At 32.6% G+C, this 72,089-nt stretch overlaps 1 protein-coding gene across 1 annotated transcript; it reads right to left on the bottom strand.

The window, feature by feature from the left end:
* Positions 1-61,392: 61,392 nt before the first annotated feature.
* Positions 61,393-70,278, bottom strand: LOC120205003 (E3 ubiquitin protein ligase DRIP2-like). Its single transcript, XM_039204967.1, has 8 exons — positions 69,789-70,278; positions 68,608-68,707; positions 67,642-67,975; positions 67,076-67,482; positions 66,924-66,974; positions 66,292-66,364; positions 65,904-66,113; positions 61,393-61,426 (listed from the first exon to the last, which is right to left on the bottom strand). Exons 1-7 carry the CDS (start codon positions 69,901-69,903, stop codon positions 65,940-65,942), a joined length of 1,254 nt encoding a protein of 417 aa, XP_039060898.1. The 5' UTR covers positions 69,904-70,278; the 3' UTR covers positions 61,393-61,426; positions 65,904-65,939.
* Between the last annotated feature and the right edge of the window lie 1,811 nt (positions 70,279-72,089).

Genomic DNA, 72,089 nt, shown 5'->3' with positions numbered 1-72,089 from the left:
TATTTGATGATAGCAGTCTGTTAGCAGAGTTACAGGTTAAACCTACTTTGACCGAGGAGATTAAGGCAAAACAGCTCCTTGATAGCTCATTTCTTCCCATTATTGAACAAGTTAAGCAGGGATTGAGTTCAGAGTATACTGTGGATCAGGATAGTATTTTGTGTTTTCACGGTCGTTACTGCGTCCCTAAAGATGATAAGTTGAGACGGGTTATTCTTTAGGAGGCTCATGGTAGTCCTTATGCTATGCATCCTGGCGGGGACAAAATGTATAATAATCTCAAAGAACGCTACTTTTGGATTGGTATAAAGAAAAATATTTCAGATTTTGTGGCGAGGTGTTTGACTTATCAGCAGGTTAAGGCAGAGCACCAGCTTCCATCTGGATTGTTACAGTCAATTAAGATTCCTGAGTGGAAATGGGAGTGCATTACGATGGACTTCATTACTGGTCTTCCTCTAACTCCTTCCAAAAAGGATTCTATCTGGGTGATTGTTGATCGACTCACCAAGTCAGCGCACTTTATCCCTATTCGGGTTAATTATTCTCTGGACAAACTAGCTAAGTTGTACATTTCTGAGATCGTTAGACTTCATGGTGTTCCGTTGTCTATCATATCTGATCGAGATCCGAGATTCACTTCCAGGTTCTGGAAAGCTTTGCACGAGGCTCTAAGTACTCGTTTGAATTTCAATACATCTTTTCATCCTCAGAGTGATGGACAGTCTGAGCGAGTAATTCAGGTGTTGGAGGATATGTTACAGGGGTAATCGTAGCCCCTCAGAAGCTACTTGGGAGACTTTGGAGTCAATGGAGGCTCAATTTCCTCATCTATTTTCATAAGGTAAATTTCGAGGATGAAATTTCTTGTAGAGAGGGAGAATTGTAACAACCCGGAAATTTTAAAATAATATTTAATTGAAATTTGAGATTTTAATTGTGAAAATTGATAAATTTTGGGGACTAAATTGAAAGATTTTAAAACTTGTAGCTTGTTTTAGAGTTAAAGAAAATTCAGGGACCAAGCCCTGAATTTACCCAAGAAATGTTGGTGAGGTTTGGTATTATATACGACAATTGGTTTCTGAAAAATCAGAAACCAATTGCTCCTAAATTGCCTTCCCCAACGTCAACTTCCGACAACGATACCGACGCCGTCCGAATTTCGATCGTCGTTTTGAAACCACCATCGTGTTCGTTATCAAGTCAGGAACAATTCCCTTAAATTAATTGAGGTGAACGCTGCCAAACGCCGTGAATTTCAAGTCAAAGCCTCGACATTTTTTTAGCACAACCGCCTAGAAAATCCTAAATTCATCGCCGATCGTTGCTCCGTTTTCGACACCTCCCGTACCATCGTGTTCCTTGTGCCGTTCCGAGTCCACTGGTGCCCTCCTTTTCTCCGACAGCGGCGACGCGTGTAGAGGTGAAGCGGTCAAAGTTTCCGATTTGTTGAAAACGAGCTCTCCGCCGTTCAAAAATTTGAACCGAGCTTTGTAAGTATCTCGAAATCGCTCAAAATAATTTTAGGAAATTTTTCGTGAATTTTACGCCGCCAGAAACGATCCCACGCGCCCCCACGTACCGCCAATGCGCGTGGGGAATCTCAAAACGACCGGTTTGACCGTTCTTTTTCAATGTTAGACTGGTTTAACCGGTTTTGACCCGACCCGTTGACCCGACCCGACCCGTTGACCGTTGATCGGGTGACATTTTGGTAATTATTTGGGAAATGGTGCTATTCTGGTAATTATTTTGAAAATGTGCTATTTTTGTAATTTTTTTTAAAAGTGACAATTTTGTAAAATTTTTAAAAAGAGTGATATTTTAGTAATTATTTTAAAAATGATGCTATTTTGGTAATTAATATCAAAATGGTGCTATTTTCGTAATGTTAAAAAAATGTTAATTTCTTAAAATGGTTGACCACCTTTGACCAAAATTTTGACCGGCCATTAAACGGCCGTTAATCTTTTCCGAGAATACCTATCCTGACATTTTCGACGTCCTGAATTCGCTTTTGGGTCCGTTTCACCAAATTCGAAATCGAAAGTCTCCAAATCATCAGTCAAACCCGTTGACTTTGATTTTGACCAAGAATTCAGAATTTCGGAAGGTTATACTTTATGTTTTTCGACGTTCTGAATCTAATTCCGAAGTCCATTTTGCCAAATTCTGACCCGAAATCCCCGAATCGAGCATGTGAACCCAAAAGGCTTAGTATTTTAATATTTTGATTTTTTATTTGAGTTTTGGTTAAGGAATTGATTCAATAAAATATTTTATGAAGTTACTCGTGTTTCACCTGAGCGTGGATCAGTTAGGTCTGGAGTTGTTCGTTCGTCAGATCAACCTGAATCCCGTACTACAAGAATTACCCGTAGGTTTCCGTATATTATTTAAATAAAGATTATTTATATTAGGATTCCAATATGGATTTTTCCAATTCGTAGGATCTAGCGCTGCCGCAGAGCGTGATCGACAAACCCAGTAATATGCTTCCCTATCTGATTTCTCAGTCTGTTACAGGTGTGTTTACTGACGGTGTTATCTTACTGTTTTAAACTATCCCATAAATAGTTTATTTGATTTTTGACGTGGATTTTGATATGGTACTTGATCTGGATTTTTATATGATACTTGACATGGAATCTGATCTGCTACTTGACTTGAATTATGTTTTAATGTTTGATATAAATATTCGTTATGAACGGGAAATGTTTTATTGGGGGGTAATGTTGGAGGAAGTATACCTGAAGGCTCCTCGGCTGTGTGCTTAAGGCCTTACTTATCGGCTCCTCGGCTGTGTGCTCAGGGCCTTACTTATCGGGTCCTCGGCTGTGTGCTCAGGGCCTTACTGGACGTGACGGGGTGTATGGTTCTGGGGAACCTACACATTTGGTACGTGATGGATGGGGGTAGTGTTTATATTTTAAAATAAAACGAACATTTTTGATAAACTGATTTTACTGGAATATTTTATTCGTATGTTTTTAATACACTGTTTGGAGCACACTGGGCTTTTTAGCTCATTATATAGCTTTTACCCTTTTTCAGATAACAGCATACCATAAGCTAGCGGATTTGGCATCAGGGGAGATCAACTACTTATTTTGTACGAACATATATCTCTACATGTTTTTCCGTTGTATCTGGTGACATGTATTTGCTATCGTTTTGGATATATATGTATTATTAATATTTTGTTATGTATTATATCTAATGTATTATAAGTTGTTTAAAAAAAACTCTGAATGGGATATGTGACCACTTAGGTTTGGGTCTAACTTATAGACCGGGTCGGAGGGTTACAGTGCTAATCATTCCCCACGCGTAACCGACTCCCGAACTCGACTTTTTGGTAACACATACCACAAATTTGTTGTTTTAATTAAAATGAATATTTTTTAAAATGAAAAACACTTTTTGGGTGCCCAATCACACCCTAGTCAAAGGTTGGTGGTGACTCATCAAATCATGTTTTACTATTAACTGGTGATCAAATGAATCAAATCGAGTCCTTTTAAAAAAATCATTTCGACACCTGGCACTAATCTTCAATGAATCCAAAAATTGGTATGAGATTACTATCTTAAATGTCTCTAACCAGAAAGTCACAAGTGACTTCTTTGTGAAGGAATTTAAGAAGTATTTGAATCCAAGGTCTTTATGACATCTATGTCACTTAAGGGTCGAGTCTCTAGTTAAACTTATCTAGAAATGTTTGTTTATCTTATGGGTTAGCAAAACTCGACTCCATTGAAAAAATGGTTTTTTTTTCAATTTCGAGTTATTCGAGTTGAGTTATTTGATTCAACTCAAATTATCATTTTAGTTTTTGAGTTTAATTAGAGTTGGAATTTGGAAATTTCGAGTTACTCAAAAAATAAAAAAAATTGACTAAGTATTTTTGACAATTTTATTATTTAGTATCTGATTTCATTTTTCCTTCAATTCCTCCTTCATTTTAGGTCTCTTTTTTTTTACAAAATTTGAATCACATACTCCTAAACCATTGAACAATACATATGTACTTTCAATTTATCTTTTTGATAACAATTTTCCATTTTTCAATTTAATCCCTTAATTTTTCACAATTTCCTTATTTCTTCAATTCATCATTTATTTTAGGTCTGTTTTTACCAAATTTGAACCACATGCTTATAAACCACTATAGAATACCTATGTAACTTCAATCATTATTGTTTTTACTAAAAATGTATTCTATCTTTTCATTTAGTCCTTTAACTTTGCATTTTACTCAATTTGGTCTTTTGACTGTTGTTGTTTGCAATTTTTTTCTTCTCATCAATTCCTTAACTCCTTTATACTCTAATCAATATTTTACCCTCAAAATACTTTCTTTAAAATATAATATTATAAATTTATTTTATAATTTTAGATTTATTTGATAATATTAAATAACATTATAATGTGAAAAGAATATGAAATATATGTATATATCTTGTATGGTTAGAGAAAGTAAAAAATTTGGAACCAATTCTTATCATAATACTATAAATAATTATAATCAAAATAGTATAGAAACTTGAATAACTCGACTCAAATTTCTTAAACTCGACTCGACTAGAAAAATTTTCAAGTTAAGTTTGAGTTGTAAAATACAACTTGTCAACTCAAATAACTCAAATTTTTTTACTCGACTCGAATCAACCGAATGCTCACCCCTAACTAATCTATAGCCAATCAACAAACAATGATTCATCAAAAGTATAGTATTCCTACTCATATGTAACATGTTCATACCCAAAAAGATCAAGATGTCTCAAACATGATTGTAGTTATATTTTAGTTATGTGATAAATGTGTATTTACGTTAATAGATCATGGATCCACATTCATTCACTTGTTCATTCATTACTTAAACTTATAACCAACCAAAATCGAGATTATTGCCATAAATCCTTTAAGGGATAATGTGGTAGTGTTAATCCAATAAAAAGGGTATATTTCATGCCTTTTTACTCGTGTTATTGATTGATCTCGAGTTCATTTAGTTGCATTTCGTTGCATAATTCATGCATTTGGTGGAGTTAGCTTATTGATCTTTAATTTTCTATAAAATGGTGTTTTGATGAGAGATGGATAGTGTTAGGTGGTGATTTGTATAAGTTTATAAGGAATGAGGAGAAATGATAAAATGCTATAGCATTATGGATAACATATTTTGGGGTAGATAAAGAAAAAATTGAAGATATTTGTGGAGATGTGCATATGGTTCCCTAGCCAGTTGTGGCCTACACGTGAAGGGAATCTTTTTCTTAAGGCACACAAAGAATTAATGGCCCAAAATCCTAGGAGCCCCATTATATAAAGAAAAAAGTACTCCCATAATTAAGGCGTATTGGAATTTATGAGATAAAAGAGAGAGAGAAAGGCGATCACTCTTCTTTTTTACTTCTCTTCTTCTTTGTGGGTGACCTCCATTATTGAAGGCTCCAAGAGGATATCAAGATGGACTTTGAGAGGAGCTAGAAAGGATTGAGTTGGTTCACGACAACTCAGGAGTTTTCATCTTTGATTTAATCTTGTGTTGTTTATCATTTCTTCTTAGGTTGTTATTTGAATGATTATTATGAATGTTTATTACTCAACCATGAACTAAATTAGCTTGGCTTGGGTTTATTTTGGATGATTATGTTTTTTTGAATGAATATTGAAGCATTTTCAAGTTTAATACTTGTTTTGTTCATTGTTTAGTTTGCTTAAATTAGTAAGAGCTTTCAAGAGTTAGTCATTATTGCGTTTGTGAGTACTATAAAATTATACGCAAATAATGTGCAAGCATACATAATTGTTCAAGTAATAAAGTGATGAGTGAGTATCATATCCACAGGGATTGGTGGAAATTACAAAGTTTAACCAAAGCAAATCACTACTCTATCTAAGTACAATTAGTGTTGATATGTACTAATAGAAAATGTCACGACAATAGAAAGTGTATGTTGGTGGATATGGATTGATAGTCTGATGGGGTGTCAAATGGAAATATAGTGGCACAAGCATATTATAATATTGAAAATGATGTAAATGTCAAGGCAATGAAAAATAGTAAAAACAAAAAAATAAATGATAGTTTGATAATCCTCACACAACAAGCTAACACGGAAATGAATAGTAGGGATTGATTTAAGGATGCTAACACTTATCTCTCAGGCAGATTTAATCTATCTAAACTTCACTTGTTCGACATGGTTTACTGAAAATGCTCTGTTATCTCTAGTCAAAGGAACCTAATAGAATATAATGCCACAACATCTCCTCTCAGTCTCAGCTATGACAACCTAAACTATTGATAAAAACTACCCCTCTTAGTCATTGAAATCCTATCTTAGTCTCTCCCAAGCACTAAGGGATTAGGATATAGTATTACTAGGCCAGTTCAAAGCTTAAGAAAATATTACACCCCATTACTTATGTGGATCTTACTTGTGTTTCTCTCGAATACTACAAGTATTATTAGCTAAGTTTCTCTCTAACACCTAGCTGTCATCTAAGTAATTAACACTCTCATCCTAAAACTTAGACGATGAAACATTCATAAGCAAAACAAGTAAACACAAAAGATAAATATAAATCTACCATTAAAATAATGTTAAACATCCATAAAAAAGCCCCACCAAATATGGTTAGTTCATGGTGGGGTTCGAATCATCCATGAAACAATACATGAAATTTATCTGTTCCAAACAACCCAATGTCAAATAGAAAAATAGTAGCAAAAGGGAAGGGAGAAGAAGCCTTTAACTCGCGCAGCCGAAGCTCTCCTCAACCACTAGGACTCGCCTTAGCTCGCTAGCTCCTCTCGAACGCCTAGCTTGCCACTCCTAGGAGCTTGTCAATGGAGAAACACCACTAGAGAATGAAAAGAAGAATACGGAGAAGAAGGTAAGAAAAATTTGCTGAAGATTATCCTTCATTTTTCTCTCTCAAGTGAGGTGTATTAAATAATAAAAATATCTAAGGCTATTAATGGGATTTTTGCACTCAAAATATCCATCACCCCTAGAGTCACTCCTTGGGCATGAGTCTTATCCTCCCAGGTGGCAGTGGTCCCCAGCAGACCGTTATAACCACCAGACACGTGCCTTGCCAGCTGTCATTTTACAAAAATATCTTTTTGTCCGTTTTTGCGCCAGAAATGCCAAGGCATTTCAATCTGCTTCAACAACGTGTGATGTTACGGCATTCCTTCCCAATGCAACCTTTTGCTTGCTATTTCCTACACACCATAAACAACTGCACCTTTCTCACACACATTTTCTTTAAAAGATAAAATAACAATACCATCACTAATGCAACTATATGCAACTACATGATCCTAAAATGACTAAAATGAGCTTTTAAATAAACAATAAATTAAGTGAAAAGGGCCTTAAAAGTAGTCTTTTTAGGAAGTTATCAACCATAATCTATGTTTGACTCTTAATATTTGAGAGATTTAAGCGTAGATCTATGTGGACAGTGAGGTTGAGATGGTAAGTAAAACCCGAACTCACCTTAAAGATAAGGATAAAGTTTCAAAGGCTAAAAGGAGTAGGACTTTATAGATAGTTGCTTGCTAGGGTTAACGTAGAGATGTATTGTTTTAGCATTTTCACTCTCAATTTCTTACTAGAGATACTATAGAAACAATTTATTAAAACTCTACTGAGCATTGTATTAATGAAATATGTTATAGATTTCTTTAGGAAAATACTTAGGATTCCACAGTAAACCTAGCATTTTATTCTTCTTGAGTGTTAAACACGTGTGAGGTCTCATCCTGTTATCCTATTTTGTAAACCTAATTCTCAATAGTTTTTTGCTACAACACTTATTTTACTTTGTTCATATCACTTCACATTCAATACTTCTATTTACATTTTGAGTGCATTTACTTAGCTTAAATTCCCTCCAACCCTTGTGGAGACGATCTCACTAATCACTTTATTACTTGAGCGTCGTGTATACTTGCACCGTTTGCACATCACATAACACATGTAACAGGTTTTTGGCACCATTGTTGTGGATTAGCAATTGATGATTTTAATTTTAGTCATTACACCATTTCTTTTCCTTTTATTGTATATATGTATATGTTGTTTTTGTTTATCTTTTTCAGGTGTTGTGCTATTGCATGACCCAAATAAGACCTAAAGAAATATTATTACCTTTTTTACCAGAAATTGAAATAATATTTCATCAAAGAAGACATTCTCAAAGAACCATGTAGAGGTTTCAAAATCAAGTTAAGGATCCTGAAGATCCAAATGCTACATCAATTCATAATGATAGAGTTGTAGCTCGATCAAGACCTGTTAGAGATCACTTAGCTCTTATCTTGGAATATCTCAACTCTTGGATTTTAGCTCTAGAGATTTAGGAAACCCACTTCAAGCTCAAACCAGTGATGTTCAACATGTTGAACTCCATTGGAAAATTTAGTGGTACGCCTTATGAGGATGTTAGACAACATATTTGCGTATTTTTGGAGGTGTACAACGCCTTTCGACAATAATGTGTGCATGAAGATGTGCTAAAATTAAAGTTATTTCATTATTCCTTATGAGATCAAGCAAGAGCATGATTGAGTGGAGTACCTTATGGCTCTATAGAATCATGGACAGATCTATGCAAGAGCTTTTTACTGCGGTATAATCCATATAACATGAAAACCCAACTTAGGAATGATATTGCTTCCTTTCGTCAAGTTGATGACGAGTCAAAATATGAGTGTCGAGATATATACAAGGGACTCCTACGCAAGTGTATGAACCATGGATTTCATGATTGGACACAAGTTGTCAAGTTCTACAATGGTGTAAATGCTCCAATGAGGATGATGATGGATGCTTCAACAAATGATACTTTTATGGAAAAGTCAATAGAAGAATCAATTGATATCCCTGATGGGATAAGAAACAACAACTATCAATTTTGTTCTTCGAAACTAGGAATGGGGAGAAAGACTCATAGGACACTTGATCTTGTTGATAATGATTATGTTTCAGCTCAATTATCAAACATTACTAATATGTTGAAGAATCTTTAATGACCTAGTGAAGGAAGTGAAGGTTGCAAGCTCTTCTTGTGTTCTTTACAATGGAAGTCATCGTGTGAGCAAGTGCCCCGAGAATCACGAGTCTAGAAACTACATAGAAAACTTTAATAGGAACAACAACAACCCCTATTACTTACAACCCACGATGGCGTCAACATCTTAATTTTTCTTGGGGGAATCAATGATCCAACAACGTTAGCAGCTTGAATCGATAAAACAACATGACTAAATAACTAAGTTTTCAAAATGTCATAGCAAAACAAAAACAAAGGTTCAAGATCTTCATCAAATTCAAATTCTTTGGAAGCTACTTTCCAAGATTTCATGAAGAACTTGAAGGCTCTATTTCAAGACCATGCTACATCTATTAAGAGCCAAGGAGCACTGCAACAAAGCCATAATTTTTCTTTAAGATCTTTGGAAACATAAGTAGGTCAAATCACCCAAATCCTAAATGCTTTAGGTGGTATCAAAAAATAAAAAAAGGGGAAGATTATTTCTTTTTAAATTTCAAACATACCAACACAATCATTACCTTTTCAGTTTCTCTCTCTAATTTTTCCACTTTTAATTAACTCCCATCACGTCTCCCTAAATAAGACATATGTCGTACCAATTACTTCCCCATAAATATTTCATATTTTTTTATTCAGAAATCCCTCTTGTCTATATTTTTTCTTTATTTCACTTTACTCCAATCTATTTCTTTTTCCCCCACCACCAAGAAAAAACCTTAACCACCTAAAAATCTTTTTATTCTTCTCCCTTAAGAGCCTCGTTGTAGGAACGTGATTGGTGCTACCAATGCTTCTTAAGAACCACATCATATCCAGATTGAAAAGTTCCTCTATGACGTGAAAAAACTCTAGTTTCACCAGATGAATGAACGAAGGGTTTATTTTAAGCAAAGATTTTTTTTCCTTTGAGCAACGAAGAAGGAGTTGATGTTGAAGTTATGGAGGTGGTTAACAAACAAAAGTGGAAAATGTTTGTTGAGCATCCAAGTCTCGTTGAAGTGACTTTGGTTCATTATTTATACGCCCATCTTACAAGACCAACCCATTCAAGTGTGTTCGATCAAAGCGAGAGGATCAAGTTTACTACTACAATGATTAATAAGTTACCTGGCTTGAAGGATGTTATAGATCAACACATTCTATTTTTGGAAAGAAATAATGCTCAAACCTACAATGAAATCCTCCTCAACTTGTGTTTTAGGGGATTTAAATGGGAGGAGTCAACCAATAACAAGTTAACAGTGGAGAGAAGGAGCAAGCCCAACCAACAACTGCTGCCAGCCACCCTCACACACAAGTTGAGAAAGGGAAGTCCCCGATGGATCCCCCACCTAGTCAAACTCATGGCGCAAAAGTCAACTGCACCACCAAAGTAGCACCCATAGTCAAGGTACCTTTCATTCCATCTCATTTTTAGTTTAGTTTTCATGCGTTGAGGATAATGTCTCCTTCAAGTTTAGGGAAGGTATTGATCATAGTTAGTCATTTGCATTTGTAGTAGTTAGCAAAATTTTTCTATGACAATTGTTTGTTTTGAAGACAACTTATGAATAATATAACATCCCATACTTGGTCTAGAAGATAAACTTAGATACCTAAGTGTACATTAGGTTTTGATTACGTCAGAAAAAAAATCCTATCATGCACACTATACAGAAGCATATAAATTTAAATCACACATTTTCCAAACACATAACGGCAAAACATCGAGTCTATTACATAATCATTTGAGGCAACGAATCATTATAACAATATTTTAATCAAATAGGGGTAAAATATACATTTCACGTCATTCCAATAATTAAAAATTAAAATGTCAAATTAAGGTTACTACTAGTTTTAATTAGTTATCAAATAATGACATGCAGAATTTCATATCAATCGGACATCATTTGAGCCCCTAATCGAACATATATCCCTAAGGACAAAAACACAAACATTTCAAAAGTAATATACCAACAACATGCATACAATTGATACTCCCATCATGAAATTAGATATATTTAAGGGTGATAACTTAAGTCTCAACAAAATCCAATTTAAAGGTTATCATTGATAATTAAATCAATTTCTGGACCGTTTTGAACTCACACAAACATGCCGGGGTCAAAGTAAAACTTGGGGACACTTCAGATCTTTAATGAATGTAATTTCCACTTTTCATCAGGCTACACAATGAAGGGATCAATACTTTTTGAGAGGGATCGATCCTTTTACACAGGGGATCGATTCTAAGCAATACAATGAGTTTGAGATCGATCCTTCAGGCCAAGAGATCGATTTGTTTGAAAAGGGGTCGATCTTTTCCCCATTGATCGATCTTTTTTTCTGGAAAAGTGCAGAATTCTCAAGAACATGCATAATTGAGTTACCAAACTTCCATATATTTTCTCATAGGGAATAGATACATGTTTGGACACTATCATACCACTTCATACATATAAAAATACACTTTTAACATGCTTCATAACACGAGTCACAACATCACACAAGAATTTGACACCAAAAGTCACAGATTGCATAAGAGTTCACTTTGAGCACAAGTCACCTAGTCCATTTGTGCATTTTGGGTAATTTCATGCTTCCTATAAGTCTAGTAGGTTCAGAACACTTAATGGCACTTGTTTAAGCACACCAACCACTTATATAAAACATATTTCAACATTTGGTTAAATTTTCACATTCAAGTAAACCATAACATGCATTTCGACAATCCAAGTCCTTAAATCTAACCAAATAACATCCATCATCTCAACTCAATGTTCCAGAACCAACAACATCTTTATTACATCAAAAAATGCCAAGAGTGTCTAAACCCCAAGGATCCCACACTGCCATATTTAGGAAAAACTAACACATACATTTTATTCACTTTTTCATACTCGATCACCTCTAGTTTAGGCTCCTTGCCTTTGACACAACAACTAGTCTTCTGAATTTTTTTTAAACAATTAGTGCGAACAGAAGCCCATTGAATAACCAACACTCTAGATAATACACCACTTAAAGCTAAAGACAAGCCATATATGTATTCACTCCTCACTTGTTTTTACCTCAACATATGTAAGCTCATGATATGGCATTATGAATCATAATTAAACACAATTTCCAGAATACATACATGTCAATATTTTTCATATTTCCACCAGTCATCACATACACACATGCACTATTACCTTTTGGCAAGTCACACACACAATACACTCTTTACGCCATTTTAAGATTAATGGCCTTTATTCAAAATACAACTCACTCATTCGATAAACAGACTCCATACAACTCCCATTTTATTTGCGGACTCACATAGGTCCAAAACCCATGACTTTAAGAGCAAAGCTCAATGAACTAACCTTACCCCGTGATCTTCTCATAACAAAGCTCAATGTACCAACCTTACCCTGTATAATCTCGATATTAGTTACACTTGAACAAAACACTTATATTACTCTTTCCTAGGCATGTATTTCATATTCAAATGTCCCATTAAGAACAAATAGCCAATTAATACAAGTTTATCAAGAACGGTTATCAATGATGCATATTTTTCACTTGTACACTTTTAAATACATTTTGAAACAGTATCACTTTTGGTTGTCATGATCATCCACACTTATATGGACAGAGAGAAGTTAAACTCATCCATGTTCACTTTCTCTTATTGTATACTCACTTTCAAATACACTTTTGAAAACTCTATGCACCATTGCAACACATTCACAATTCATATATCATAACCACAATTCATATCACATTTAATGTTCAACAATTGCATCAATTAAGATTCATCATTACCTGAGTTCTAAATAAATATTCATCCTACACTACACTTACATTTTCCTTCGAATAAGTTAATACACAAAGAATGAAAGTCAATCATCTTTGTTGTTCGCTATGCAAAATGACTTCCACACCCTAAGGAAACAATCAACAACACACTAAGAACCGCTTTTCCTCAACAACCAATTTATCAAAAACTTGAGAAGCAATTCAACACATTAAAAAGACACTCAAAATAGAGTAGAAAACTTTTCCACTAAAAGAGAGCGAAAAACATCGAAACAACCAAATACTTACCGATCTTGCAACCAAAGCTTCCTAAAACCTTAACACCACTTTGCCTAACCTAGCGGTAATCAAGAACAACTAAAATTAAATCCTAATCACCACTTAACCCATCCAAATCAGTAGCAACCAAAATGAATTCCCTGATTTCCAAAAAACACTAAAAGAACACTTGTTTTCAAGAAATCAATATCCAAACCATAATCAAATGAAAAAAAAACTGATTTAGTATGGTTTTAATCTCTCCAGAAACATCTCAAATATGTCAAGAAAACCTTAAAAAAACTTAGGAAAAATAACTCTTTAATTAACTTTGAAAATCATCTTTAAATCCACAAATCCTCTTTAGAAAATATTGATAAATCAAAATCATTAATCACATAGATCATTAATCGTTGAAGTAATAAAAAAGAACCAAGGAAGAACCTTTACCTTATTGGAAAAGAGAAGAAATGAAAGGAATGATCATCAATGGCATTCACGAAAGGGGATTAAGGAAAAAGCAAGAGGAAAAGAAGATGAACAATCTTTTGATTATAAAAGAGAATTAAGAAGAAAAAGATAGAAATCATTGAAAAAGAGTTGAAAGAATATAAAAAAGGCTTCATCCATGAGAGAAAGCTTAAAAGAATTTTGAGATAAAAGAAATACGATAGAAAATTTGAAAAAGGAAATGAACGGTTAATCACAAAAACAAAATGAAAATTAGAAAAGATTAGAAAATCAATCTAGATGGAATTTTGGAAAAAGGAAGAATTAAGATACGTTTAGTTTAGAAGGAAAAGCACTAATCATAAACATTGGTAAAATAGGCTTCATAGATTTTTGATGTTGCAATCTTTACATTTTAGTCACTAAAATCACAACTTTAAAATTATTCAATTTAGTCACTCATTACAATTAAATTACTAATTTCCAAAAATAAAAAAAATAATAACTCTAAACCATTTAAACCAATTAAACCACTTTAAAAAAGTATTGATTATTTCAAAAATGCTAAATTATTATTTTTTTCCAAAAATCTGGAAACTGGCCCGACTATCAACGTGAAACTATCATACCTGATTTTTGAATGTTACAAATAATTTTGATGATGCCCGATGATAAAATTTTTTATGGTTATGAATTGAATGTACATGTCCTTTGAGATTGATACAATTGACTCTAGGACTTGTTTCTTTACGCTTGAACTTTTATACAATTGCATTTTCTCTATGCTTAAGAACTTTAGAAAATTTTTATGAAGAACTCTTGCATGCCTTAGTATCCATCAATGAACATGAGTCAGAGATTTCACATGAAACTTACGAAACGTTCCTTATTGAAAATTGGTAAAAAATTGTTTCTTTAAAACTGTTATTGCTAAACAATAAACCATAATTCATTTAATCGCATAAAACACCATTCTAGTTGTTCGACATTCAAACTAAGTCCATTTTTAGGCATCAACCTAGCAGTTCATACCTACACAGTGTAACCAATATAATAGCCTAAAAACTACATAACTAAAATTCATTTGAGTACCAATATAATCTAGTTTGGCCAGATTGTTAACCTACAATCAATTTTTTAATAACTAAAATACATTAATAAGTCTATTTATCCTACCCTCTAACCAATATCTATTATTACTACCATAAGTTAGCTTATAACTTATTACAATTATGTCTGAGCAAAGTTTATACCAAATATTAATAACATATATATGCTAACTAGAAAATCAAACAAATCAAATGGATGTTATAATTGATACTATAGACTTTCTTCTTGATAGGGTTAGACGTCAAGCGATCCTTAATCAAATATATTCTCTTTACCTACACGCGACATGCTAAATATACACCTAATGAGGCGTAATCAATAATACAAAGTAAAACATATTGATGATATAAAATAAATCATATAATGGAAATATAAAAAATAGCATATGGTATTATATGAGAGTATAAAATGAACTTATATCAAAGTCATTTCCAATTCAATGATACCCGAAATCATCAAGTTAAATATAAAGCATTTTATGCTAAATCACTTGTATGAATGGAAAGTGTAACTTTCCCACTTATCTATCATAACTTACAATTTTCAAAATTTCTTTATGTCATATCCTAATGTATACAAATGAGAATACAAGTTATGTGAGTTATTAAGATGCACTTTTAGAGTCAGTCGATAAAATACAGACTTTCCCACTTATCTATCATAACTTACAATTTTCAAAATTTCTTTTATGTCATACCCTAATGTATACAAATGAGAATACAAGTTATGTGAGTTATTAAGATGCACTTTTAGAGTCAGTCGATAAAATACAGTTCTAGTAATAATAAGAAATACCATAGTACCATCATCATTCTACTATGTATTATATTCATGAAAGTGCAATAGTACCATCGTCACTCTACAATGTACTTGATGCAACTGCTAATACTGACATGCAACTATACCAAAGACTCTCAATGTACATACAATAAACATTTCTATTAAATATCTCCTATTAATCAATTAAAAAGATAACAATATATCAAACATTTCATACAATAGCACAATGGGTAGTTCATACCTTAAAATTTTCATTTACACATAACATGAAAATATCATTAATCATTTACCTTTTTGAAATGTAAATAACATGTCCATCATATGATAAATATCATAATTATCATGCCAATGTAATAGATTTGACTTGTCTGAAGCCTTTACAATGACATATACATAAAGGTAACATAAAATGCAAGATTTATAACTCATGAACACTTCAATTTTATCAAACCCTAAACCCTTATTTAAAAACCCTAATAGCCAAATATATCATGGTGTGTTCACAATTGAATTTTTTTCTTAAAACAATATTCTAAAGCCTTTAGAACATTTAATCCTTCATGATAAACATCAAAACAAGCTTAAATATTTTTCCCCAAATTTTCTTCCTTATATGGTCGAATATAGAATATCAACTTATACATGAAATTTATCTTGATTCAAGCATGAAAAAATTATATAATCATCAAATCCTTCAAAATCAAGCCTTAATTCAATTTAATCCATAAAAAATAATCTTTCTTTCCTAAAATTCCATAGCATATACCAACCAAAACCATGAATTAATGGTACCAAATTGAAGAGAATTCAAAGATGAACAAAATTGGATTTCACATCAAAATCCAATATCTAAACTAAAAATCTTGGAAATACAATTGAAAATATTTCTTCCTTAACTTGGTAGTTCATGGAAATAAAGGGAGAAGATGAAAAAATCTTCTTGAAATCTCAATTTGATTTTATTTCGCCATACATCATCTTATTTAGTAAAATGAATTTTTAATTCAATTTATTATAAAATGACAACTTTACCCTTAAAATTCCTATTCTAAAAATGTACCACATTTCAAAATCTTCATCCAAGGGATAGGATTAATCCATGGAGTTAGTAGTTACCAATTTTGCCCTTGTAAAATTCCATAATTTTAATCTTGCCATTTTCATCCAATGACTTAGATTTAAAATGGAAATTCAACTTAAATCCAATAATCCAGATTAAATCTTATCATTTTAAGGCATGTAAATTACATTTTTTCATTTCTCTATCATTAAATAAAATATCTCAGTTTTTTGGTTCAATTCGATTATCTGATTTTTTTAACTTTAACACTTTATAACATTTAACACAAATTTCGTACCAAAAATCTGAGTAACAAGAAAATGACATTCTTAGGGTAAACTATTCATTCACAGGATAAAATACATATTTTGGGAAAAAATATATTTCGATTGTTGAACTTTTATCAAATTTATACATCAATCACCAAACATTCAATTTATTCATTTTGGTCACTAACCAAAATTTTGGGTATTACATATCTCTTCTTAATGAACGAGTTCAATTGGACACAAACATGATTGATGCCCTTTCTGTTAAAAGAGAAAATACAAAAGTGGTTATCTATCAAAGGATAAAGAGTTTATCCCCTTTGAAAGGAGGTGAAGCTATATAGGACATTGTGGGTACAACAAATGGGATTGGTCAATTCTAATCTCTTTCTCCTTCCCATTTTAACGTGAATAATGGATATTTTAATGTTTTGGAATACCTAGGATGTTGCTAGCCTTTCTTCTGTCGAAATTTTAAACAATTTATATCTTAGTTTAACCATCCTCTTGTGGATCTTTTGGAAATAAGAATTAGTGGATTAAGGGCTGATGAGGTGATTGGTCATTTAGGTTTTTCAAACTATTTTATTGGTTAGGCGCGTGGCTTTACTGGGGAATTTGGCTCTTGTGGGAACAAGGGTATCAAGTTGAAGTGATTCACATCTCCAACCAATTCGTTTATTTTCATCTTCTTAATGATTGCTTACCGAGACTGATATTTTTACGATCATTTATGCTAGCCCTTATATTGAGTTTCATAATCATCGTTGGTCTCACTTAGCAAAGCTTAACCAGAGGTTGGATCGTCCTTGGCTACTAAGGGGTAATTTTAATGCTCTTTTAGACTGAAATGAAAAGGCTGGTGGAGCAGTGGGTCATTTTGGGGTGAGTAGGGGTTTTTCTAATTTTATTTTTGAGAATTGGTTTCTAGACATGGGTTTCCAAGGTCCTTTCTTCACTTGGTCTCGGATTTTTTTGTGGCAACGTCTGGAATGGTGCTTAGTTAATGATTTTTGGATGAATGGTTTTCTGGATACATCGATTCTACACGTTAATCAGTTGGTTTTTAACCATCAGCCTATACTCTTACAAATTCTTCCTAGGACACCTATGCCTTCCTTTCCACCTTTTTATTTTGTTATTGCTTGGTAGAACCATAAGGATTTCAAAGATATTCTTCGTCTATGTTGGTCTACTATTTTGGACATTCTTAGCAATTTAGGGTTGTTATGTACTATCTCTGAATAGTGGAATGACAATGTGTTTGGCAAGTTTGGTCAACGTAAAAGAAGATTATTAGCTTTAGGAAGGATTGAAAAGATATTAACCCACAAACATTTAGAGTTTCTTATGGATTTAGAGTCCAAGCTCAAAATTGAATTGTATTTAATTCTTGAACAATGAGAGAGCTTGTGGTTACAAAAATCGAGATGCAACTATATTCTATATGGTGATCGAAATACAAAATATTACCATGCTTTCGCTAAAGAAAGAAGGAGGGCTAACATTATTCTTTCTCTTTGCCTACTTGATGGTAATTAGTGTTTGGATACTAGTCAGCTCCAAGATTTAACCGTTGATTTCTACAAAAGGTTCTTTACTAGCATGGGGGAGGTGGGTTATGCGTATCACACTTGTGGCCTTTTCCCGCGACTTGATGATAGTTCCATTGCCTTTTTTGCTCACTTGTTACTGAAGATGAGATTAAATAGGTAATTTTTCAAATGCATCCTTCCAAGGCTCCCGTGGTTGACGATTTTAATGCATTTTTCTATCAGTAGAATTGGAATGCTGTGGGACTAAGTGTTTGTCGACTTGTGTAGGAAAGCTTTATGAATGGAAGGATTCCTGATTTTATCGATCATACTCTTTTATTTCTGCTCCCAAAGACTACCAACTCAAAAATAATTGCCCAATTTTGTCCTAACAACCTTTGTACAATTCTTTATAAGAAAGTTTTTAAGGCTATTATCAATCGTTTGAAGTCGTTTCTACCTCAATGGATTTTAGAAGGCTAAACTAATTGTCCCTGGACGATGCATCTCAGATAACATTATTATTGTCCAAGTGGTTATCCATTCTATAAAGAAGAAGAAGAAGAAGAAAGGAAGATCGGATAGATGGCTATCAAAACAGAATTGGAGAAAGCCTATGATAGGTTAGAGTGGTCTTTCATTGATGACACCTTATCCGATGTGGAATGTTCGGATGGACTCCGAACGCTTATTATGAATTGTGTCTCAACGACGAATACTCAAGTTCTTTGGAATGATTCTGTAAAAACTTCTTTCAAGCCTACAAGGGGTATCCGATAGGGTGACTCACTATTATTGTATTTATTTATTATCTGTATGGAGCGTTTGGCTCAATCAATTTAGAAAATGGTGGGGGATGGTTTGTGGTAATCTATCAAACTTTTAAAGGATTGTTCTTTGTTGTCCCATATTTTTGCGTGTGGATGATTTATTCCTATTTACTGAAGCTTCTCTCCATCAACTAGATGTTGTTTAGAAAATTCTTCATGAATTTTGTGATATGTCTGGGAATAAAGTTAGTCTCGATAGGACTAACATTTATTTCTCTTACAATGTGGCTGATCATACTTGCAATGATATTAGCAATTGTTTTCGACTCTCTTGCGTAAATGATCTTGGCAAGTACTTGGGTGTTTCATTGCTACATAATAGAGTGACCAAAGAGACCTATCATTTTATTATGCTAAAGGCCTGAGATAAATTCACTAGATGGAAGGGCAAATGTTTTTCGTTGGCTGGCCGTATAACATTAGCAAAATCAATCTTGTCTTCTCTAACAACTTATTCCATGCAAACTTCCTATCTCCTAAAAGGTGAGTGTGATGATATAGAATGTCTTATAACACCCCCTACACGGTTATGCCCAACAACCCGGATACTTGAGCGTACATTAGAGTCCAAACTTTGTTGGACAGATCAAAACCCTAGCATGCGACTATGCGAAAATTTACAAATTCAAACATATTTCATGAAACACAAGTGGTAAAATTAACAAACAACAAACTAATATCATTCTAACAATTGATGCATTGCAAGACACACATATTTAACTGTGCTGGTGTAATTTGGTAAATTCATGCCATCAAATAATTTCACATGGAAAAATTGAATTAGGTTTACCAATATTCAATAATAATCTTTAATTCGATACATGCAAAATTTCATAACAACCAGATATCAAACAAGGGCTTAATTGAACATGCATTTCTAGGGACTAAAATGTAAACATTTGAAAAGTTACATACCATCAAAAAATATGAAATTGAAACTTCCATTATGTAATTAGGTATATTAAAGAGTGAAAACTCAAGTCTCGTCCAATTTTGAATTTAGCTCTATTATTAATTAATAAATCACTTCTAAGACCATTCTAAACTTATATAAACATTCTGGGTCAAACCAAGACTTAGGGACACTTAGGACCTTTAATGAATGTTATTTTACCATTTTACATCGATCACACAAACAAGGGATCGATACTTTTTCACGGGGATTGATCCATTGCAAAACAGAAAGTTTGGTATCAATTCTTCTAGCTAATGAATCAAACCTTTTTGAAAAGGCATCGATCATTTTTTTGGAAAGCTACAAATTTGTCAAGCACATGTATAAATAGGCCACCAAAATATGCATAAATATTCCTAGGGACTAGATACATACTTGGACACCCTCAACCCACATCATACATGTCAAAATACACTTTTAGCATGCTTTATAACATATGTCACAACATCATACAAGGATCTAGCATCAAAAGTCAACATTGTATAAAATTTTACTTTTCACACAAGTCACCTAGTCCAATTATGCATTTTGGGACATTTCATGCATCCTATGTCTCACACATTTAGTATACTTAGTGTCACTTGTTTAAACACACTAAAACTTATGTTAAGGTATAACTGAACATTTGACTAATTGACATTTCCACCATACATGGATTTGAATTCAACATCTTCAACAACAACATTAAATCCTCAACATACCAAAAAACCAATCAAAATTCAATTAATATGTCACATTTACTTCAAGTTTAACCATCCAAAATTCATCTAAGTTCCTAGTGGTTGCCACATTGTCATTTTATGAAAAGTAAACCACATACACTTTATTTAACAAATATCTTGCTTGATCACACAAATGCTTGTTCCTTGCCTCCGATTGAACCTCTAATCCTTTAAAAAAGTGTTAAAAAAATGAGTGTGAGCTGAACGTCTGGTGAACAACTAACATTCAAAGTGATGTGCATATTAAAGCTAAAGGAAAGCTCTATATGCATTCACTCATCACTGGTTTTTACCTCAACAACCATGCCATCATGTCATGCTTCTATACACATCTAATGCTTCATAATGCACACAAAATTTAGATTATTCACATAGTTCTCATCATCATATATTTGACAGCAAAACACATGCACACATACTATATTACCATTATGGCAATGTCACACACAATCATACACATATTTCCAATTAATATCAATGACCTTTTGCTCAAAACACAACTCGCTCATTGGATAAACGAACTCCATACAAATACCCTTTATTTGTGGACTCACTTAGGTCCAAAACCATGTATTTCAAAGCAAAGATCAAAATACCAACCTTATCCTATGATCTTCTCAGAGCATAGCTCAAAGCATCAACCTTAACGCGTATAACCCTTTGTTCACACATATAGAAAACCATAGAGTAATCTTTCCTAGGCGCGTCTTTTCATATCAAAAGGTCCCATTAAGAACAAATAACTAATTAATGCAAGTTAACCAAGAGTGGTTATCAAATGATGTATAGACTACACACATATACACTTCCAAAATACACTTTGATAGATTTATTAGGTTTGGTTTTCATGATCAACCACATATGGAAATAAAGTTGTTCACTCATCCGTGGATAGTGAAGTCGTTTCTCTCATCCTTAACACATTCATATATATAGTCTTTGTAAAATACACTTTAAAAATTGCTATGCATCGCTTGTAACACATATTCAACACACATGACAACATCCACATTTCATATCACATCACCATAACTATATGTATCAAAATAAGATCAATTATACTTGTCAAAACAGTTTTTTCGAGAGGGGGAAAAGGGGATCTCGTTTCGAAATAATTTTTGACCCGTTAGTGATAAAACGTGGTTCGAGGAGTCGCCACCAATATTTGATTAGGGTGTGATTGGGAACCCAAAAATGTATTTTCCATTTTAATAAACTACTAATTTTAATTAAAACAACAAACTTATGGTTTGCGTTACCAAAATTCGAGTTTGGGATTCGGTTACGTGTGGGGAAGGATTAACACCCCCACAATGCCCTAATTTGGTACCTAGTCTGTAACATCCCAAATCAGAGTTAGTGACTAAAAAGTAATTTTTGGAAACTTTGTGCTCAATTTTGAAACAAGTTAAAAGTTCAAGGACTTAAATGGAAAATTTCAGTGTTATATTAAATAGTAATTGTGGAAATTTTTTAAGGGTATAATAGTAATTTCATAAGAAAGATTTTTATTCCTCCTTTATATAGGAGATGGCACGTGGAAAAGGGAGAAAAGAAAATAGAAAAGTCTGGAGACTTTGGTTCAATCTTCTTCTTCTTCTCTTCCCTTAAGCTCCATAGCAAAGGTAAGTTTAATTTCAACTGATTAATTCTTGAGTTTTAAGCGTAGTTTTGATTCTTGGGGTGATAAGAAAGATTATTTAGAGATTAAAGCAGGTTGAAACTTCAAAATGGATGAGTTATGAAGGATTAAATATGAAGAGTTTTTAAGTGAATTATTGGAATAGAGGGAGTTAGTGTATTTTGAAGTTGAATTTGACTTGTCAATGATTGAATTAAGAGATATGAGGTGTTAGAAATGGATTTAGAACATGTTGAAAAATTTAGTTTAATTTTTGAATCCCAGAGGTGGATAGGATTTTGAGGTTTAAGATGTGATAAATGGGTATTAATTGGTTTAAGTAAGAGTATGTAATTGAATTATGGCGATATTGAGCTAAGTTGAGTGATTTTCGTGCATAAATTGGAATTCTAGACCTGTGTGCATCGGTACACATTCAACATGTACCGATGCATCAAGGGTAAATTTCCAGAAATTGTTCAGTGTGCATCGATGCACAGGAAGTGCATCGATGAACCCCTTAAAAATGGAAACATCGAATGCATAAGGAGTGCATCGATGCACATGTTAAGGGATGCATCGATACACTGTAGAATATACTGATACACTTCAAGGGAAAATAGAATTAGGTCTTTCTTTTGGCCTAAGAAATGATAGATTAGAATACATCAATTAGATATTGATATGTATCAATGTATAAACATGTAGATATCGAGCACGAACAAATTTCGGGATAACCATAAAATTAAGATTCGATCGAAAGAAAGGAAATCATAAAAAGGGGATTGGAACTTAGTGAGGCCAAGGTGAGTGCATACAAGTTAGTTTATGATGTTTAATGGAAATAAGACTTGCGACGAGTCTATTTCCTATATTAGAATGCATGAATTTATGATCATATGTATATATTTGATTTGGGTATATGTGATATATATTACATTATGTATTAAATGATTTGTGTGAATACATGTATTGTGATAAGTTATAGGAATTAATATGAATGATCTATATGATTACATGGGAATGTGAAATAGGTTATGTGATAGGTGACCATACATGTTATATAGTATACGTGATCAATTATAAGAATCAATATAATAGATTTATGTGACTACATGAGAAAGGTGATGAGTTAAATAAGATTAAACTATAGAGTAATATGAGAATAATATATTAGTGAAGGGAATTGAGTATAAATGATGATACCAAACCATAAGATAAGTATTTACTTATAGGTTAATATGAGATTATATGAATATATAGTATAACTTTATGAGGAAGAATTGGGTGTTATATGATTTAGGTATGGTAATGATCTATGTGTAAGTAAATTACGTAATTATGTGACTATGTGTGAAATGGAGTATACTAGGTAATTATAAGGTATGTGAATATAGGTATATAAGATAAGCCACATGACTATGAATTAGATGAAATTAAATGGTGAGAATGATATGACAGAAAGTTATAAGAGAATATGTTATGAGAAGATATAAGAACAAGTATAAGCTATGTGATATGTGAGTATTATGAAGATGTTTTACGTGCAAGTGATCTATGTGTATGTGTGATTTATATGAAAATGAACTACTTGACTACGTGTGATCTTATAAAATTGTAATAATAAGACATGTGACAAGATATGTGTGATTACATGAAGGTATGATATAAGCTATGTGAAAGGGATCTATATGACTATTTGTCTATGTGAATACAAATATATGTGATATGATATATATGATAATGAGATATGAGACTCTACGAGAATATTACACGATCTACGTGACAAGAAGCTATGAGATTATATGCATATTTGATACGAATGTGTGAATATGTGACAAACATAAATATTAATGCCCATGTTATGTGTCTTGAGAGCTAGAGGTATAGTTGGCATGCCAAGAGTCGAGGGTCTACGCGGTCCTTCGGGACATATATGTATTCCTTGGAACATGTGTGATGTCTTTTGAGACACATACTTGATCCTTTGTATATGTATATGATTCTTAAGGAATTTTCTACATGGTCCTTAGGGACATTTTATATGGCACTTCGGTGTAATTCTACGCGACACTTCGGTGCAATTTTACGTGGCACTTCAGTGCATTTATACGAGCTGTGTTGACAGCATTAGTGCACAACCTCTAGAGACTCACATATCAATAGTTCTCACATATGTACATGGGCTAATCAAGAGATAATAACAAATATATGTTGTGATATGATAAATTTTATAGTAAGGACATGATGAGGTATAGGTATAGTATATGATTAAGAAGGTTAAGTATATATGCTATGTGATTAAATGATAGTGACTAATGATGATTCATATGTATTCATGTATTTCTTATTAGATAATCTGATATGATTTATATGATGTTGTCTGTATTGCTTGGTTAATTGAATAATATGTTGAGTAAAAGAATAGATATAAGAGGATATAATTATAAGATATAAATGATAAGAATATTGATAGTGAATTAAGGTTAGAGATTTAAAATAATGTGTGATATGTATATGTTATATATAATGTTATATTTTTTTGATGTGGTATTATAAGATGATATGTTCATGCATGTGTAAATAGTTAGAGTTCTTTTATAATTTAATGCCTCACTAAGTCATAGACTTAGCGTGTGATTGTTTCACACGTAGGTTACAGAAACGAGAAGAGAATTCAAGAGGAGCAAGACAGGTTAGCACATTCCTTACGAATATCAGATTAGAAACATATGGAGTCGATGTATTTTGTGTTATAAAATTTAGTTGGCACGTAGTTACAAGATTTGGATTGAATATGCTCTGATCGGTTGTAAAACGATTTAATTATATTTAATTCTAAAAAGTACTAACTTTTTCAAATGACGAATTTAAGATTTTGGTGGGTTTGTAAAGAAAAGAGTTTTGAAAAGTCAATGTGACACCTCGGACTCGAATTCAGGTCGGATATGAGTTGGGGGTGTTACATAGTCGGTTAATTAATTGTCTTTACAATAAAATTTACAAGTTTGAGTCTATTTTAATTTAAGATCCCCTAAAATAAAGTTCTATGAATATTTAGATGAAACATAATAATAATATTTAATTATTTCCTATAAACAAGAATCAATCTCTCATACATTGAAGCAATCGATTCTTACTCCAATCGAAATAAAGAAATATTAAAATTTCATTCTAAAGTTTACTATTAATTCTAAATAAAACACCAAAAATAATTTTAAGAGTGAAAATGATAATATCTAATTATATCCAATCGATAATAAATGACATTTCGTGTATTAAAGCAGTAAATTATTACCCCAATTGAAATAAAGAGATATTACTATTTCGTCTTAAAATTCAATATCAATTCAAGTGAAAACAATAATATCTAATGATTTCCAATCGAGATTAAATGACCTCTCATACCTTAAATCATATATTTATTGATCCACTCGAAATGAAGATATATCACTATTCCTTCATAAAAACAATATTAATTCGAAAGAAAAATGACAATATCAAACTATTTCTAATCGAGAATAAATAACCTCTCATGCCTTAAAGTAGTCATTTATTACTATGACCGAAATGAAAAGATATTACTATTCTCAATATCTATTCGAATGTTTTTATGTTGAAAACCTATCGGGAAAACACATGCGAAAATAAAGAGAATTAAAATCGTATATTAAGCAAGTAAAATTAATTAATTATTTTACCAATATTTAATGAGAATAAGGATGTTCAATTAATTAAATATCTCGAGATGAGACCTTAGATTCGATCTAACAATCTTTTCTCGATGAATTTAATTAAAAGAACATGGTCTTTTTCGTAATCCCTAAATTTTAAAAATAAAACCAATTTAATTGGTGTCACTAAATGGGATAAACTTTCATTTTAAAATTATCTAAAGTAACTTTCTTATACATTAAGACAATTACTTTACGAAAATATTAAAATGATCGAATATTACCCTTAGTCAATTTATTTTGAATCGAATCTAGTGATGCTTATGAGGTATCATACAAAGTTAATTAGGACTAAAATGAATTAATATGCAAGCAACATGCAAAAATTAAAATAAAAATAGGATTAAAACATAAATAATAAAACTATCATGCCTAAATTAGAAAAAAATAAAGTATATAAATGGCTAAAATGATCAATTTCAATATTAAGTGCTAAAATTATAAGGAATAAAAATAAACAAAACATGGGGCTAAATTAAAATAAATTAAAATTAAAATAACTAAATAAACATATTTGAGGTTTGAAATATACACATGCAAAAACTACAAGGGTTATTTCATAAATATTCCAGTTTTTCTAACCTAAAATATTACATTCGAAATAAAAAGGGTAAATTACTAAATCGGTCCATAAATATTTTCAAAAAATTAAACAGTCACTACATGGGACTAAAATGCAAAAACACATTAAACATGCAGGGACTAAAGCAAAAATAAACTTAAAAATATTAAACATGCATAAAAATTTACAAATCACAAAAACAGTCCCTACAGTTGACTAACATGAAAAAACATGCTAAAAGTATGGGGACTAAAACAAAATTAAACCAAATATTTTTGAGGCATAAACATAAATGGGAAAATTATGGAAACGGTCCCTACCATTAACCTATCTGTAAAAACGCGAGTAAGTTAGGGGACCTAAGCAAAATTTACCCTAACTTACCCTATAAATACAACTTAAAAGCCTTTTTTATTTTAACCGAAACTTTAGAAAAACTTTCTTTTTTTCTCTCAAAAGCTCATGCCGGCCCACTGTCTACCGTCCCAAACCGCACCTGGTCGTTGACCAACCACTGCTTCGGCAGCCGCAAACGGTGGTCGGACCTCCCAAACTCACCCAAAATGATCTCAAAACCTAGATCTACAACCATAAACCTACAACCTAGGCTAAAACTAACCTAAGTAAACCCAAAAAGCCCCCAAAAGAGGCTGACCGTTCGGCTTTTACGCCTCTGGCAGCTGCGAAGATCCCCCCACAAGAATCAGGTAAACACTCGATCTACTCTCAGTTTTTTTCTTACATGCAAGACTTTTTGTTTATTTTTTTGCTATTTTTATTTCCCATTCGAAACTATAAAAATAAAAGTATATACCTTGAAAATTTCCTTCACTTTTATTTCTTTTCAAATTTGAAGGGATCGAACCCCATTTAAATTTTAGTTCGGGGCATATATAAGCCTCGAGTTATAGATTTTTTTTCTTTTTTTTTTGCTCTGAAACGAAATAATTACAAATGATGTTATTTTTGAGTATGGGTTTGTATTTTGGGTTCATGTGTGCTTATATGTGCTTCTAACACTGCAGGCTTCTGATTGGTGGTAGCAATGGTGGCCATGGAGTTGGCATCTATGGTGGCAGCGACAGAAACTCATCTGGGCCGTTGGATCTCTCCCAGATCCAACAGATGGGATTTGGTGGCGGTGGCTGAGATGAAGTTTTAGGGTTAAAACCTTAAACTATAGACGATCTGGGACGTTGGATCTCTCATAGATCCAATAGTTAGGAGCTGGCGGTGGTTGTGGAGATAAGGTAAAACCCTAGCCAGGTTATTGGGTTCCATTTAGGTCGGTTTGCTGGGTCTGGTGTATCTTGGGCTGAGACTTGTTGTATCTTGGTTAGATAATTTTGGGTTTGGGGTTTATACAAGCATACAAAATATAAAAATATAATAATATTAATAATATTAATAATAATATTGATATTAATAATAATAATGATAAAAGTAATAATAATATAATAATAGCGGGACGAAAAAATGAGTGTCGACAACTGCCCCTCTTTGTTCATTATTGTGTAAACAAGAATAGGACAAAGACGAAGAGATAATGAGTTTTCGTCATATCAACTTCATGCTTTAGAATAAGATGAGTGATATGTTCTACTTCTTCTGGATAGAATATTGGATCTGGGGATGTTGATTTATTCCACTATCACTCAGGGAAGATTGAATCGGGGCAGACTTTTTCCACTGTCACTCAGGGAATATCAAATCTTGAAAGAAGGGGATATGTTCCGCTTCATTTGGAGGGAATATCAGATCTAGAGACATTGATCAATTCCACTTTAACTCAGGGAAGATGAATCGAGGAAGACTTATTCCACTGTTACTCAGGGAATATCAAATCTTGGAAGAGAAGGATATGTTCCGCTTCTTCTAGAGGGAATATCAGATCTAGGGACATTTATTCATTCCACTGTCTCTCAGGGAAGATTGAATCGAGGTAGACTTGTTCCACTAACACATAGGGAATATCAAATCTTGAAAAAGAGGGATTTGTTCCACTTATTCTGGAGAGTATATCATATCTAGGGATGTTGGTTCATTCCACTATCACATAGGGAAGATTGAATCGAAGAAGACTTACTCCATTGTCACTCAGGGAATATTAAATCTTCAAAGAGAGTGGTCTGTTCCACTTCTTCTTGAGGGAAAATCATATCTAAGGGAGTTGATTAAATCCACTGTTACTCAGGAAAGATTGAATCTTGGCAGACTTGTTCCAGTGTCACTCAAGGAATATCAAATCTTGAAAGAGAGTGATATGTTCCGCTTCTTCTGGAGGGAATATCAGATATGGAGATGTTAATCCATTCCCTTGTCATTGAGGGAAGATTGAATCGAAGTACACTTGTTCCACTATCACTCATGGAATATCAAATCTTGAAAAAAAGGGATCTGTTTCGATTCTTCTAAAGGTAATATCATATCTGATGGAGTTTGTAATACCCCAAATATCATGTCAGGGCTATATTGAAAAGATTTGAAGTTTGAAGACTTATTTGAATAAATGGTAAAAGATAAGAAAATGATTTGAAATGGTGTTTTTGATTAAATTATAGCAATAGATGAATATAGAGGGTATTTCAATCTTTTAAGGAGAAATGAATTTAAAATTTATACTTATTGGGGATTTTAGGAAGAAAAGGGGAAAGTAGAAACAAAGATAGTTATCTCTTCTCTTCTTCTTCTTCTTCTCGTGCAAGGACCACCCTCCATAGCCAAAGGTAAACTTCAATTAATCAATTTTTCCTTTCGATTATGGGTTGTTTTTACAACCTTAAGTGATATGTAAGCTAAATGGGGGTTAAATAGGATTAAAACAAATATATGGATGAAATATTAGAGATTTAAAAAAATGGGTTTTGAAATGATATGTTAATATATGAGTGTATATGGATATTTATTGCTAGATTTGACTTGTCAAAAAGGTAAATGAGAGATTGGAAGCATTGGATAGAATTAAGAACATATTAGAAAAAGTAGTGTGATTCTTAGAATTGAATGTTCTTGGAAGATTTTAGATGTTTTAAGAAACTAAATGAAGTAAAGTTAGTATGAATAGGTAAACAAGAGTTTAATAGTATTGTATAGTGTAATCATAACGAAATTTGACCCCATTTAGGTGATAATCTGGTTGAAAACTGGAAATTTTGGGCACGGGTATCGATACTGATAGAACAGTACCGATACTATAGGCTTAAAATTAGTATAATTTATTGAGTAATATCGATACCGATTCAAGTGATATCGATATCAAGAGGGGAATATCTATACCATGAGGATGGTATCAATACCATAGTATAGTAGTATCGATACCATGGTGGGGGTATCGATACTATTGAGCCATAAATGTTAAAAATAGGTTGATATTATTATAGAAAGTTAATAATATGTACTCTTGAGTAACGTTTAAGTATAATTGTTAGGAAATATACTTACAATTGATATTGTACGTGTCTTTATTGGATGCTTGAGTATATTGAAATCAATCTCCCGAGTCAAGCAAAACTAAAGGCAAAGGCAAAGTACCGGAGTAATCAATTTTGCATTTTGGATATAATAGTGAGACAATCCAGGTGAGTGCATTTATTATGTACGTATATGTTACGGTAGTCATAGGTGTATTATTGATTGATATATGTATGGTGATTACCAAATGGCACTGAGTGTGCAAAAAGCTAAGAAATTAATACTAAGTGTATGAATTTCCTATGGGCACTAGGTGTACAAAACTAAGAAATTCATACTAAGTGTATGAATTTTTGTATGGGCACTATGTGTGCAGAACTAAGAAATTCATACTAAGTGTATGAATTTCCGTATGGGAACTATGTGTGCAGAACTAAGAAATTCATATTAAGTGTATTAATTTCTGTATGGGAAATAAATGTACAAATATAAAAAGTTCATAATAATTAGGTGAATTTCCGTATTAGTAGTGGGTATGCAACTCACCTAAATTATAGTGAGGGTTAAGAAATGACGATATTAGCACTACCAATGTAAACTATTGAGTTTATAATGAGTTGAGAGAGTTCATTGATATTATGAATAATTATTATAGTATAAATTGTTCTAAAATACGATATTAATGGCCTAACTCTGAATTTGACATAAAGGTGCCAATCATGCCAGTTAGATGAAAGGCTAAGTATCTTTGAGGCCTAAGTGTGCATTTGATAGAAAGATGCCAATCATGCCAGTTAGATGAAAGGCTAAGTGCCTTTGAGGCATAACTGTGCATTTGATAGAAAGATGTCAATCATACCAGTTAGATGAAAGGCTAAGTGTCTTTGAGGCCTAACTGTGCATTTGACATAAATGTGACAATCATGTCAGTTAGATGAAAGGCTAAGTGCCTTTGAGGTCTAACTGTGCAATTGATAGAAAGGTGTCAATCTTGCCAGTTAGATGAAAGGCTAAGTGCCTTTGAGGCCTGACTGTGCATGTGACAGGAAGGTGTCAGTGAAGGTTAAATACCTTTGAGTAAAAGATTAATGGCCTAGTTGTGCACTTGACATAAAGGTATCAATTATGCCAATTGGAGGAACGGCTAAATATCGTTGAGTAAAAGATTTATGGTCTAGCTGTGCACTTGATAGAAAAGTGTCAATTATGTCAGTTAAACGGTTAAATACCATTGAGTAAAAGATTTATGGCCTAGCTGTGCACTTGACAGAAATGTGTCAATCATGCCAGTTAGATGAAAGGTTAAATGCCTTTTAGTAAAAGACTAGATTTATAACAATGCATAAAGTTGTATAATAGGCATGAAAGGATGCCATAATTGAAATGCATATGGGTGCATTATTGGCATGAAAGGATGCCATAATTGAAATGCATATGGGTAAATTATTGGCATGAAATGATGCCATAATTGAAATGCATAGGGTACATTTTAGGCATGAAATGATGATATAATTGAAATGCATATGGATGCCTTATAAATATAAAAAGATGCTATAAATAAAAAGGCATAATGAGGCATTATAAATATGAATGGATGCTATCAATGAAAATAAAGAATAATGAAAAAAGAGATAAATGGAAAAGAAAAATATAAAGGAAGATAGGTATGCTGGGAATACTAAAAAAATAATTAAGATAATTGTGAATTGAATACGGTTTAAATGAGGAGGATTATAGGATCCTTAAAGAATGTACGATTTAGTGCGAACTAAATAAATATTACATACCTATGTATACACAAAGATTACTTTACAATATTATGTCTCACTAAGTAAATACTTAACGTGTGTTGTTTCCACACGTAGGTAAAACCGGATACAAATTAAATAAGAAATGTAGTAATAGCGGTATATATCATCTGTTAAGGTTGACTCTCATCAGTAACGGTAGGACAATCATGTTTATTTTGAACAATTACTGGCATGAAATCAAATTTAGAGAAAAATGCTTTGTAATGTATATAGAGTGGACATTTTGGTAGTATATTTTGATGATTGTTTTATCATTGTGTTAAAATGTTTTAATTTAAATTTTGAAATAAAATTTTAAGGGTTTTCAAAAGACAAAACTATTTTAAAAGTAAGGTGACATCCATATCTCGTATATGGAAAGGTATACAGGAGATGGGTGTTATAGAGTTGACCATTCCACTATCACTCAAGTAAGATTGAATCTAGGCACACTTGTTCCACTATCACTCAGGGAATATCAAATCTTAAAGAAGAGGGATATGTTCCACTTCTTCTGGAGGGAATATAAGATCTAGGGACGTTAATCCATTCCATTGTCACTTAGGGAAGATTGAATCGAGGTAGAGTTGTTCTAATGTCACTCAGGGAATATCAAATTTTAAAAGAGAGGGATTTGTTCTGCCTCGTCTCGATGGAAAATTAGATCTGGGAGAGTAAATCCATTCTACTTTCACTCAGGGAAGATTGAATCGAGATAGACTTGTTTTAATGTCACTCAGGGAATATCAAATCTTGAAAGAGAGGGATATGTTCTGCTTTTTCTGGAGGGAATATCATATTTAGAGATGTTGATTCATTCCACTACACTCAGGGAATATTGAATTGAGGCAGACTTGTTCCACTGTTACTCAGGGAATATCAAATCTTGAAAGAGAGGTATATGTTCCACTTCTTAATAAGGGAAAATTAGATATGGAGGATTTGATTCATTCAACTATCACTCAGGGAAGATTAAATCGAGGTAGACTTGTTCCACTGTTACTTAGGGAATATCAAATCTTGGAAGAGATGGATTTGACCCACCTCTTCTTTAGGGAAAATCAGATCTGGTGATATTGATTAATTCTATTGTCACTCTGGGAAGATTGAATCGAGTTTGATTTGTTTCTCTTGTCTTCGAGAATATCAAATCTAAAAATTAAACATTACCACTTGTTAGTATATGTTTGAAAATTTGAAAGATCGTACTTGAAGATTTGGATTTCAAGATAATATTTGAAAATCGATTTTTTCTTGTGGAAACTTTGTCTCGTTGCCACCGAATATGGGAGTATGCCACCCTAAACATGATTCTATGCATTTGAGGTTTGAATTCTATCTTTTACCTTTTGGAATTTTGATATCATAAATCTTCTCTTTTCATCGGAAGATCTGTAAAAACCATATGTTTATGTGTGAAATACGAATGCAATGAATGTAATACATTTCTTTTATGCAAATGATGTTCTCATGTATGCACAAATGTTGATTCATTTTTCCTCTTATTCCGAAATGGAGAACCAAGTTTTCTTCCTCTTGACTACTTCTCTCTAGGGTTTACTCAGATATCAACGTAGCAACTTATGATTTCAAGCTTGCAACTTTGAATAGCCATCTAAATATCCTATGTCTTTTTGTCTTCTTTGCCTTTTGTCTGCGTTAAAGTCTCAGAAGAAATATTTCATTTCTTTAATTCTTGCTACAGTATGAAATATGACCCTGATGCCCCTTTCTGACTTTGGCTCAAATGTGCTATTAGAGTTGTTGTTAGGGACTCTGCCCTTAGTTAATGCTTGATTGATTTGTTTTATGAGGTCAGCTCTCCTCATATTCAAGGTTTATCCCTGACACTTCAAATTGTGAGATTCATTCTCAATGTCTTGTTGGTTTGAATCATGTTATCTCACCATGATATGGGTTTCTGGTCATGTCCCAAAGTGGGCATTTTCATGGCTCCTCCCTACTTGGGTACCAAAATTCATCCTTGATTGGTCATATTCTTGCATTTTTTTCTATGCATTAGGATATGTGCCCCTTTCAAAGAAGGCGATCATCTGCTTCTCGATGGGTTACCGACAACGTCATGAGGAAGTTTTAAAAGTTCTACCCTTCAGTCATTCTGATCTCTTGGACTATTTTCTCTTAAGAAAGTGGAATGTTTTTTATTATGGCATCACTTATACTTTTTCTACAATATAGGAAGAATGGGCCTCACATGCTTCAATGACAGTGCATTTGAGACTGTCCTGTTTGAAAATATTTTTCTCATTTCTTTTATTTTAAAAATCAAAGAATGAAAAAAATGTTTTAAAGTATTTCCCCTTAATTCAGGCTCACAATCGAATCAAATTGTAAACATGAGTTCACAGAATATCAAAAGAATCAACAACTCTTTAATATTTCAAAGTTATAGCTCTTTGACAAGTATAAAAAATGATGGGTTGGCTTTAGGTTGGCTTTCATATTTTCTAAGGTTTTAGCCATTGAGATATCCTCATTTGTTTATATGCCCATGTAAACCTTGCGGCATGTCCTTCTTTCTCGGCTTGGCATATTAAGTGGATGCAAACAAAATGAAACAACTAGCATATTCAATTGCTAAGCCTTTTAGAACACTTTTATTTTAGTTCTTTGAAATCTTCCATTTGTTCAAGCTTTGCAAACTCATCTAAAAAAAGCAGTGCAGAAATATCGGTCTAAAAATGAAATTCATGAGTGCTCGTGTGAAATTTACTATAACAGGTGTTCCTTAACTCCCTTAGTCCATCTTTACCGAAACTTCTTATTTAGATAAATTTGATTTAATTTTCCATTGTTTAGCTATCTGAATTCAACTTTATTGTATATATATATATATATATATATATATATATATATATATATATATATATATATATATATATATATATATATTATAATCGCCTTTATTGGGCTAGTTGAATTTATCCATAAAGCCGGGACATTTAACCAATTGCTCTAGAGGGATAGATAAAACTTTATTGTATACATATACATAATTACATTCTAGTTATACGGATTCAGTTTCTTAAGTTTGTCAAGAAGAACCTGTTATAGTCCAGGTGTGTTGAAAGTCAGAAAATCTCATCTTTAGAGTTCAATTTCCAAGTAACTAACCTAAGCTAGATTCACATACTCGACTATTCCATATATAAAGATCATGATTATCATTGAACATCATCAACAAAAGTAGAAACCAATCAACTTTGCAATCTTACGTGCAAGATGCCCCATTTTTCTCACATCCTTACATACATGTATGTCAAGCCTTTAATTGTCTCTTCATGTATAGAATACTAGCTTGGTTCTTGTAAGAGAAGGGTATGGTGTTCGAGTGTATCTTCTGGGGTAAAGTCCAGGGTCCTTGTTTTATCAGTTTTCAATCTAGTCACTTTGTTAAAGATTTATAACTCTAATCATTTAAAGAGTTTTTAATTCAGTTGATATTCAAAGAATTTCAAGTTAAAAATTTGATTCAATGCTCACCATCTTTAAAGTAGCATAAATTCATTCAAATATCCTTACAAGAAAATTAAGAAATGATAAAAAAAAACAAGTTTAAATAAGATGCTGCAAATGGAAAATGAAGAATAAAATTATCTCTCCCTAATTAGGATGCCCCCATTACTCATCTAATGCAGTGGCACTTGACTTGGTCAGATGCTACATATTGTGCTTTGATGCCCCACTCGAGTTCATCCTTCACTATTCCACCAATTCTTGTGTCAACATCCCATTTTCAACAAGCATCTTTATCTCCTTTAACAGCGACCTACAATTCCCTATAGAATGCCCAGATGCCCCAAAGTGGAAATCACATACACTAATTTGATCATAGTTTTGGGTAGAAGGGTTTGATGACACTTTCGTCAGCCTCGATATGAGGTATTGACCTTTAATAAAATGGGGACACAGATCTAAGATAGAAGTTTGGAACAACTTCAAAGTATTTCTTGATCGCGAGACTTTCTTTGGTCGGTTTGAACGACTAGTTGTTTCTTTTCTTTTACAGCTGTGGGGACTATGGACGTGACATTTATTTACATTATCAGCTTTCACTTTTTGATCGGTTAGGCTCTATGAAATATCTTTTAAGTTTCTTTTGTTGATTGAATTTATAAGTAACTCCCCATCTGTCACAAGGTCTTCGAAGTTTTTTTTGTTTGCTGGAATCGACTCAAAGAAAGGGACAGGAAAAGAATTGTGGAACATGAATGATATTTCTTCTTCCAGCATAGGAGACTGAACCTGCGTTGCCACCTCTCTCCATCTTAGGGCATAATCTTTAAAGCTTTCGACAATTTTCATCTTTATTATTTGAAGGTCTTGACGTTTTGGGGCTAAGCCTTTAATATAACGATATTGTCCCAAAAAGGCATCAGCTAAATCGACCCACCTCTTGATCTGCTCTCTGTTCAAATGGCTATACTATACTATCGACTATCGTTTGCTCAACAAGACTATCATGAAAGTAATGAGTCAGTATATTATCATCATTTAAGTATCTTCCATCTTTCTGCAAAACATTTTTAGATGAATTAGGGGACAACTGGTGCTATCAAATTTTTCGAAGTTCGAAATCTTAAACTTGGGTGGCAACACTAAATAAGGAAACATACTTAACTCCTTTGTATCGATACCATACATGTTAATGTCTTCTTTCATGGCTTGAATTTCATCTTTCAGTTGTTCTCATTTCTCCTTAAATTGTTTATCCTGCTCTTTTTGTCCTCCTCATCAAAATATGGGACATTTTCAACATGGTACATGTATTCTTCTCGGGTGAACAATCGCTACCTATTGTTCCCTAACAAACGGTGGTGTAAAGCCAAGGGGACATATGGGTTCTTTGGAGGAACCAACAATGGGAGCCTTTCCACGATCATCCCATGGTTCGAAGCTCAGAGATACACATGTTCTTCAGTAGCACCAAAAAATGGTGTCTCTTCTTGGCTTATAATCATTCATTGTATAAAACTGGCTAGTTTTTCCATCATATCATTTTGAGCTTTCAACATTTTCTCACGCATCTCCTCTTGAGCTTTCTTGAAACTCTCTTAGATCTCGAGTTGAGTCTTCTCAATTTGGGTAATTCTCTAGTCCATTGTCATTTTTTCGAGTATGGCACGGATGCTTAGAAGTGCCCAGTATTCTGGTATACAATCTTCTTATTGGTATTTTATTAATGAATATGACTATTAATGAATAAAATGCAATGCGGAAAGTAAATGCAATGCGGATGCAATGTGAATGCGATACAAGGTATTGATTCTGGAATGATTCCTTATAACAACTTTTTTCTATTATAAACGAAGTTTGATTACAAGGCTTAATCATATCATAGATAAATCTGAGCTATTTCTCCTAATTGTTGACTGTGCCCAGAATCATATGAGCTTCTTTAGTCTTGGGCTCCAATCCTTCGCTTACAATATCAACATCATGTGATAAGTCAACCAAGTATTGAGCCACTTCTTGAGCATACTGTAGGTCACTAGTGATCAGGTCATTTTGACATCATTGATGTGTTTGTACCAAATCAGCAGATCTGACCCAGTCTATAAAAGGCCTCTATTTGTTAGTTGGGACTGCTCGGACCATCTCGAATGTCTGTAGTGTTTTCTACCTCTTTTGAATCCTTCATTCCATATTACTAGCCTTCTATATGGACATCGGTCAAGGATCAACACCATGGAATGAATAATATAATGCAAATGGTAACAAAATAAAATAAAAAAAAAGATAAAATTGATCATAAATCATAAATGAATTAATCGAATATAATATAATTTATAGATAAAACCTACCCCACATGCTGGCTACCCAATCATGCTTTAGTAGATCCTACCCAAACATGATTTCTACCCATATGCTTTGTTTATAGAAAATTCTAACCTCATGCCCTCTAGTTAGCATGCTTGTTTGAAAAAAAACCTAACCGTATGATATATAGTTCGCATACATTTATTCAGGAATAAAAAATTACACTACAAAAATTAAAAGGCTTAAATAAGCTTTTCCTTGTGTATTCTCTTCATACGATTTTTATGATCTGGGTAAGGCTCTATCTGGGTTCAAAGTTTACTACACGTTGGGTTCATTTCTAAAGTAAGAGGTCCTCGAATTATCCTTGCTGATGCCTCATTGGGTTGCTGAACCCTAAATCTTGACCCATCACAGGCTTTCAAATCGAGTTCAATTCGAGGGGACACACCTCCTTATGTCCATACGGAGGTGAAAAACACATGATGGAGTAGCTTCTCACTCCTACTTAAATAGGACAAAGCGGGGCTTTGTTTATAGAAAATTCTAACCTCATGCCCTCTAGTTCGCATGCTTGTTTGAAAAAAAACCTAACCGTATGATATATAGTTCGCATACATTTATTCAGGAATAAAAAATTACACTACAAAAATTAAAAGGCTTAAATAAGCTTTTCCTTGTGTATTCTCTTCATACGATTTTTATGATCTGGGTAAGGCTCTATCTGGGTTCAAAGTTTACTACACGTTGGGTTCAGTTCTAAAGTAAGAGGTCCTCGCATTATCCTTGCTGATGCCTCATTGGGTTGCTGAACCCTGAATCTTGACCCATCACAGGCTTTCAAATCGAGTTCAATTCGAGGGGACACACCTCCTTATGTCCATACGGAGGTGAAAAACACATGATGGAGTAGCTTCTCACTCCTACTTAAATAGGACAAAGCGGGGTTTTAGCTCATGTTGTGCAAATGTAGTTGTGCAGTGTGTGAGGAAAAGCAAAAACAAAGCAAACAACACTGAACAAAAAACTCAAAACCCTGAACAATTATTTACTCTGAAAACATTAGCAAACAAATCAGTACAACTATTTAGTGGTTAATTAAATTACAAGTGAAAATTTTATTCAAACCACACAAGGGATCAAAAGTCAAATTAGAACGAACTTGTAATTTTTATTTGCAAAGATAATTAATTAGTCAACTAATGGCCTGACTCTCTAAACAAATCCCCAGCGGAGTCACCAAGCTGTCGAAACAGTTTTTTCCAAGAGGCGGAAAGGGGCTCTCATTTCGAAATAATATTTTTGATTGGTTAGTGATAAAGCGTGGTTTGAGGAGTTGCCACCAATCTTTGATCAGGGTGTGATTGGGCACCCAAAAAATGTATTTTCCATTTTAATAAAATATTAATTTTGATTAAAACAACAAACTTGTGGTATGCGTTACCAAAATTCGAGTTTGGGAGTCGGTTATGTGTGGGGAAGGATTAGCCCCCCCCACAACGCCCTAAATCGGTACCTACTCAGTTAATTAATTGTCTTTGCAATAAAATTTACAAGTTCAAGTCTATTTTAATTTAAGATCCCCTAAAATAACGTTCTATGAATTTTTGGACGAAACATAATAATATTTAATTATTTCCTATTGAGAAGAATCAATCTCTCATACCTTGAAGCAAACGATTCTTACTCTAATCGAAATAAAGAAATATTAAAATTTCATTCTAAAGTTCACTATTAATTCAAAATAACAACACCAAAAATAATTTTATGAGTGAAAATGATAATATCTAATTATTTCCAGTCGAGAATAAATGACCTTTCGTGCATTAAAATAGTCAATTATTACCCCAATTGAAATAAAGAGATATTACTATTTCATCTTAAAATTCAATATTGATTCAAGCGAAAACAATAATATCTAATGGTTTCCAATCGAGAATAAATGACATCTCTTATCTTAAATCAATCATTTATTACTCCAATCGAAATGAAGAGATACCATTATTTCTTCTTAAAAAGTAATATTAATTCGAGAGAAAAACGACAATATCAAATTATTTCCAATCGAGAATAAATGACCTCTCATGCCTTAAAGCAGTCATTTATTACTCCGACTGAAATAAAAAGATATTATTATTCTGAATATCGACTCGAATGTTTTTATTTTAAAAACCTATCGGGAAAACACATGCGAAAATAAAGAGAATTAAAAGCATATATCAAGAAAGTCAAATTAATTATTTATTTTACCAATATTTAATGAGAATAAGGATGTTCAATTAATTAAATATCTTGAGAGGAGACCTTGATTCGATCTAACAGTCTTTTCTCGATGAATTTAATTAAAAGAACATGGTCTTTTTCTCAATCCCCAAATTTTAAAAATGAAATTGATTTAATTAGTGTCACTAAATGGGATAAATTTTCATTTTAAAATTATTGAAAGTAACTTTCTTATACGTTAAGATAGTCACTTTACGACATTATTAAAATGATCGAATATTAGCCTTAGTCAATTTATTTCGAATCGAGTCAAGTGATGCTTATGTGTTATCATACACAATTAATTAGGAATAAAATGAATTAATATGCAAGCAACATGCAAAAATTAAAATAAAAATAGGACTAAAACAAATAAAGTATACAAGTGGCTAAAATGAGCAATTTCAATATTAAGTGCTAAAATTACAAAATAATAAATAAATAAATAAAACATGGGGCTAAATTAAAATAAATTAAAATTACATGGCTGAATTAAAATAAATAAAAAATATATTTGAGGTTCGAAATATACACATGAAAAAACTACAGGGGCTATTTCATAAGTATTCCAATTTTTCTAACCTAAAATATTACATTCGAAATAAAAAGGGTAAATTAATAAATTAGTCCCTAAATATTTTTAAAAAAACAAATAGTCACTACACATGACTAAAATGCAAAAACATGCTAAAGGTGCAAGGACTAAAGCAAAAATAACCCTAAAATATCAAACATGCATAAAAATTGGCAAATCACAAAAACAGTCCCTACAGGTGACTAACATGCAAAAAAAAGTATGGGGACTAAAAAGAAATTAAACCAAATATTTTGAGACATAAACATAAATGGGAAAATTATAGAAACGGTCCCTACGAGTAACCTATTTGTAAAAACATGCATAAGTTAGGGGGACCAAAGCAAAATTTCCCCCTAACTTACCTTATAAATACAACTTAAAAGCCTTTTTTATTTTAACCAAAACTTTAAAAAAAACTTTCTTTTTTTCTCTCAAAAGCTTCTTCTAGAACACTCTTGGCCAGCCCAAACCACTTTCGACCGTCGACCGGCCACCACTCTGGTCGTAGCACAAGGTGGTCAGACCTCCCAAACTCACCCAAAATGATCCTAAAGCCTAGATCTACAACCCTAAATCTATAACCTAGGCTAAAACTAACCTAAGTACACCCAAAAAGCCCCGCGAAAGAGGCCGACTGTTCGACTTTTGGGCCTTCGACCACCGCGAAGATCCTCCCCCTACAAGACTCAGATAAACACTCGATCTACTCTCGTTTTTTTCTTACATGCAAGACGTTTTGTTTATTTTTTTGCTATTTTTATTTCCCATTCAAAACTGTAAAAATAAAAGTATATACCTTGAAAATTTCCTTCTCTTTTATTGCTTTTCGAAATTGAAAGGATCAAACCCCTTTTATAGATTTGGTTCGGGGTATATATAAGCTCGAGTTATATATTTTTTCTTTGTTTTTTTTCTCTGAAATTAAATAATTACAAATGATGTTATCTTTGCGTGTGGGTTTATATTTGGGGTTGCTTGTATACTGATATATACTTATGACACTGCAAGCTTCGGATTGGTGGCAGTGACGGTGGCCGTGGAGTGGGCATCTATTGCGACAGCGACAGAAACTCATCGGGGCCGTTGGATCTCTCCCAGATCCAACGGATGGGATTTGACAGCGACGATTAAGATAAAGTTTTAGGGTTAAAACCCTAAGCTGTGAGCGATTTGAGTCATTGGATCTCTCCCAAATCCAATGGCTGGGAGTTGGCGGTGGATGTGGAGATAGGATAAAACCCTAGATGGGTTGTTTTGTTCCATTTGGGCTAGATTGCTGGGTCTAGTGTAACTTGGGTTGAGACTTGTATTTGGGTTTAATAGTTTTGGGCTTAGGGTTTGTACAAGCCTGTAAAATATAAAAATGTAATTATATTAATAATAATGATGACATTAATAATAATAATGATAAAAGTAATGATAATATAATATAATAATAGTAGGACGAAAAAACGAGTATCGACAATACTAGAGTTTAAGCCCTAAACTACACCTTTTACCCTTGAACATGTTCATCCTCTAGGAATGAAAGTCACTCACATTTGTTGTACATTAATCGAAATAGCTTCCAAACACCTAGAAAATGATCACTAAAACACGATGCACCAATTCTCCCCAATTATCAACAAAATAAAAACCTTGGAATACAAAACAACACATCAAGAACACATCCAAAATAGGTCAGAATTTCCTACTTCTAAAACAGAGCGAAAAGACCAAAATCTTACTGAAACGTCTCCACACGGTCCCAAACCAAACGACACTATTTCTCCCTAATACAAAATGATTACAAACACTAAAATAAACATCTAAACTCAACTAATCTTCAGAAAATAACCTCAATCAAACCAAATTCCCAGATTTTTAAAAAATACCAAAATTAAGCTTGTTTCAACGATATCTAAATCATTATCAAATGAAAAATTGATTTAGTATGTTTATAATAACCCAAAAAACATATTAATTACATAAAAAATCTCATAATCGCCTTAATAAAGTTAACTCATTAATTAACTCCAAAAATCACTATTAATTCACAAAATTCTCTTTCAAGAATTGTTTTCAATAAAAACATTAATCACCTTAATCATTAATCATTGAAGCCAAAAAAAAAGACCTAAGGAAAGGAGCATTGTCTTGATTTAAAATAATGAAAAGATGAAGAAGGATATCAACAATGACACTCCATTATGATCAAGGAGAAAACATTAAAGAGAAGGAAAAAAGAGAAACAATCTTTTTTGAAAAGAGAAAATCAAGATAAAATAGATGAGATTTAGCAATAAAATGAAAAGAAAATGAAATAAAAGATTCATACATAAGAGAGGATTTGAGAGAATTTGGGAAAAGATACAAAGCGATTAGAAGAGAGAAAATGAAAGACATGGTAAATGAAAATGGGATTATACTAAGGAATTAATCTAGATGGAATTTTAGAAAAAAAAGAGAGATTAAAATAAGTTTAATTTAGTAGATAAAACACTTAATACAAACCTTGGTAAAATAAGCTTCATAGAGTTTAGATTTGTGATCTTTACAGTTTAGTCACTAAAAACATAACTTTAAAATCATTCAATTTAATCACTTTGTAAAATCAATTCATAAATTCCCAAAAATAGAAATCCATGATTCAAAATCATTTAAACCATTTTAATAATTTTTTATTAACCAAAAATATGAAAACTAATATTTTTACTGAAAATCCAAAAACCGACCTGACTACCGACCCGAGACTAACTACCTCGATTTTGGGATGTTACACATCTAGTTTGTTGGGAGGAATTTGATAAGCCAAACCTTGAAGGTGGTCTTGGTATGAAGCGTCTTAATACTCAAAATGATGTTTTTCTTATAAAAATTGCATTTTGTCTCATCTCTAAAAATGGGCAACTTTGGGCATAGATTTTACGATGTAAATATAAGTTTTTTGTTTAATTCTAGAATTTGTTAATCACAATGGCTGCTCTCGCCTTTGTAAAGGACTAAACATAGTCATGAATGATGTTTAAAAAGGTATTGTTTGGACAGTTGGTGACGAGGCGACAATCGAATTTTGGAGATATGCTTGGGTAGATGATTTTGGTCCGATAAAAAATTTGTGTCTCGAACAAAGATCTGAATGCTACGATAAAGCTAATTAATTGTTAACTGCTAATGGAGATTGAAATTGGGAATAGATGACTACTAAACTTTCTCAATCAATATTGTTAACGATGGTGGCAAATCTACCTCCTTCGAAGGATGGGGACCCGAATCTGGGCTTTAATTTCAAGGTATGGCAACCTCCGGCCGAGGGTGGATAAAATTGAACTCTGACAGAGCCAAGAAAAGTGATTCTCGTATGGCTGCTTGTGGTGGTCTCTTTCGCTCACATTCGGGTGAATGGTTAGGGGGTCAAAAGTTATTGAAATTTGTTCGATTCTTGATGCAAAACTCTGGGAAATCTATGAGGGTCTCCTTTTTGCATGGGTATGAATTGGTGCAAGATTATTGTCGAGACGAATAGCAAGGAGGCCATTTCTTTGAACTTGGGTAGTTCGAATGTGAATGGTACTTTGTCTTTGAATTAGAATTTGTTGTTTCGCTTTATTCCTCATAAGTGTAACAAAGCTGTTAATGGTCTTGGAAAAATGGCGTGGAATCATTCCCTCTGATGCTAGATTTATAATCTTCCTCCACCAAACATCGTTGAAGTCCTGGATGGTGATAAAGAAGAGTTAGTCCCACTGTAAGAAGATTGATCTGGTCTCACCACAAGAAGCTCTCACTAGTTGCTGCTCATAGTCTTCCTCTATTTGTTGCATGATTTGATTCAGTGATGTTGCATATAATATGACATGTCCCAAGCATAGATTAGAAGTTTTTAAGTTCGCAAGTAATGATATTGCAATCAATTGAAGTTGTTTGATGAATGACTCACCATTAACTTTTTGTGTATGAATATGAGCTATGTGATGTTCAATATTTATTTCAATAGATATTGCTATAATCAGTAAAACCTTGAGATGTAAACTCACCAGCGTTACTAAGACGAATTTTCTTCATGGGAAATTTAGAAAATTTGTCGGTAATTTGATTTATTAAGCAAGTAACCTTACAAATGGCAAGTTATTTGTTGATAACAAGTATATTTGTGGCCGTCTAGTTTATGTATCGCTTAAAACCATAAATATATAAATTATTCACAAGATTGGTGTATCAACCCACAAATATCACAATCTATCCGTTTTAGAAAATTAATAGATTCATAATATATCTTATTTGATGATGACCAAATAATTAATTTGCCTTTAGAGTAAGCCTCAAATGAAAAAAATATATTACTTTAGAGAATCTGTTGATTCTTAAATGAATGACCATATGAACTTTTAGTAGTTTTTTCGCATCATAATTAAATTGAGATGGTCTAACTGGTCATACCAAATAATAAAGTTATCAGTAAAAATTTAATTTACTGTAACATGCTTTTAATTGTACTAATTATTATGTGGTACAATTTGGAAGATAATGTAAACAATTTTTTCAATATGTTTATTATCTTGATTTATAATTGTAAAATATTCAACATCTCATTCATTTATGGTTTCAAATGATATCCAATCCGACGAATATCTTTAAAATCAAACAAATTTCTATGAAATTTCAGAGAGTATAACACATCATCAATTTTGAATTTAGATTCATTTGTTAATAATATATTTGTTGACATGCAAAAATATTTTGGACGAGATTCAAGTTTCAAGGCATGGTGTCTTCTTGACAGAACCGACTGTTAGTTAGCTTTCCAACGCATTATGAAACGCCTCAATCGGACATCGAGAACTCAAGATATGCTTATTTTAAAAAAGACAACGCATGTAGAAAATTGAATATGGGTCAAATACAAGCTTTTTAATTACTTTATTGATTATTTTTGGGGTGACTTAGGATCTTTTTTATCATGGTAGGCGTCACATCTCAAATTTTTGGGGTTAAATTTTAATTTTTTGAAGTGTTGTGATAGGTTTTAAATCTTATAAAAATTTGAAGATTAGGATTATAATTAATGCAAATTTTTAGGTATTTCATATACCCATTCTTCCTTCTTTCTTTTCTTTTTCTTATCTCCACAACCTAACCTTTTCTTTTTCTCTCTCTAAACCATTCGTCTGTCTCGTTTTGCTTTGTTTTGTCACCAATCGTACCGTCATGAGTCTCACCACTGGCACCCTCGTGCTTTTCCCATCCTCATCGAACGTCTGGTGGTCTCAATGTATCCATCCACATTGATATTAGCTTTTTCGGAGTAGAAGAAGTTTTGGGTTTCATTAAAACACCATCTTTGTAAAGTGCTCCATGCGCCCCCACGACCCGTCGTGTGCTTGTGGGACTGCTCTAGGCAATTTAAACCCCTGAATCGTTGAACTAGTTTACCTGGATCGATCCATCTAAAACAGTATTCCTAGATCAATTTGCTTTAACCAATTGACTAGACAGTTGAAAGAACTGAGCTGGATCATTGGTCGAGCTAAACTATTGACCATTGACTGTTTTCGTTGACTGTTAACCATTAACTTTGACCATTGACTTTTTTGTTAACCCATACCTATATTTTTTTTGACGTCGTAAGTTTTTTTTTGGTTTTGCCAAATTCTGAGCTAAAAGACCTATTTTAAGTCATTTATTACTTAAAATCTTAGTTATGTTAAGTAAATTATGATATTCTTGACTCACTTTCTATTGTTATGTTTTGAAGGTGAACATTTTTCTCCACACCGATCTCTGGTAGATCTTGACTACTCCTGTTCAACTCAGTTTGATTCTATATGTTCGTCTCAAGATACATATAAGTGTCATTTAGTGACTTAATAGTTTGTTTCTATTTAAATAAATAATTTTCATACTCTTACAATAGTGTGTTATCATTGGGTTCCCAAGCCGCTAGAGCTAGTACTACTGATCGAAGGAGGCGTAAGGATTAGTTGGCAATGATTAGATATTGTAGGTGTGTCCCTTTAACCTATTCAATACATTTAATATTTTATGTTATTATGTTGTATGTTACTATTTGTACACATGTTCATAAACTAATTATATTTACCATTAATATGTTTGAATTTTGATTAATGTTGCATCACTATTAATTTATATATTGATACATTTATATTATCTACATGAGATTTAATCCTCATCCTATTTCTTCATGGGATTTTATCCTCATCGTATTTCTTCTTAGGATTTTATCCTCGTCCTTTTTCTTCTTGGGATTTGATCCTTATCCTATTTCTGCATGAGATCATCTAAGGAGGGAAACATCATCATCTTGATTTTGTTTGGGATCTTTTTTGAAAGACTTTATCCCTACTTCAATTTTTGTAATCTGATTTGGGCACCTCTTCTGAGGGTAATATCTCTGTCCTGTTTATCCGTGGCGAAAAGTAAATTTGTGTACTATTGATGTTACATTCTGATGAATAATTTCTGATGATATTGTTTACACATAACTTTTGATTTTATATATATCAATATCTGTTGTACCTAGAAGACACACAGGCTTTCCATCTCACTTTCTAGTTTGTCTTTTTTAGATCCTTTTGACTTTTAGGATTACGGTCAATTCTTGGAGGATCTTTTAGCAGCACGTTTTTCTTTCAGACATCGTATGGATATTTTCAAACTTTATATTGCATATTTTCTATTGATTTTTATTATATAACTTATATGACAGTTAGGGATACTATGTTTTCACATATTTTGGACTTTTAACTCGTATTATAGTTTGTATTATGAACTCTTATTCTATTAATAGATTTATACCAATTTTTTTATGATGGATGTTCTAAACTGAAATTTTATGATTTCTGTTAATCTAAAATTAATATGGTCTTTGAGGTTTAATCGTAATGTCCATGATGAGTAAAGGAGGTTGCATTTAGTGGTATCAGAGCTTATGTTTAACACTCGGACTGTTTTACCCGTAAATTTTATACTGTTTTGAAAAATAATTTTTGTATATATCAAAAACTTTTGGGTATGAGAAATATTTCTAAAATATGTTCTGAATATAATTTTTAAGTGATTTTTTTTATATATTTTCAAATATTAGTATTTTGTTTTGAGACTCCAATATTGGTTTTAACTTTATTTTATGTTTACTTTTTATCTCAGACATAGTAGATAATATGTCACCCCATAGAGGTCGACATCTTTCTGTACAACCTCGTAGTGATGGTAGCGCCTAGGGCCGTGGAGACTGAATGACTATTATTGATAGAGATTCTCAAGTTCTTGAGGTCGAGATATATGAGGGACGTAATATAATGTTTGATTCTTCTGATCTGACTGAGCATACTAAGCATACGATGACCACTAGGGGCAGATTTATAGATGATTTAGAAGATGTTGTTGTTGGTCTAAACATATTGATTTTTCTCGTTATTATGAGAGTTGGGTTATTTCTTTTGTATAGCGAGTTATATACTTGTCATACTATTATAGATAACATGATGAAGAGTGTCGCAAGAAGTTAGGAGCATCTTTCAGTTATGGTTCTACTAATCATTTTTAAGAGATTGTCCACAATCCAATTTGACAAATCAAACTCCTTCTCGTTCTTAGGTATTGTCTCAAACATCGAGGGGCCGTATTTAGAGCTGACTCACCTCGTTTGGACATGTATCAGGTTATTGAGTAGGGGGCAATCTACCTAGGGTAGTTGTTTTGTGAGGTTTGAGGCTAGGTAGCCTGCTCTTATTTATGCTACTTCATGAGGATCATGATGAGCCAGATGTCATTGTACGTACTTTTATAGTTCATTTTATTCATTAGTTTGCTTTGTTTAATGGCGAGCCTACCCATTCATATGTTTTGAGTTGTGTTGTTCATAATCTAGACATTCCAGATGAGCAAACTACATGTCTTGTTACTGTTCAGTCTCATGTTGGTCAATCTTTAGCAATTAAAAAATCTATCAAAATTGTTCTCTTAAGCTCTTTGGAGAGACCTTTCTAGAAAATCTTATGAAACTCCCACTAGATGAGTTTAATCTTATTCTGGGTACATATTAGTTTAAGGAATATCGAGTTAACTTAAACTATAAACGTAAAAGAGAGATTCTAAAAAAATAATGAATAGAGAGGTTGTTCTGATCGATGAGCGATGGGGTTACCTATCAAAATTTATATCAACCTTAGTAGCTAAGAAAATTATTCAAAAGGGTGACCTAGCGTACCTCGCTTATATTCTAGATTCGATAAAGTATACTTTTGGAATTGAATAGATTCATACTATAAGAGACTTTCTGGATATTTCCCCAGAAGAGTTTTCTGGTGTACCACATGAGAGAAAAGTATAGTTCAGAATTGAACTGTATCCAAGTACTACACCAGTGTCCAAGGCACCATATCATATGGTAACTAAGGAACTAAGAGAGCTTAAGGTTCATTTATAGGAATCGTTGAATCAAGGTTTTATTCAGCCTAATACCTTTCCTTGGGGAGCTCCCGTGCTCTTTGTTAAGAAAAAAATGGATCATTGCGCCTATGCATTGATTATCGAAAGTTAAATAAGTTGACAATTAAAAAATATCCATTATCTCTCATTGATTATCTGTTTGATCAATTCTGAGGTGCAACTAGTTTCTCCAATACTGATTTTTGGTCTTGTTATTATCAGCTTAAGGTGAAAGATTATGATATTCCAATGACAATTTTTCGGACTTGATATGGTCATTATGATTTCTTAGTGACGACATTTGAGTTGTCTAATGCACCTGTTGCCTTTATGGATATGATAAACCATGTATTCCAATCGTATTTGGATTAGTTTGTTTTTGATTTTATAAAAGATATCCCGATTTACTCGAAGTCTAACGCTGAGCACGATGAACATTTGAGAATTGTTTTGTAGACCTTGAATGAAAAGAAAATTTATGTGAATTCAGTAAGTGTGAATTCTGACTTAAAGAAGTAATGTTCTTAGGTTACATTATTTCTCCTAAGGATATTTTTGTTGATAATTAAAAAAATATCCATTACCATGCATTGATGATCTATTTGATCAGTTCCGAGGTGCAACTGTTTTCTCCAAGATTGATATTTTGTTTGGCTATTATCAGTTTAAGGTGAAAGATTTTGATATTCCAAAAATAAAATTTTGGACTCGATATGATGAACCAGATATTCCAATTGTATCTAGATTAGTTTGTCATTATTTTTATAGACGATATCCTGATTTATGCGAAGTTTGAGACTGAGCACGAAGAGCATTTGAGAGTTGTTTTGTAGTCCTTGAAGGAAAACAAACTTTATGTGAATTTTAGTAAGTGTTAATTATGGCTTAACGAAGTAATTTCTTAGGTTACATTATTTCTTCTAAGGGTATTTATGTTCATCTGAAGAAGATTGAGGCTATCCTGAACTGGAAACAACCTGAGAATATGGTTGTGGTATGTAGTTTTCTAGGTTTGCCATTGCTACCCATTTGAAAAAACTTTTAAGAAAAAATATACCTGTTTTTCTTAGGTAAAGCTTAATAGTCAGGTTTTGAGTAATTGAAATTAGTTTTGATTCAATCAAATTCTGGTAAGGATTATACAATTTACAGTGATGCTTCATACACTAGTTGGATTCTGTTCTGATGCAGGATGTGAGAGTAGGAGCTTATGTGTCTTTTCAATTGAAGATGCATGAGTGTAACTACCCTACTCATGATCTAGAGTTAGCTACAGTTGTTTTTGTCCTGAAAATATTGATGCACTATCTTTTGGGGAGAAGTGATATATCTATATCGTCCATAAACTTTTGAAATGTCTATTGACTCAAAAGGATTATGATTTTAAGATTGAGTACCACTATGGGAAGACCATTGTAGTTACTGATGCTTTGAGTCATAGAGAGACTACTGATTTGCTAATTATGTTCACTAACATTATATGATGATGGTATTTTGTTAGTTGGACTTCGAGTTAAGCCCACCCTAGAAGCTGATATTAAATTAAGGCAATCTATCAACGCATCCTTGTTTCCATTTGCAAAACGAGCTTAGCAGGGTTCTAATTCTGAGTACACATTCAATGAGGATGGTGTATTATGCTTCCGAGGATGTTATTGTGTGCCAAATGACCCTGAGTTACATAATACTATTTTGCAGGAAGCTCATGATAGTCCTTATTCTATGCATCTCGTTGGTGTTAAGATGTATTGAAATCTCAGATATAGGTACTATTAGTCTAGTTTAAAAAGATATGTAATTGATTATGTGGTTTTTTATCTGTCAGCAAGTAAATCCTGAGCATCAGTTTTCATCTAGTTTACTTCAACCCATTCAGATTCTAGTATGGAAATAGAAGCGAATAACTATTGAATTTACCAGTGGATTACCTTTGACGTAATCCAAGAAAGATTTAGTTTGGGTTATCGTTGATCATCTTACCAAGTCGGTTCACTTCATTCTGGTTTAGACTAGTTATACCCTAGATAGAATAACTTAGTTGTATATTTGTGAGATTATTCACCTTCATGGGGTTCCTTTTTCTATTGTTTATGATCAAGAGCTTAGGTTTATGTCTTAATTTTGGAAGGCCCTTAATGAGGCTCTGGGTACTAGATTGAGTTTCAATACGGCTTATCACTCGTAGTCTAATGGTCAATTTGAGAAGGTTATTCAAATTTTGGAGAATATGTTGAGAGGATAGGTTATAGATTTTTGGGGTAGTTGACAGGATACTAGCCATTGGCTGAGTTTGCCTACAATAATAGTTATCATACCAGTATTCAAATAGAACCGTATGAGGCCTTTTATACTTTAGGTGTCGTACTCCATTATTTTGAATTAAACTATATAAGAGGAGGATTGTAGGACCCGATCTTATTTAGGAGATCGAGGGTATAATTAGGCTGATTTAAGATAGGCTTAAGACTGATTTTTATAGGCAGAAGTCTTTTTCTGATATGAAGAGACATGATATCGAGTTCATCGTATGTGATCAAGTCTTTCTAAATGTATCTCGTTAGAAAAAGGTTTTATGGTTTGATCGTAATGGAAAAGTGAGTCTGAGGTTTACTGGACCTTATCAGGTTTAACGTCATGTTGGACCAGTTACGTATTAGCTCGAGTTACAATTTTCATCCGTCTCATATCATTTTTGTCGAGGATGTTGAGTTAAGACCTGATCTGAGTTATAAGGGGGAGCCTATTCAGTTTCTTGCTTATGAGGATCGAGTTTTGAGAAGTCGACATATACTAATTGTTAAAGTACTGTGCAGTAATTTTACCCCTCTCGAGGCCACTTGGGAGACACAAAAATCTATGAAGGAGCAATTTCCTCAACTTTTTTAGTCAGATAAAATTTTGAGGAAGACATTTTCTTAAAAGGGGGAGTTGTCACATCTCTAATTTTTTGGGGTTAAATTTTAGTTTGTGGAAGTATTGTGATAGGTTTTAAAATTTATAAAAGTTTGAGGATTAGGGTCTTAATTAACCCAAAGTTTTTGGGTATTTTAAATACCCACTCTTCATTATTTCTTTTTTTTTTCCATCTCTACAACCCAACCATTTCTTTTTTTTCTCTCTCTCGCCTAGCCCGTCGTGTTTCCCCATTTTGATTTATTTTGTCACCATCTGTGTCGCAGTGAGTCTCACCATAGGAACTATTGTGCTCGTCCCATCATCGTCAATCTTATAGTGGTCTTGTTGTTTCCATCGTCATCAGTGTTAGCTTTTTCGAAGAAGAAGTTTTGGGTTTTGTTAAAATACTATATATGTTGATCTTTTGGAGAAATTAACACTTGTAAGTGACTCCCTGTAGTCTAAAATGAAATTTTGGATTTTTTTTATTTTCTTAACCATCGTAGAGTGCTCCATGTTCCCCACGTACCACCTTGTGCGTGTGGGAATGCTTCAAGCGATTTAAACTCTAAACCATTAAATTGGTCTACCTAGAATGGTTCGCCTAGAACCGTTGGTTGGACCATTAACCAAACTGAACCAAACCGTTGACCGTTGACTTTGACCATTGACTTTGATTGTTGACTTTGAGCATTAAGTTTTTCCATTGGCCCCTATCTTTATATTTTTCGATGTCTTATGTCTATTTTGCCTAAAAATCCTATTTGCGTAATTTATCGATTAAAGTCTTAATTATGTTAAGTAAATAGTGAGATTTTGGACTCACTTTTTGTTGTTATGTTCTAAAGGTGAACATGTGTCTCCACATCACTCTCCAGTAGATCCTGCCCACTCTCATTCAGCTCAATTCGATTTTGTACGTTCGTCTTAAGATATGCTTAATTGATATTTAGTGACTTAATAGTTTATTTCTGCTTAGATAAATGATTTTCGTACTCTTACAATAATGTATTATTATTGGGTCTCCAAACCGTATGACCTTGTACTACCAATCATGGGAGGCGTAGGGATTAGTTGACATCAATTAGCTATTGTAGGGTTTAGGGTTTAGGGTTTAGGGTTATTAAAAAGAATGGATCATTGCGCCTACGCATTGATTATCGAAAGTTAAATAAGTTGACAATTAAAAAATATCCATTATCGCTCATTGATTATCTGTTTGATCAATTCAGAGGTGCAACTAGTTTCTCCAATACTGATTTTTGGTCTTGTTATTATCAGCTTAAGGTGAAAGATTATGATATTCCAATGACAATTTTTCGGACTTGATATAGTCATTATGATTTCTTAGTGACGACATTTGAGTTGTCTAATGCACCTGTTGCCTTTATGGATATGATAAACCATGTATTCCAATCGTATTTGGATTAGTTTGTTTTTGATTTTATAGAAGATATCCCAATTTACTCGAAGTCTAACGCTGAGCACGATGAACATTTGAGAATTGTTTTGTAGACCTTGAAGGAAAAGAAAATTTATGCGAATTCAGTAAGTGTGAATTCTGACTTAAAGAAGTGATGTTCTTAGGTTACATTATTTCTCCTAAGGATATTTTTGTTGACAATTAAAAAAATATCCATTACCATGCATTGATGATCTATTTGATCAGTTCCGAGGTGCAACTGTTTTCTCCAAGATTGATATTTTGTTTGGCTATTATCAGTTTAAGGTGAAAGATTTTGATATTCCAAAAATAAAATTTTGGACTCGATATGATGAACCAGATATTCCAATTGTATCTGGATTAGTTTGTCATTGTTTTTATAGACGATATCCTGATTTACGCGAAGTTTGAGGCTGAGCACGAAGAGCATTTGAGAGTTGTTTTGTAGTCCATGAAGGAAAACAAACTTTGTGTGAATTTTAGTAAGTGTTAATTATGGCTTAACGAAGTAATTTCTTAGGTTACATTATTTCTTCTAAGGGTATTTATGTTCATCTGAAGAAGATTGAGGCTATCCTGAACTGGAAACAACCTGAGAATATGGTTGTGGTATGTAGTTTTCTAGGTTTGGCATGTTATTATCAAAGGTTTGTAGGGGGTTTTCAATTATTGCTACCCATTTGACAAAACTTTTAAGAAAGAATATACCTTTTTTTCTTAGGTAAAGCTTAATAGTCAGGTTTTGAGTAATTGAAATTAGTTTTGATTCAATCAGATTATGGTAAAGATTATACAATTTACAGTGATGCTTCACACACTAGTTGGGTTCTGTTCTGATGAAGGATGTGAGAGTAGGAGCTTATGTGTCTTGTCAGGTGAAGATGCATGAGTGTAACTACCCTACTCATGATCTAGAGTTAGCTACAGTTGTTTTTGTCATGAAAATAATGATGCACTATCTTTTGGGGAGAAGTGATATATATATATCGTCCATAAACTTTTGAAATGTCTATTGACTCAGAAGGATTATGATTTTGAGATTGAGTATCACTATGGGAAGACCATTGTAGTTACTGATGCTTTGAGTTATAGAGAGACTACTGATTTGCTGATTATGTTCACTAACATTATATGATGATGGTACTTTGTTAGTTGGACTTCGAGTTAAGCCTACCCTAGAAGCTGAGATTAAATTGAGGCAATCTATCGACCCATCCTTGTTTCCATTTACAAAACGAGCTTAGAAGGGTTCTAGTTCTGAGTACACATTCAATGAGGATGGTGTATTATGCTTCCGAGGATGTTATTGTGTTCCAAATGACCCTGAGTTACAGAATACTATTTTGCAGAAAGCTCAAGATAGTCCTTATTCTATGCATCTCGTTCGTGTTAAGATGTATTGAAATCTCATATATAGGTACTATTGGTCTAGTTTAAAAAGATATGTAATTGATTATGTGGTTTTTGATCTATTAGCAAGTAAATCTTTAGCATCAGTTTTCATCTAGTTTACTTCAACCCATTCAGATTCTAGTATGGAAATAGAAGCGAATAACTATTGAATTTACCAGTGGATTACCTTTGACGCAATCCAAGAAAGATTTAGTTTGGGTTATCGTTGATCATCATACCAAGTCGGTTCACTTCATTCTGGTTTAGACTAGTTATACCCTAGTTAGAATAAATTACTTGTATATTTATGAGATTATTCACCTTCATGGGGTTCATTTTTCTATTTTTATGATCAAGATCTTAGGTTTATGTCTTAATTTTGGAAGGCTCTTCATGAGGCTCTGGGTACTAGATTGAGTTTCAATACGGCTTATCACTCGTAGTCTAATGGTCAGTTTGAGAAGGTTATTCAAATTTTGGAAAATATGTTGAGAGGATAGGTTATAGATTTTTGGGGTTGTTGGGAGGATACTAGCCATTGGTTGAGTTTGCCTACAATAACAGTTATCATACCAGTATTCAAATACAACCGTATGAGGCCTTTTATACTCGTAGGTGTCGTACTCCATTATTTTGAATTGAACTATATGAGAGGAGGATTATAGGACCCGATCTTATTTAGGAGATCGAGGGTATAATTAGGATGATTTAAGATAGGCTTAAGACTGATTTTGATAGGCAAAAGTCTTATTCTGATATGAAGAGACATGATATCGAGTTCATTATATTTGATCAAGTCTTTCTAAAAGTATCTCGTTGGAAAAAGGTTTTGTGGTTCGATCGTAATAGAAAGTTTAGTCTGAGGTTTATTGGACCTTATCAGGTTTTACATCATGTTAGACCAGTTGCGTATTAGCTTGAGTTACAATTTTCATCCGTCTTATATCATTTTTGTCGAGGATGTTGAGTTGAGACCTGATCTGAGTTATAAGGGGGAGCCTATTCAGTTTCTTGCTTATGAGGATCATGTTTTGAGAAATCGATATATACTAATTATTAAAGTACTGTGGAGTAATTTTACGCCTCTCTAGGCCACCTCGGTGACACAAAAATCTATGAAGGAGCAATTTCCTCAACTCTTTTAGTCAGATAAAATTTTAAGGAAGACATTTTCTTTAAAGGGGGAGTTGTCACATCTTTAATTTTTTGGGGTTAAATTTTAATTTGTGGAAGTATTGTGGTAGGTTTTAAAATTTATAAAAGTTTAAGGATTAGGGTCTTAATTAACCCAAATTTTTTGGGTATTTTAAATACCCACTCTTCATTATTTCTTTTTTTTTTTCCATCTCTACAACCCAACCATTTCTTTTTTTCTCTCTCTCACCTAGCCCGTCGTGTTTCCCCATTTTGATTTGTTTTGTCACCATCTGTGTCGCAGTGAGTCTCACCGTAGGAACTATTGTGCTCGTCCCATCATCGTCGATCTTATAGTGGTCTTGGTGTTTCTATCGTCATCAGTGTCAGCTTTTTCGAAGAAGAAGTTTTGGGTTTTGTTAGAATACTATATATGTTGATCTTTTGGAGAAATTAACACTTGTAAGTGACTCCCTGTAGTCTAAAATGAAATTTTGGATTTTTTTATTTTCTCAACCATCGTAGAGTGCTCCATGTGCCCCACGTGCCACCTTGTGCGTGTGGGAATGCTTCAAGCGGTTTAAACTCTAAACCATTAAATTGGTCTACCTAGAATGGTTTTGCCTAGAACCGTTGATTGGACCATTAACCAAACTGAACCAAACCGTTGACCGTTGACTTTGACCGTTGACTTTGATTGTTGACTTTGATTGTTGACTTTGAGCACTAAGTTTTTCCATTGGCCCCTATCTTTATATTTTTCGATGTCTTATGTCTATTTTGCCTAAAAATCCTATTTGTGTAATTTATCGATTAAAGTCTTAATTATGTTAAGTAAATAGTGAGATTTTGGACTCACTTTTTGTTGTTATGTTCTAAAGGTGAACATGTGTCTCCACATCACTCTCCAGTAGATCCTGTCCACTCTCATTCAGCTCAATTCGATTTCGTACCTTCGTATTAAGATATGCTTAATTGATATTTAGTGACTTAATAGTTTGTTTCTGCTTAGATAAATGATTTTCGTACTCTTACAATAATGTATTATTATTGGGTCTCCAAACCGTATGACCTTGTACTACCAATCATGAGAGGCGTAGGGATTAGTTGACTCCAATTAGCTATTGTAGGGTTTAGGGTTATGAAAAAGAATGGATCATTGCGCCTATGCATTGATTATCGAAAGTTAAATAAGTTGACAATTAAAAAATATCCATTATCGCTATTTGATTATTTGTTTGATCAATTCTGAGGTGCAACTAGTTTCTCCAATACTGATTTTTGGTCTTGTTATTATCAGCTTAAGGTGAAAGATTATGATATTCCAATGAAGATTTTTCGGACTTGATATGGTCATTATGATTTCTTAGTGACGACATTTGAGTTGTCTAATGCACCTGTTGCCTTTATGGATATGATAAACCATGTATTCCAATCGTATTTAGATTAGTTTTTTTTTTTTTGATTTTATAGAAGATATCCCGATTTACTCGAAGTCTAACGCTGAGCACGATGAACATTTGAGAATTGTTTTGTAGACCTTGAAGGAAAAGAAAATTTATGCAAATTCAGTAAGTGTGAATTCTGACTTAAAGAAGTAATGTTCTTAGGTTACATTATTTCTCCTAAGGATATTTTTGTTGACAATTAAAAAAATATCCATTACCATGCATTGATGATCTATTTGATCAGTTCCGAGGTGCAACTGTTTTCTCCAAGATTGATATTTTGTTTGGCTATTATCAGTTTAAGGTGAAAGATTTTGATATTCCAAAAATAAAATTTTGGACTCGATATGATGAACCAGATATTCCAATTGTATCTGGATTAGTTTGTCATTGTTTTTATAGATGATATCCTGATTTACGCGAAGTTTGAGGCTGAGCACGAAGAGCATTTGAGAGTTGTTTTGTAGTCCATGAAGGAAAACAAACTTTGTGTGAATTTTAGTAAGTGTTAATTATGGCTTAACGAAGTAATTTCTTAGGTTACATTATTTCTTCTAAGGGTATTTATGTTCATCTGAAGAAGATTGAGGCTATCCTGAACTGGAAACAACATGAGAATTTGGTTGTGGTATGTAGTTTTCTAGGTTTGGCATGTTATTATCAAAAGTTTGTAGGGGGTTTTCAATTATTGCTACCCATTTGACAAAACTTTTAAGAAAGAATATACCTTTTTTTCTTAGGTAAAGCTTAATAGTCAGGTTTTGAGTAATTGAAATTAGTTTTGATTCAATCAGATTCTGGTAAAGATTATACAATTTACAGTGATGCTTCACACACTAGTTGGGTTCTGTTCTGATGCAGGATGTGAGAGTAGGAGCTTATGTGTCTTGTCAGGTGAAGATGCATGAGTGTAACTACCCTACTCATGATCTAGAGTTAGCTACAGTTGTTTTTGTCATGAAAATAATGATGCACTATCTTTTGGGGAGAAGTGATATATATATATCGTCCATAAACTTTTGAAATGTCTATTGACTCAGATGGATTATGATTTTGAGATTGAGTATCACTATGGGAAGACCATTGTAGTTACTGATGCTTTGAGTCATAGAGAGACTACTGATTTGCTGATTATGTTCACTAACATTATATGATGATGGTACTTTGTTAGTTGGACTTCGAGTTAAGCCTACCCTAGAAGCTGAGATTAAATTGAGGCAATCTATCGACACATCCTTGTTTCCATTGCAAAACGAGCTTAGCAGGGTTCTAGTTCTGAGTACACATTCAATGAGGATGGTGTATTATGCTTCCGATGATGTTATTGTGTGCCAAATGACCCTGAGTTACAGAATACTATTTTGATGGAAGCTCATGATAGTCCTTATTCTATGCATCTCGTTGGTGTTAAGATGTATTGAAATCTCATATATAGATACTATTGATCTAGTTTAAAAAGATATGTAATTGATTATGTGGTTTTTGATCTATCAGCAAGTAAATCCTGAGCATCAGTTTTCATCTAGTTTACTTCAACCCATTCAGATTCTAGTATGGAAATAGAAGCGAATAACTATTGAATTTACCAGTGGATTACCTTTGATGCAATCCAAGAAAGATTTAGTTTGGGTTATCGTTGATCATCTTACTAAGTCGGTTCACTTCATTCTGGTTTAGACTAGTTATACCCTAGATAGAATAACTTAGTTGTATATTTATGAGATTATTCACCTTCATGGGGTTCCTTTTTCTATTGTTTATGATCAAGATCTTACGTTTATGTCTTAATTTTGGAAGGCTCTTCATGAGGCTCTGGGTACTAGATTTAGTTTCAATACGGCTTATCACTCGTAGTCTAATGGTCAGTTTGAGAAGGTTATTCAAATTTTGGAGAATATGTTGAGAGGATAGGTTATAGATTTTTGGGGTAGTTGGGAGGATACTAGCCATTGGTTGAGATCATACCAGTATTCAAATAGAACCGTGTGAGGCCTTTTACACTTGTAGGTGTCGTACTCCATTATTTTGAATTGAATTATATGAGAGGAGGATTGTAGGACCCGATCTTATTTAGGAGATCGAGGGTATAATTAGGTTGATTTAAGATAGGCTTAAGACTGATTTTGATAGGCAAAAGTCTTATTCTGATATGAAGAGACATGATATCGAGTTCATTGTATGTGATCAAGTCTTTCTAAAAGTATCTCGTTGGAAAAAGGTTTTGTGGTTTGATCGTAATGAAAAGGTAAGTCTGAGGTTTATTGGACCTTATCAGGTTTAACGTCATGTTGGACCAGTTACGTATTAGCTTGAGTTACAATTTTCATCCGTCTCATATCATTTTTGTCGATGATGTTGAGTTGAGACCTGATCTGAGTTATAAGGGGGAGCCTATTCAGTTTCTTGCTTATGAGGATCGAGTTTTGAGAAGTCGACATATACTAATTGTTAAAGTACTGTGGAGTAATTTTACCCCTCTTGAGGCCACCTGGGAGACACAAAAATCTATGAAGGAGCAATATCCTCAACTTTTTTAGTCAGATAAAATTTTGAGGAAGTCATTTTCTTAAAAGGGGGAGTTGTCACATCTCTAATTTTTTGGGGTTAAATTTTAATTTTTGGAAGTATTGTGATAGGTTTTAAAAATTTTAAAAGTTTGAGGATTAGGGTCTTAATTAACCCAAATTTTTTGGGTATTTTAAATACCCACTCTTCATTATTTCTTTTTTTTTTTCCATCTCTACAACCCAACCATTTCTTTTTTTCTCTCTCACCTAGCCCGTCGTGTTTCCCCATTTTGATTTGTTTTGTCACCATCTGTGTCGCAGTGAGTCTCACCATAGGAACTATTGTGCTCGTCCCATCATCGTCGATCTTATAGTGGTCTTGTTGTTTCTATCGTCATCAGTGTTAGCTTTTTCATAGAAGAAGTTTTGGGTTTTGTTAAAATACTATATATGTTGATCTTTTTGAGAAATTAACACTTGTAAGTGCCTCCCTGCAATCTAAAATGAAATTTTGGATTTTTTTTTATTTTCTCAACCATCGTAGAGTGCTCCATGTTCCCCACGTGCCACCTTGTGCGTGTGGGAATGCTTCAAGCGGTTTAAACTCTAAACCATTAAATTGGTTTACCTAGAATGGTTTGCCTAGAACCGTTGATTGGACCATTGACCAAACTGAACAAAACCGGTGACTGTTGACTTTGACCATTGACTTTGATTTTTGACTTTGATTGTTGACTTTGAGCACTAAGTTTTTCCATTGGCCCCTATCTTTATGTTTTTCGATGTCTTGTGTCTGTTTTGCCTAAAAATCCTATTTGCGTAATTTATCGCTTAAAGTCTTAATTATGTTAAGTAAATAGTGAGATTTTGGACTCACTTTTTGTTGTTATGTTCTAAAGGTGAACATGTGTCTCCACATCACTCTCCAGTAGATCCTGCCCACTCTTATTCAGCTCAATTTGATTTCGCATGTTCGTCTTAAGATATGCTTAATTGATATTTAGTGACTTAATAGTCTGTTTCTGCTTAGATAAATGATTTTCGTACTCTTACAATAATGTATTATTATTGGGTCTCCAAACCGAATGACCTTGTACTACCAATCATGGGAGGCGTAGGGATTAGTTGACACCGATTAGCTGTTATAGGCATGTCCCTTTAACCTATTCGATACATTTAATATTTTAAGATATTATGATGTATGTTACTATTTGTACACATGTTCGTAAACTAATTATATTTATCTATAATATGTTTGAATTCTGATTAATATTACATCATTATTAATTTGTATATTGATGCATTTCTGTCATCTGCATGAGATTTTATCGTCCTGTTTCTGCATGGGATCCTCTACAGAGGGCAACAGCCTCGTCCTAATTTTGTTTGGGATTCTTTTCGGAGGGCTATATCCCTATTCTAATTTATGTATTCTGGTTTGGACACCTCTTTGAAGGGTAATGTTTCCATCCTATTTATCCACGACGAAAGGTAAAATTGTCGACTATTGATGCTACATTCTTATGAACTATTTTTGATGCTATTGTTTACACATTACTTGTGTTGTTATATATATATATATATATATATATATATATATATCAATATTTGTTTTACTTAGGACACACATTGAGATTTTTAGCTCACTTTATAGTTTTTGTCTTATTTTTAGATCATTTCGACTATTAAGATTACAACTAGTACTTGGAGGATTATTTAGTAACACATTTTCCTTTCAGACGCCGTGTGGATATTTTCAAACTTTATATTACATATTCTTCATTGATTTTTATTATATAACTTATATGGGACTTTGGGATATTGTGTTTTCACATATTTTGGACTTTTAACTCGTATTATAGTTTGTATTATGAACTCTTATTATGTTTACGAAGTTATATTTATTTCTTGACGATGCATGTTATAAACTGAAATTTCATTATTTTTGTTAATTTGAATTGATGTGGTCTCCGAGATTCAATCGTAACGTCTAGGTCGAATCTAGGGGTTATAATAGGATTTATTTTTCTTTTAATTTGTGTATCTAGTATTCATGAAAGATACGAGGGTTTTTCCTTTTAGGATTCTTTTGGAGACCTATAAATAAGCATTCATCTTATGTAAAAGGAGAGAAAAAAATGGAGAAAAAGAGAGTGAGAGAGAGTTACCCAAATTATTTTAATCCAAAAAGAAGGCAATAAAAGAATATTTTTTCTTTAAAGGTATTTTTTATTGTTTTGTTTGTGCTCTTGTTGTTCAGATCGCTTGGTCATAGTTTTTTTTTTTTTAAACTCCATCAAAGAGAGAACCAATGAAAAAAATGAAAAAACTTCAAATAAATCTTCATAGATTTAGTTTTTCTTGAGATTTCTCGATCAAAATCGGTGGTGGATCATTAGTGGGAAATGTATATATTTTTATTTTATTCAAAATTTGGAATAAAGAAAATAAATTATCTTTTAAAAAAAATTATTTTTATTAAATAATTCTACTACCTAATCCAGATCTCTATAGGATCCGCGTGTTTTCACATAGGTAAGAGATAATTCTTTTCACAATCCTTTCATTTATTCTGAGAAAAATTAATTTAGTTATATTCCATTTTCATTACTAAATTTATTTTTTAATTTTATTATTTTCTTAATTTGCTTCACCATTTTCTTAATTTACTTCACCATTTTCTTACTTGATTTGATTTAGTTTTTCTTTATTTTTTTTCTTTTGCCTTAATTATGCTACAGCCTCCACTTTTTTTCCTAGTTTTATTTTTTTTCTTTAATTTGATTTGATTTCATTTCCCTTTTCTTTTCTGTTTTAATTATTTATTATACTTGATCCGTTTTAGATTCATCTTAAAAATTAACAATAATTTAATTTTTTTCATTTTTTTAATTTAATATTTTAAAATTATTTTTTAAAATTACTTTTTCTCTTTACATTTATGATTCATTCATTTATTTTCATATTTATTTATTCTCACGTCATTTAAATATTTCTTTTTTTATTCATTTCAGTATTAATTTACCCTTTCACGTACGTTTTTAGGTTATTTTTTATTTTGGTACATGTGACCCTTTTATCTCACTTTTGCATATTAGACTCAACTGTTTTTATTATTTATTTCATACTCTGATTTATTTAAATTTTATAATGGTACACTCTCAAAGATAAAATATTTTGGATCTTATCTTTAAAATTCAGTTCTAACTTCAATTTTCTCAATTAAGACAATCCATAATTATATTGGTATCGAATGGGTGATGTAGTGGTGTTCATCCTTCCAAACACGTAACAGACTCTCAAACCCTTTTAAATGAATCTATGGTAAGAAGTAGATCCGTTAAAAGATAAAATTTAAGTATCTGACCTTTCCTAATCCAAAAGGTTGATGACAATTCCAAGAAGGTAAAATTCATTTTAAGTCGAAATGTGATCTCGGGCCAATGACCATTGCAATAGCTTGGCGACTCCATTTTGTACATGAAGAGAGTCAAGTCATAATCTGTTATTGGTTGTTTGAGACTTTATTTAGTTTTTAGATCCTTTTAATTTACCTTTGAGAATTTTTTTCTATTATTGTAAATAGTTGTAATGGTGTGTGCTTTCAGTGATTTTTTAAAACAAAAGCATTGCATCTTTTAAGCTCTATACCCAATTTTATCCCTATCAAGTAGGGGTCAAAACAAAACCTTCTTGAGAATTTATTCGTTGTGCTGACCTAGCAAGTAGCCTTCGAGATTCATGTACCCTTTTGTATTCGTGAGAATTTATTCTCCGTGAAGACATATTAGAATGTATCTTCTCAAGTTTAACTCATTTCATATGAATATGTGATGGGTTTAGGATCAATGGTTTGGTAAAGCCCAATGGGACACAAACAAGGATAACTCGGGTACCTTTCTAGAACCAAATTGTGTTACAATGAAATAGAGCCCACGCTAAGGTCATGTTAAAACTCTAAGATGCTTGAATTCTCTTACCTTACCTCTTTATTTATTTCTAAAATCACGTGAACTAGAAATGTATGCGATTAGGATTTATTATTTTGCCAGAAACCATGTGAGATAGAAATTATGTTCGGGTAGGAACAAAAGCATTTGAGGTAGATATCATGTGGGATAAGAATTGTTATAATTTTAATTTTAATTAGTAATTTACCTTACTAACTTATTTCTTTTGTTTTCTTTCTTTGTTTTCATTTTTTCCATCATTTACATCATCATAACATAGAGGTGTCGATCCACTAGGTGGTGGTTAAATTGGAATAGTTTTCGTTAATGGACAAATGGTTTATAATGGAAGAAATTAAGAATGCGGAGGTACGTCAGTATGGTTTTAGAAAGACCTCTCCAAAAAGCACCAAGGACAAGAAAGAAGCAAAAATGATGCTTTAAAGAAGCACATAGCCGAGCTAGAAAACATTGTGAAAGAATATAAGCAGAAGACAGGTAAGTCCCTTATGATGGAGCACTGCAGTGGCGATATCGCTAAGAAGAGTCCTAGCGAGAAGTTAAAGCAAGAGATGCAATTATTCAAAAAAAATTGAAGCATAAGATGGCTCAGTCTAGCTAGAGAAGTTGGAGCTGTATGCAAGGTTATCCAGTTAGTGTCCGAGGAAGCGAAAATAATTGTCAACTAGTTGGAGACATTTAAGAGTTTAGAGGACCCAACCAAGATTTATCTCTGAAATGTTTTTTGTTTCTTTGAAGTAAAACTTTTGTTCGATTAAAATTGTTCTATAAAAATTACTTTTAGGATCAATGTATTGCCCTTTTCTTTCATTTTACATCTTAAATTTGTATATGTGCATTTTGTGTGTGCATCTTGGAGTTATAAAATAGGACTCTTTAACTCTAATAACTCGAAATTTTTTTATTTGACTTGATTGTCCACCTCTTGATCTATCTCGGACATTTTTGAGGCCTTGAGGAAAACTAAAATGTAAGCCCTTATAAAACGAAAGTATATTTTATTACTTTGAACAATTAATTTGATATTATTTTAATAAATTATAGAAAAATAATTAAATTAAGGTTACTTTGCAGGTTGTCATTAGGGTGCACCCTGAGCAACTGCTCAGGCCCCTGATTTTTTTTATTATATTTTTTATGTTTATAGTTGAGTGCTTTAATTTTTTTCAATTTTATTTTTATTTTTATAATTAAGGTCCCTAATTTTTATAATCCTACTTTTTTATTTTTATAACTGATTCCCTTATTTTTTTTCAATCGTACTTTTTTACATTTATAATTGATGACCACAAATTTTTCAATCTCATTTTGTATCTTTATAATTGAGTTCTAATTTTTTAAGTCTCAATTTCTACGTTTATAATTGAGGTTCCTTAGTTTTTAATCTCACATTTTACTTTTATAAGTTATTTTTTTCAATATCATTTTTTACTTATATAATTTAGGCCTTAGTTTTTCTTATTCTCACTTTTTACCTTTAAAATTGAGACCCTTGATTTTTTTAGTCTCACACTTTATATTTATAATTGAGCTCGTTAATTTTTTTCAATCATACATTTTACTTTTATAATTTAAGCCCTTAATTTAACCATTCTTCTACGATTTATTAATATAATATTAAATTAAATTTTCAAAGTAATAGAATATACTTTTGCTTTATAACTACTTTTATTTTTATTTAAATCTCCGAGTGTTTTGCACAGTTAATATTGAGTTAATTTTTTAAGGTTAATATTGAGTTTGAATATTTAGATTTTATTTTTAAGAAGCAAAGTTAAACATCATAAATAAAAGAAAAACTAAAATCTAATTCAAATCAAATTTTAATTTTCAGAAATTCATGATTCAAACCCTATCAAAGAGTTGCAGCAGTACAGCCCAAACTGCCCAATAGATACTGTTCCAAAGAATTTGTGGGTTTACCTCGCAAAACATAAAGCTTTACTTCTCCTCATCCGAGTGATTCATTTCAAGAAGCTGATTAGAATCCAGTCAACTCAAAAAACATGCTTCAATTCATATAAAGATCCTCTCACTTCTAACAACTAGGTAGAATAATCCGAATTCGAATGTTAAATATATATATATATGTATGTGAGTGTATATGTGTTGGTGTGGCGGCAAAAAGAATGAAGAAAGCACAACTATTGCTGTGGGGCTTTCCGAGCATATGCCAACACCATGATAAAATCCTTTGCAGAAGAACCAACCGATGCCGCTACTCGCCGTGACGTCGATGCTCTTTGTAGCCACCAATGGACTAAATTATGCAACTGCAATGTGGGAACCACAGGCTGCCCCATAAATTTGATCTCAACCTGTCAAAAATGTAAATAAAGACCGATACAACTTGTTTTGTCATCGACAATGATTACCAATTGAAGTATCACAATGGCTGAAACTACTGCATCTTTACTGCAACATGCTTTGCCTAACCTATTTTCTAAGCAGAAGAATACACAAAATGCATCAAAATTCAAGGAAAGATCAACTCACCTCAGCTTCGTCGGTGAGGTTCAATTTCTTCATCAGGTATTTTTGGATAGAAGAAACAGGTATATTTCCATCCCTGTCACAGAATGAGAGAACGATGAAAACTGTCCTATAATTAAATGATTTTCTTTCAAATTAATCGAATACAGATCATTCTACCATTTCAAGAGTCAAGAGATAACTTCAAGTTTCAGGATTTCATAGCAACACTTGATGAACAAAATATTTTAACGGAATTGGTTATGGAAAATATCTACTTGGCTGTCCATGTATCAACAGAAAATTCAGTAGCTACCGCAACCCAAGTTTTCATAAGGTGAAACTCCGGGTGCAGGGTTATGCAGCAGACCAACGAGATATTAGTAGCATCTTTTCCTTCACTCCTCTCTTTCTGCTCTCACACACCATTAAACATTTCCTTTATAACTCCAAGTTATCTATGTCTAGGACCTTATAGATTCCAGCATTTTATTATTTATTGAATTCGTTTGATAGGTCTCTAAATCGGTCTGTTTTTTTTTTCTGTATGCCAAGCCATACGCTAGGAGATTATGGTACAGAAAAAGGCCAGCCAACAGGTTAGAATATATATATATATAATAAGCTATTCTAAGACTCAAGCAAAAGAAACTTACTTTATCCTTAGGAAATTTGCAGGAATTTGAGGGAGGGGTGCATCTCCTTCCCTAAAAGCATTGATAATTGAATCAGTTAATTAGCAAGACAAAATAATCTTAAACTAACTATGTTATCCATTTTAGTTTCGAAGGCAGAAATAAGTTCTTACTGCTCTTCAGAGGCCACTAACGAGAACCACACAGGTCCAATTCGTCTTTGATGCTTTGCACCAGCAGCATCTAGCACAGCTTGAGGAGATACGATAGAATCACCAAATCCCGAACCACTTTTTTGAAGGATCCTGCTCGACTTTTTAGTAGTCGTGGTTTCTGAATTTGCAGGACCAACATAATTCTTTTCATCCTTGACTTTTGTTCTGCAATAGTCTTTCCTGAGTGTGTTCTTGCACGTTTGAGCTTCAGGGATGGGGGCACAGATAGGTTCTAATCTAGAATCGGAGCCTTGTAAATTAGACTTTAAGGACTTGGTCCTATTTGCAACCTCCACCAAACAGTCCCATGATTTGCCACCGTTCTCTACTTTATCAGTTTGTTGGCTACGTTTGGCAGAAATACACTGTATTGCTCGAATTTTTAAGACAACATATGTTATCAAGTCTTATCTAAAATACTATTTCTTTTCAAGTAAATGGATGATTGAGAAAAACCGAGAAGTATTAAACAATATTGGACATTACAAGATACTTAAAACAGCATGTAGTATTAAAAAATGTACCTTTCTTTTATTCTGGGTGAATTTATATAGCGTTTGGGGTGAGCTTGCACTCTCTTGGTGATCCTCCACGGAGTCTCTCTCTCTTTTAACAGGCTTATCCATCGGAAAAACGGAACCTCGAAAAGCACTAGCCTTTCTGGCAAAACCTTTTGTTCTCCTCGCAGTCATGGTAGTTTGTGTTGATACTTTGGGGGCATTAACCACCAATGAAGATAGTGATCTCTCTTTTCTTCTAGTTGGCATTGTAACCGGAGGCAGAACTTCGGGTTCCTTTGCTTTTCTTCTTTTGAGAGGGAAGATTTTGGCCCTCACATCTTGCAAAGCGTGGTCTGGCCTGATTATCAAAAGCAGAGATGCATCTCAATACACATTAATTTTTCTAAAATATTGATTAACCAACATTATGCGTCGTTGCAGAGGGTCTATCAAGAAATGTACAGAAGATTACTCGGCAAAGCCAAAAGCTGCATGCAATAACGTGAATCCACCCATCTTTCTTTCCACTTCAACATATTTGACATTGATTTTAGCATCAAGAGACTTCCAATCCCGAAAAAGCAATGAGTTCTAGCATTTACATGACACGGCTAGATTCTGGCTAGATCACTTGAAATTGGTTAAGCTACACTCAAATCAACATATTCCACAATTTTCTTTCTTTAAGAACTTGGTAACAACGAGCTCCGCTGAGACCAGGCATTTAAGTCTAAAATTTATAGCACCAATGGCATGTAGAATCCACTTACAGATCTCAAAAATGAAGGAATAACTCCTAATTCTGAAAGACTAATGATCCTAAGGCATAAAGGACAAATCTTTTTGAGTATCCGACAAGATTAAAAGTTAAAACTAGAGGTGATTACTTCACGTATCAGAAGCAGTGGTCATATAGGAAACATCTAACATATTAGTTTTGAGTTATGAGACACAAGATACAGAGAAATATAAGTGAAGGAATAAGGATACCTTAACTTCTCCAACGGAACAGAACCCAAATCTATGTTGCATATCGGACAGCATTCTAAATCTTCGTCTTCTATCTTATCATATATGCACTTTCTGCAAACTACATAAAACTCAAAACAAACAAAATCAACCATAAACTTCTATTTATTGATTCACCTTACAAGGCAAAGGAAAAAAAAGATCACACGCATCAAACTTGCAAGAAAGTTCAAAGGAAACAAGCCCAGAAAGTGCAGTAATCAAAGCAACTTAAACATTACTGAAACTTGCATAATATTGGTTCCACTTCAAAAACAGGAAAAGTTCATCTTAAAGTTTGGATCTTGTTATGGACTTGTAAAACAAAAAAGAAGAACCCTTAGCTTAATGTGGAAAATGATTAATGATCCTATTCATAATAACAATAATATCAGATGAAGATATTGTGCGACATTAAAAAGTGTCTTAGGCATACTCATTAGCAAAATCCCGGAATTAAATGACATAAAAACCAAAATTATCAATCCGGTTCGGTTTTGTGGTTTTCAAATGTTCAACATCTTTCAAACTAGGGTAAAGTATATAAATGGTCCATCGACAATAAAGTGTTATTTATTGAGTTATCCAACTATTGAAATTTACAAAATGATCTTGAATATAAACCATTATTTTGTTAAGTCTTTGTTGAGCCTTGACTGTTAAAAGTTAAAAAAATATTCAATTGACTATTCATATCTTCCAATTAACAAGTTAAATAGTCATATAACCATATTCTAACTTTTAAGGTTGGATACTCAACAAAATAACACTCCACAACTTGTATGCTTTATCCTTCAAACTTTTAAGCTTAAAACAAGTGCAAACACATGCTTAAATTCACAAAAAAAAAATATTATTAGTTTCAAGTGTTTTGTAGGGAATTGTAAAATCATAATCTACACCGAGTCGAAAAAAAAATTCCCAACCGAATTAAACCACATAACTCGATTCATATAGTTTTTTCGATTTTCTTGATTTCATTAACCAGCTAGAAACAAGGTGGAACGAAACAAAAGCAGTAAATTGAACAGTAATGGAGGAGAAGAAATCAACATAGAAATCAATAAGAGAAACCCAGAAAACAAAACGGGGAAAACAAGAGCACCCAACCAAAAATATGAAATTTGAAAGAAAAAACAAACAAAGAGAAAGAGAAATCTCACATGTGTGAAGACATTCGGATATGGTGGTTGCATCTCTAACAAGCTTATTGCAAAGAGGACAACTCATGCATGCCGCAATCGCTTCTCTCCTCACTTTGACGACCTGATTCGCCATTATCCAACACCTTTACCTTCCCTCTGCTTATTATATACTCAATAATTAAGACAAACCCCACTTTGCACGTTATCGCTTCTCTTAATGCATGTCAATAACGAGAATCAAAAGGGGGGATTTTTTTACGTATATACGTTGATAAAAACCTGCAATGGAAATACGAGGAAGAAGAAGGGTGGGTTATTAGCAGAGAGGTCGATAGAGGATAGGGAAAAGGAAAACGAAAGGTAAGACATATGGCGGCGTAAAGCAGAGATGGAGAGTTTTTTTTTTTATTTGAAAGGAAAGGGGAAGGGATTGGGATTAAAGGGAAAAACGGATTAGGGGATGAGATGAGAGATAAAGGGCGATGTTCGACGCGGATTTTTGCAACGGAGAAGACGACGATGATCTGAAATCTAAACACTTTAACAAAACAACACACGAGTTTTCGGTTTCTTTTTTAATGTATCCTTCCTTTTTATTTTAGGGTTAAGTTCACACATGGTCCCATGACTATAGTTACTATTTTATTAAATACTTCGACTATTAAAATTTGTAAAATGATTCTTTAACTATATAGTGTTGATCTGTTGAGTCTTTGACTATTAAAAATTACAAAACTATCATCTGACTAGTTATTATATTTCAAACTCGTCATTTTCTATTAAAAATTGACTGTATTCTCAACTAAATGTTAACATACTAATTGTGATATGATAAAATATGATCTTAGAATCTCAAAGACTATTGTATCTCAATCATCATGTTAACGTCCAACTTAGACAACTGTCAATTTTTTAACAAAAATAATAAGTTTGGAATATAATGAATACTTAGGTGATCATTTTGTAAGTTTTAATAGTTGAGAGACTTAATAAGTAATATTCTATAGTAGGAAGATTATTTTATAACTTTTAATAGTTAATTGATTGAATTAAGTAATACATTATAGTCAGGGTCCATCTATGTACTTTACCCTTTATTTATATAAATACTTAGGATAAACTAAGTATTTAAGTCATCAATCTATTCTCACAGTTTAGGTCATCTAATTATATCTTTTCCGAAAATCACATATAATGTTATGTTTTGATATTGTTTTGATCACTCATCGTTAAAAAATAAACAAAATTATTTATGTGTATGTTTTTTATTTTTTAATAATGAAATGATATTATCTTATGATCGCACGTTAATATCACTATTTAATTTTTCATAGTGTATGACGGAAATAGAATCAAAATATAACATTAAATATAATTTTGGGTGACTAAATACGTAATTTATCCTAATATTTATACCGTGGAGAAGACTTTTGGGCCTCTTTCGCTGTATACGACGTCGTTGTACGGGGCATTAAATCCTTACCTTGATTCGCGGGTAATGATTTCTTTCGTAATATTATTTATGTTTAATTTGTGCTCATTTTTACTAGGTTGAAAAAAATATAATATATTGATACATTTATTATTTATAATATATTTTTTGGATAAAAATATTCTTGAATTAATAAATTTTTATTTTATTTTTTATTACAAATTTTTTATTAAATATTTCATTATTTAAGTTATAAATTTATTAAATATTTATATTTCATATTAGTTTAATATTTAAATGGTATTATATATTTAAATAATATTTTAATATTTAATTTATTTTATATGTTTATAATGTCTCCAGTATTATTTCTTTAAACATATTATCTAAATATTTAACTCATAATTCAAATTTAATTGAGGATATTTTATATAGATAATATAAATTTAATTTGAGTTTAAGTTTTATTTTTTATACGATAATTTGACTTACAAACTTATTACAGTGATAATTTAACTTAATTTTATTTAGATTTAAATGGATAACGAACGTATTAAAATTTTGTTTGATGTTCAGTAACTAACACTCTTTTGTTATCTTTTTGATTTGCGAGTCAAATAAAAATAATGAAATTACATCACCACACCTTAATTTTATTAGATTTCATAGTTTAAACGTCAAAGTTCACATTGTGTTCAATTTAATCCGTATCTTCACTAATATTTAAAATATAAAAAAGAGAATCGAGTAAACAAGTTTGTAAAAGTCTGGATTAACGAGATTATTAATGATCTTATAAATTAATTGATAAATGAACTTATTCGTTTATTTATTAAATAAACATAAAAAAAATTTCATACTCATTTATTTAATTTAATAAAAAAACG

Source organism: Hibiscus syriacus, unplaced genomic scaffold, assembly GCF_006381635.1.
Source record: "Hibiscus syriacus cultivar Baekdansim isolate YM2019G1 unplaced genomic scaffold, ASM638163v2 tig00011824_pilon, whole genome shotgun sequence".
NCBI lineage: Eukaryota > Viridiplantae > Streptophyta > Magnoliopsida > Malvales > Malvaceae > Hibiscus > Hibiscus syriacus.
This window is presented reverse-complemented; position numbering and strand designations above follow the sequence as displayed.

What these genes read in the sequence shown, in the direction of transcription:
- LOC120205003 (XM_039204967.1), bottom strand. Translation starts at nt 69,903, where the DNA reads ATGGCGAATCAGGTCGTCAAAGTGAGGAGAGAAGCGATTGCGGCATGC. An exon ending in ATCCGAATGTCTTCACACAT is followed by an intron (nt 68,708 to 69,788) that starts GTGAGATTTCTC and finishes AGTTTTATGTAG; the next exon opens with TTTGCAGAAAGTGCATATAT. An exon ending in GTTCCGTTGGAGAAGTTAAG is followed by an intron (nt 67,976 to 68,607) that starts GTATCCTTATTC and finishes TTTGATAATCAG; the next exon opens with GCCAGACCACGCTTTGCAAG.